This window comes from Sphaerodactylus townsendi, linkage group LG12, assembly GCF_021028975.2.
Source record: "Sphaerodactylus townsendi isolate TG3544 linkage group LG12, MPM_Stown_v2.3, whole genome shotgun sequence".
Lineage (NCBI taxonomy): Eukaryota > Metazoa > Chordata > Lepidosauria > Squamata > Sphaerodactylidae > Sphaerodactylus > Sphaerodactylus townsendi.
In genome coordinates this window covers 685639-746586 of record NC_059436.1, presented here as the reverse complement: position 1 = coordinate 746586, position 60948 = coordinate 685639, and the positions used below count along the sequence as shown (strand labels likewise).

The 60948-nt window shown below is 67.8% G+C and overlaps 2 protein-coding genes and 1 long non-coding RNA gene across 3 annotated transcripts in view; 1 reads left to right on the top strand and 2 right to left on the bottom strand.

The window, feature by feature from the left end:
• Positions 1–578: 578 nt before the first annotated feature.
• On the bottom strand, positions 579–36758 carry PIWIL2 (piwi like RNA-mediated gene silencing 2). The gene is made up of 14 exons (XM_048513071.1): positions 36713–36758; positions 35558–35681; positions 33312–33513; positions 32520–32598; positions 31958–32099; positions 31019–31198; positions 30575–30685; positions 27190–27307; positions 6471–6596; positions 5818–5906; positions 5202–5307; positions 3337–3590; positions 2002–2109; positions 579–1204 (listed from the first exon to the last, which is right to left on the bottom strand). Exons 1-14 carry the CDS (start codon positions 36756–36758, stop codon positions 1048–1050), a joined length of 1842 nt encoding a protein of 613 aa, XP_048369028.1. The 3' UTR covers positions 579–1047.
• Positions 36759–54773: 18015 nt separating this feature from the next.
• Positions 54774–55204, top strand: LOC125441812. Its single transcript, XR_007245908.1, has 2 exons — positions 54774–54969; positions 55069–55204. It is a non-coding gene; the product is annotated as an uncharacterized LOC125441812 (long non-coding RNA).
• Positions 55205–58258: 3054 nt separating this feature from the next.
• POLR3D (RNA polymerase III subunit D) overlaps positions 58259–60948 on the bottom strand; it is an 18655-nt gene continuing 15965 nt past the window's right edge. The window contains exon 9 of the mRNA XM_048512729.1: positions 58259–60250. Within this exon, the coding sequence (XP_048368686.1) occupies positions 60128–60250 (123 nt within the window). The 3' untranslated portion in view covers positions 58259–60127. The remainder of the gene's footprint in view (positions 60251–60948) is intronic.

Genomic DNA, 60948 nt, shown 5'->3' with positions numbered 1-60948 from the left:
GCTGACCCCTGCTGTAACAAATGCATTTAGCAGTTGCTGAAAATTCTTCTCGGACAATGTAAATGTGTACTTTATTTAGGCAAATGTATAGCCACCCTGGATCTACAGAGACAATGGGGCTGGACTAAGCAGTGATTTCCAGTGTTGGAATAGGTTATCATCAGTGGAATATGACTCTTACCTCTATCTCCCACTGTGGCCCCAAATACTCCCTGAAATGCTGTTCCCAGGGGATCCTTTAGGAACACCATTAAGAGTCAGATTGGAGTTTGCAGTGAGTGGGAGGAAGAATTCCCCTCACCGGCATCACAGAGCTAGATCTTCATAGATCTGCAACAACCTGACTCTCATCCAAAGCACATTCCTATAAGCAAAGTTTAGCCTTCACAAAGTCAATGCGAAAATGTAATGTAGAAAGTATAAAAACTACTGTGCTAGTGACCTACAGCAAACTGCAATGTATCATAAAGTACATCTCAGAAAAGTAATGTTTGGTTTTATTCCAACATAACAATAACTATTTTCAACAAAAGGGAGGAAAAAGTTAAAGTTTTTTTAAGAACATGATAGCACAAGTAGTGTACAACCATTAAAAATATCCTAAAGTTATTCTTACAAAGTAAAATATTTTTATGCAGCTGGGGGAAGTTTGTACAGGGCTTTATTCTTGCAATCTGGCAGCTACCACTTAAAACTTAAAATATGCTACTAGTCTGATCCTGGATTTGAAGAAAGCGGTGGAGGGAAAGAAGATATGTATCAACTGAAATACAAAATATTCAACTTGGTCCTTCCTAAAATTGCAGTTTCACCAATAGAAAGGTTGAAGCAGTCTGCCATCCCAGCTAAGTATATAGTCATGAAACTGAAAAATCTCTGTGCATTTACTTCCAAATAAAATGTGTTTAGGATTGCTTAGCCCACATTTCTGTTGATTATGGAAAGCAAAGTAAGTGTCTTTCATCAGCTGTAAACATAGGATAATGCAGAGGAGTTCCCTCTCATATCTGACAAGGTACTGTCTCTCCGTGATCCTCGCAGTCTAGGTTATAGAAAAAAGAGGTTCTCACAAAGTTCAATATTTGGCTCTTGGTGCAGAACTTGCCCAGAGAGAAATGCCAGCTTGTGAGCATACTTGCAGGGGGCTGGAACTCTGACAGTACCTGGCCAATTCCAGTACATGTGGCAAAGCTTGAAAGTTAACCTATTAAAAAGAAGGAAAAAAGAAAATTCCTTATTCAAATACCTATTCCCATACTCTACGCCTTATTTTTTAGTTGTAATTTGGAATGGTGGGGAATGACCGCGGGGTTCACTTCTCCTGAAAGTTTCTTCTCCATGTCAGGATCTTCTGGCATCCCACCACTGACCTAGGAGGCAGGAACTAGAATTTTTCTGCTTCCTGTATCCTGTGGGAATTACCCAACATGCCTAAGTTCAGCTACTCCCCATAACTGTCTGTACAAACTAGAATTAGACAACAAGGAATACACAAGGAACAACTAACAACTTAGTGACAGGAAAACAGATATAATAATGTCATCACAACATTTAAGTAAAATGTTAGAGAAGGGGTGCCTGTCTTATCTCTGATGACATGAGGGCAAGATGTCCCCGATGCTCACAGAAGAACTTTGTACAGGTAAGAACCAATGGTCATTGTTCCTCTGAGACTGGAGGACATCTGTTCCAGGTGGGTCATCGGGATTTTCCTCTAGAATATGCTGATGCACCTGGCTGCTGAAGACCACATCTGATGGGCTAAGCTTGTCTATTTTGTAGTGTCCAAGGTTGACATGGATAACCAGGTAGCCACTTTTTGGCTGCATTCCTCCAGGAAGCCGCTGGCTAAGGTTGCATTAGTTGCCACTTGGCGGTGTTAATAACAGTACCCAGATGCTCCAGGGATTTGGAAGGTGGAGATCAGATTCCATGCTGAATGCAGCTCACACAAAGGTATAAGAAAGCATTCTAAAAACATAAAATATGAAACTCATTTACCTTTGCATGTGATCAGGACTGAGGTTGGCAGTATTTCTCACACAAACATAGTGAGTAGGAATGCCACAACCCTGTCGTGCATGGTGAGCAATCAAGTAAAAATCAACCCTTTAAAAAAAGGAAAATACTATTAATATAACCTTTGCCAGCTGTATGAGGAGTCTTTAATTTCTTCACATAGAATACCAGAAATCAGAGTTACTTACCTGAATTCCTTACAAATTTCTGTACTTCATGTAGGCATTCTATGCAGTTATATGTCTGGGCAAGCATCTGTACAGATTACAATTGAGTGCTCCCATAAAGCTTTCAAAGTCTAACAGTACTGCTCCTCCCTCCCCCAATATTTCATAGATGGGATAAAAAGGTACACACAGCATCTTCTTACTCGATTTTATCCACTGACTGACAGGGGCAGCCTGAACAGACACCTCTTAGAATAAAGACCAGGACTTAATATAGAGACCAGTTGTAAAGCATAGTGCATCAGAAGTCTGATTCTGTAAGAAGGCAAACAAGTTTCCTGGGAGATTGCATCTAGTGCTTTTGAACAGGACTTCTAACAGTGGAATTGAGCTTAGGAGTTCAGCAAGGGAGATTAAAAGGGATCAGGAAAGAATTCCTCTAGTCTTGAGTTTCTGAAAAAAATGATATAGAAGCTCCACATCAGCAAGCAGGGCAGTGTACCAGAGTACCTTGCCTGCTATGGGAATCTGTACAGATTCAGGTAAGCACTCTTTTTGAACTCTAAAACACCTTTAAATAACCAAACCAGTTACAAAGATAAAAAGCCAGCAGGGAAGCAGGGACTATCCAATGTTCTATAGAAAATGCCAAAGTATTTGCCCTCCAGATAAAAACTGAATGTGTGCTTAGTGAATAGAGGCTTTGGCTAGCAGGGAGCAAGCTCACTCTCTGGAGGCTAGGGTGAGCCACCTGGAGAAGCCGAAAGGGAGAGAGGTAAGTGGACAAGACCTTCAGGAACCTACTAGGGTTCTGCCGTTTGCATTTTTGTACCTTGAACAGCCTCCTGTGACTACCTAACAATCTCCACTTTGTCCGACGACTTCTAAACACGTCGTCGACTGAATTAGCCCACGAATATCTCACTACATCCCCCTCCCCAACTATTTGTCTAAGACCAACAACATTCCAAGGAGATATGGCTGCAAACAAAACGAGCTTACACCAACCAGAGTGATTGATCATGATGCAGAATTTTTTGCAGAGAAAAGGGAGCTCTCTGAACTGCAGGCAAATCAACTTATACAGAAAAAGCAGAGCAGCAAGCAGTTCGGTGCAGAGAAAAAGTTCTATGAACTGCATTTCACTCACCAGTCTCGGCTAGTGACCGTGTGGTCTACCACTGTGCCTGGAGGAGGAGTTGTAAAGTGATTAGTGACTGCTGAGTAGATGTTGGTACTGATTTTCTTCTGCACTACAAACACCACCATTTTAGGGTCATATTTCTCAAAAGTTTCAAAGCATTTCTGTAGTTGAGGAATTTCATAGCTTTCAACCATTTTCAGCTGGCTCTCTGAAACTCCATCTCTGTACACAACTATCTTCTCAGGGAGGCAGTGGTTGACCTTTCAGGTGACAAATATACAAGAAAAGAGATCACAAAATACATAGGAAAATCTGGATAGCTCAGGCTAACGTTTTCTAGGACCTGTGGTGGAGTGACCCCCCATCTAGACTATACTTTCCTTATACCAGCCCCTGCCAATGAAGCTCATCAGCTGGCAGGGGCTGATGGGAATTGTAGTCCATAACATCTGGAGTGCCGAAGGTTTGCCACCACTGCTCTAGACAATCAACCTAAATTATCTTTTGGCGACAGTGAAGACCTGTCCTGCAGGTCCAGAGCCACCACCATCTTGGTGAGCAGTGCTTGGTAATCTTCTTGCTTAAAGAAGCACACAGATTGCTCTAGCAAGTCCAGAAGAGAGGTTTTCTCATCCAAGATAAACTTCCCTTCCTCCTTCCAATTGCCATCACTGAAGGATGTTATCAGCAGAGTTTAAAGTGGAGTCACTCTGGTAAGATGAGAAGATTTATAGACTTCTTGCACTCATTGCAACCTTCTACCACACTTGGAAATTAATTTAAGATGTTCTTTTCCATAGGCTCTACTTTGCAGTTGCACGGTTACACAAGTCTATTCTATACAAGACTATAAAGCTATACAGAACTCTTCAGCAATAACAAAATTGAACACACACAGAACTCAGACTCAACTCTCAGTCTCTCTATCCGAACTCAGCATAGCATATACAATACATCCAACAAGGATACTTTTCCCCACCCAGGCATCAGCGCCTTCGATAGCCTATAGGAGGTTCAGGCAGGAACTACAGATAGGGACCATAATTCTCTGTCAGCATGGCCAATTGGCCATGCTGGTAGGGGCTGATGGGAATTGTAGTTCCTGAACATCTGGAGAGCCGCAGGTTCCCTACCCCTGCTCTAGAGTTACAGTTGAACTCACCAATCATGTTAAAGGTTAACTGCTCTTTCTCCCCTAGACTGACTGTCTCCGGTCTTTGGGTTTGGCAAACTTCTGCTAACTTGAAATGACCCTTTGGTGAACCTTTACTCACTTTTAAAATATATTATGACAGGATGAACCCAAGTCCTCAAATAACTGAGGGAGATTTGCCCGACCCCTCCTCCTGCTTTCTTTGCCACCCTTTGCAGTAGTGGGTTGGAATGTCTGTCCTTCTTGGTAGGAGTATTCTCTATAGCCTTGCCCTTGCATACGAGAGACAGCACTTTAAGGAAAAGCAACATTTCCTCCCTTAAGGAGGTTACCTCATGCCTAATAGAGTTCTTGATGAAGGAAGAGATTTCTATCTGAGGAGCTGCGACCATTGGGCTACTCACAAGTAGACAGGTCAAGCAGGAGATATCAACATTGAGGACTCCCTCAGATGTGTCCTCCTCTTGATTGCTCTGCAGAGATGCCACCAGGCATAAGCAGGTAGCATTCTCTGTTTCCCAGTGACTTGGGGAGGAGACTAGATGGCAGCCACAGGTGGGAGAGAGGTCCCAACTTTCTCTCTCTGTGTCTCTGATGGGTTCTCTCTGCCTGAGGGCAGACCATCTTATTTAACCTCAGCATTTACAATGGATATGAAATTAGGAATTGCTTTTCCAGAGAATCCTTATCTTGGCACTTGGAACACACCTCACCTTACCTCATGGAATTTCTGCAAGGAAGCCACCAGACAGACTTTCAGGCTATCTATAATTTCTTGATGAGGCATCTGGAATACGACTCTTGAGTACCACCTTGTCAAAGTCCTGGTGGCAGAAAAGGAAAAAAAATGTTAGCTATGCTAATTTCATTGCAAAGTCTCATCAGTCACAATTAATTAAAACTATAGTATTAAAAGTTGGCAAATTTCTTGGAAAATATAATTTACCTTTAATTCTTAAGAGCATGATGTTCCAGCAATAATTTGATGTTATTTATATCCCACCTTCAGCCAACAGTGGCTTACCAAAATGACTCATAATGTAGTGAGAAAAGATCTAAAACTTTACAGAAAAAAGCAGGGAAGAAACTACTCAGGAATTATCTTCATGACAGACTCTTCTTCCCTCGAAAGTTGTCCTTCCTACAGCTCAACGGGGACCAACAAGAGCAAAGAACATTCCATGCCCTCTTGTCTCACTCAACACAGAGCTATGACTAACTAAGATGCAATTGGGGAGTTACTGAAGGTAAATGGAAGGTGCAAAAATTTCCAGAAATCCTTCGACCAATAACAAAATGGAAAAACTCATATTTTTCTGAAAGAATGAACTTACTGATTGATACTTGCCACAAAGCCAACCACAGAGCGTTTTCCTCTGCTAGGATCATGATACACATCCATTCCAATCACCATCAACTGTTTCTGGAAAGCAGAAACAAAGCTGGTTGTGATACAGTAATTATTACTCTCAAAACTTAGCAATTAAAATACTTAAACCTGTTTTGTCATCTGCATCGTTACAGAATTCATGAAGAGATAGTGCAGCTAACTGCTTAACTAATTAGTTGCCCACATGAAGCCTGTTGGTGACTTGGTCCAGTCACAGTTCTCAGAACTCTCAGCCCATGCAGAGGCAGCCAATGGCAAACCACCTCTGAACATCTCTTGCCTTGAAAACCCTATGGGGTTGCCATAAATCAGCGGTGACTTGACTGCACATGGCACACACACACATAATATTTTAAATCAAGGAGCCTTTTTTCAGAAGGCACACATATCTTTACAGCACTTTTGACACAGCAACATTTTATGCCATTTTTAATGAAATGGGGGATATTCTTCGGGGAAGAAGGATAATTTTCAGTCACTGATGCAGTCTACAAAACTTAGGCGCATAAGAAATCTATAATGGAGGAATTTTTTGCATGGTCAAGTACACCAAATATTAAGGAACAAGCCTCCCCAACTTGTATTTGGATGACTTACCAAAGGGATGTCTACACCCCAGAGTTCTCCTCCCAGCTTGCAGTTGATCTGAAGCAGAACTTTCTGCGCTATGCTCCTAAGTTTGTTGGGTTGAGTTGTGATGGTTCGAGCATTAATAACCTGCAATGGAAGTCAAATATTTTTAACTATCCCTCCACTTCCTCATACTGTATACTATTTCAATTTTAGTATCTATAACAGTGATGGCGAACCTATGGCACGGGTGCCAGAGGTGGCACTCGGAGCCCTCTCTGTGGGCACGCACATACAGAGTTTATTATGTGGGGGGTGGCAGAAAATCATCCCCCCGACACATCTAGGCTGGCTTGGGCCACTGAGAACGACGTGTGCGCACCACGGTGAGCAGGGAGGACTCGGCTGGCGGGCCTGGTGCTTGTGCTCCGGGGTGGCTGCTGCCGGGGGGGGTCCCCCCCCCCCCCCCCCCCCCCCACCCCCCCCCCCCCCCACCCCCCCCCCCCCCCACCCCCCCCCCCCCCCACCCCCCCCCCCCCCCACCCCCCCCCCCCCCCACCCCCCCCCCCCCCCACCCCCCCCCCCCCCCACCCCCCCCCCCCCCCACCCCCCCCCCCCCCCACCCCCCCCCCCCCCCACCCCCCCCCCCCCCCACCCCCCCCCCCCCCCACCCCCCCCCCCCCCCACCCCCCCCCCCCCCCACCCCCCCCCCCCCCCACCCCCCCCCCCCCCCACCCCCCCCCCCCCCCACCCCCCCCCCCCCCCACCCCCCCCCCCCCCCACCCCCCCCCCCCCCCACCCCCCCCCCCCCCCACCCCCCCCCCCCCCCACCCCCCCCCCCCCCCACCCCCCCCCCCCCCCACCCCCCCCCCCCCCCACCCCCCCCCCCCCCCACCCCCCCCCCCCCCCACCCCCCCCCCCCCCCACCCCCCCCCCCCCCCACCCCCCCCCCCCCCCACCCCCCCCCCCCCCCACCCCCCCCCCCCCCCACCCCCCCCCCCCCCCACCCCCCCCCCCCCCCACCCCCCCCCCCCCCCACCCCCCCCCCCCCCCACCCCCCCCCCCCCCCACCCCCCCCCCCCCCCACCCCCCCCCCCCCCCACCCCCCCCCCCCCCCACCCCCCCCCCCCCCCACCCCCCCCCCCCCCCACCCCCCCCCCCCCCCACCCCCCCCCCCCCCCACCCCCCCCCCCCCCCACCCCCCCCCCCCCCCACCCCCCCCCCCCCCCACCCCCCCCCCCCCCCACCCCCCCCCCCCCCCACCCCCCCCCCCCCCCACCCCCCCCCCCCCCCACCCCCCCCCCCCCCCACCCCCCCCCCCCCCCACCCCCCCCCCCCCCCACCCCCCCCCCCCCCCACCCCCCCCCCCCCCCACCCCCCCCCCCCCCCACCCCCCCCCCCCCCCACCCCCCCCCCCCCCCACCCCCCCCCCCCCCCACCCCCCCCCCCCCCCACCCCCCCCCCCCCCCACCCCCCCCCCCCCCCACCCCCCCCCCCCCCCACCCCCCCCCCCCCCCACCCCCCCCCCCCCCCACCCCCCCCCCCCCCCACCCCCCCCCCCCCCCACCCCCCCCCCCCCCCACCCCCCCCCCCCCCCACCCCCCCCCCCCCCCACCCCCCCCCCCCCCCACCCCCCCCCCCCCCCACCCCCCCCCCCCCCCACCCCCCCCCCCCCCCACCCCCCCCCCCCCCCACCCCCCCCCCCCCCCACCCCCCCCCCCCCCCACCCCCCCCCCCCCCCACCCCCCCCCCCCCCCACCCCCCCCCCCCCCCACCCCCCCCCCCCCCCACCCCCCCCCCCCCCCACCCCCCCCCCCCCCCACCCCCCCCCCCCCCCACCCCCCCCCCCCCCCACCCCCCCCCCCCCCCACCCCCCCCCCCCCCCACCCCCCCCCCCCCCCACCCCCCCCCCCCCCCACCCCCCCCCCCCCCCACCCCCCCCCCCCCCCACCCCCCCCCCCCCCCACCCCCCCCCCCCCCCACCCCCCCCCCCCCCCACCCCCCCCCCCCCCCACCCCCCCCCCCCCCCACCCCCCCCCCCCCCCACCCCCCCCCCCCCCCACCCCCCCCCCCCCCCACCCCCCCCCCCCCCCACCCCCCCCCCCCCCCACCCCCCCCCCCCCCCACCCCCCCCCCCCCCCACCCCCCCCCCCCCCCACCCCCCCCCCCCCCCACCCCCCCCCCCCCCCACCCCCCCCCCCCCCCACCCCCCCCCCCCCCCACCCCCCCCCCCCCCCACCCCCCCCCCCCCCCACCCCCCCCCCCCCCCACCCCCCCCCCCCCCCACCCCCCCCCCCCCCCACCCCCCCCCCCCCCCACCCCCCCCCCCCCCCACCCCCCCCCCCCCCCACCCCCCCCCCCCCCCACCCCCCCCCCCCCCCACCCCCCCCCCCCCCCACCCCCCCCCCCCCCCACCCCCCCCCCCCCCCACCCCCCCCCCCCCCCACCCCCCCCCCCCCCCACCCCCCCCCCCCCCCACCCCCCCCCCCCCCCACCCCCCCCCCCCCCCACCCCCCCCCCCCCCCACCCCCCCCCCCCCCCACCCCCCCCCCCCCCCACCCCCCCCCCCCCCCACCCCCCCCCCCCCCCACCCCCCCCCCCCCCCACCCCCCCCCCCCCCCACCCCCCCCCCCCCCCACCCCCCCCCCCCCCCACCCCCCCCCCCCCCCACCCCCCCCCCCCCCCACCCCCCCCCCCCCCCACCCCCCCCCCCCCCCACCCCCCCCCCCCCCCACCCCCCCCCCCCCCCACCCCCCCCCCCCCCCACCCCCCCCCCCCCCCACCCCCCCCCCCCCCCACCCCCCCCCCCCCCCACCCCCCCCCCCCCCCACCCCCCCCCCCCCCCACCCCCCCCCCCCCCCACCCCCCCCCCCCCCCACCCCCCCCCCCCCCCACCCCCCCCCCCCCCCACCCCCCCCCCCCCCCACCCCCCCCCCCCCCCACCCCCCCCCCCCCCCACCCCCCCCCCCCCCCACCCCCCCCCCCCCCCACCCCCCCCCCCCCCCACCCCCCCCCCCCCCCACCCCCCCCCCCCCCCACCCCCCCCCCCCCCCACCCCCCCCCCCCCCCACCCCCCCCCCCCCCCACCCCCCCCCCCCCCCACCCCCCCCCCCCCCCACCCCCCCCCCCCCCCACCCCCCCCCCCCCCCACCCCCCCCCCCCCCCACCCCCCCCCCCCCCCACCCCCCCCCCCCCCCACCCCCCCCCCCCCCCACCCCCCCCCCCCCCCACCCCCCCCCCCCCCCACCCCCCCCCCCCCCCACCCCCCCCCCCCCCCACCCCCCCCCCCCCCCACCCCCCCCCCCCCCCACCCCCCCCCCCCCCCACCCCCCCCCCCCCCCACCCCCCCCCCCCCCCACCCCCCCCCCCCCCCACCCCCCCCCCCCCCCACCCCCCCCCCCCCCCACCCCCCCCCCCCCCCACCCCCCCCCCCCCCCACCCCCCCCCCCCCCCACCCCCCCCCCCCCCCACCCCCCCCCCCCCCCACCCCCCCCCCCCCCCACCCCCCCCCCCCCCCACCCCCCCCCCCCCCCACCCCCCCCCCCCCCCACCCCCCCCCCCCCCCACCCCCCCCCCCCCCCACCCCCCCCCCCCCCCACCCCCCCCCCCCCCCACCCCCCCCCCCCCCCACCCCCCCCCCCCCCCACCCCCCCCCCCCCCCACCCCCCCCCCCCCCCACCCCCCCCCCCCCCCACCCCCCCCCCCCCCCACCCCCCCCCCCCCCCACCCCCCCCCCCCCCCACCCCCCCCCCCCCCCACCCCCCCCCCCCCCCACCCCCCCCCCCCCCCACCCCCCCCCCCCCCCACCCCCCCCCCCCCCCACCCCCCCCCCCCCCCACCCCCCCCCCCCCCCACCCCCCCCCCCCCCCACCCCCCCCCCCCCCCACCCCCCCCCCCCCCCACCCCCCCCCCCCCCCACCCCCCCCCCCCCCCACCCCCCCCCCCCCCCACCCCCCCCCCCCCCCACCCCCCCCCCCCCCCACCCCCCCCCCCCCCCACCCCCCCCCCCCCCCACCCCCCCCCCCCCCCACCCCCCCCCCCCCCCACCCCCCCCCCCCCCCACCCCCCCCCCCCCCCACCCCCCCCCCCCCCCACCCCCCCCCCCCCCCACCCCCCCCCCCCCCCACCCCCCCCCCCCCCCACCCCCCCCCCCCCCCACCCCCCCCCCCCCCCACCCCCCCCCCCCCCCACCCCCCCCCCCCCCCACCCCCCCCCCCCCCCACCCCCCCCCCCCCCCACCCCCCCCCCCCCCCACCCCCCCCCCCCCCCACCCCCCCCCCCCCCCACCCCCCCCCCCCCCCACCCCCCCCCCCCCCCACCCCCCCCCCCCCCCACCCCCCCCCCCCCCCACCCCCCCCCCCCCCCACCCCCCCCCCCCCCCACCCCCCCCCCCCCCCACCCCCCCCCCCCCCCACCCCCCCCCCCCCCCACCCCCCCCCCCCCCCACCCCCCCCCCCCCCCACCCCCCCCCCCCCCCACCCCCCCCCCCCCCCACCCCCCCCCCCCCCCACCCCCCCCCCCCCCCACCCCCCCCCCCCCCCACCCCCCCCCCCCCCCACCCCCCCCCCCCCCCACCCCCCCCCCCCCCCACCCCCCCCCCCCCCCACCCCCCCCCCCCCCCACCCCCCCCCCCCCCCACCCCCCCCCCCCCCCACCCCCCCCCCCCCCCACCCCCCCCCCCCCCCACCCCCCCCCCCCCCCACCCCCCCCCCCCCCCACCCCCCCCCCCCCCCACCCCCCCCCCCCCCCACCCCCCCCCCCCCCCACCCCCCCCCCCCCCCACCCCCCCCCCCCCCCACCCCCCCCCCCCCCCACCCCCCCCCCCCCCCACCCCCCCCCCCCCCCACCCCCCCCCCCCCCCACCCCCCCCCCCCCCCACCCCCCCCCCCCCCCACCCCCCCCCCCCCCCACCCCCCCCCCCCCCCACCCCCCCCCCCCCCCACCCCCCCCCCCCCCCACCCCCCCCCCCCCCCACCCCCCCCCCCCCCCACCCCCCCCCCCCCCCACCCCCCCCCCCCCCCACCCCCCCCCCCCCCCACCCCCCCCCCCCCCCACCCCCCCCCCCCCCCACCCCCCCCCCCCCCCACCCCCCCCCCCCCCCACCCCCCCCCCCCCCCACCCCCCCCCCCCCCCACCCCCCCCCCCCCCCACCCCCCCCCCCCCCCACCCCCCCCCCCCCCCACCCCCCCCCCCCCCCACCCCCCCCCCCCCCCACCCCCCCCCCCCCCCACCCCCCCCCCCCCCCACCCCCCCCCCCCCCCACCCCCCCCCCCCCCCACCCCCCCCCCCCCCCACCCCCCCCCCCCCCCACCCCCCCCCCCCCCCACCCCCCCCCCCCCCCACCCCCCCCCCCCCCCACCCCCCCCCCCCCCCACCCCCCCCCCCCCCCACCCCCCCCCCCCCCCACCCCCCCCCCCCCCCACCCCCCCCCCCCCCCACCCCCCCCCCCCCCCACCCCCCCCCCCCCCCACCCCCCCCCCCCCCCACCCCCCCCCCCCCCCACCCCCCCCCCCCCCCACCCCCCCCCCCCCCCACCCCCCCCCCCCCCCACCCCCCCCCCCCCCCACCCCCCCCCCCCCCCACCCCCCCCCCCCCCCACCCCCCCCCCCCCCCACCCCCCCCCCCCCCCACCCCCCCCCCCCCCCACCCCCCCCCCCCCCCACCCCCCCCCCCCCCCACCCCCCCCCCCCCCCACCCCCCCCCCCCCCCACCCCCCCCCCCCCCCACCCCCCCCCCCCCCCACCCCCCCCCCCCCCCACCCCCCCCCCCCCCCACCCCCCCCCCCCCCCACCCCCCCCCCCCCCCACCCCCCCCCCCCCCCACCCCCCCCCCCCCCCACCCCCCCCCCCCCCCACCCCCCCCCCCCCCCACCCCCCCCCCCCCCCACCCCCCCCCCCCCCCACCCCCCCCCCCCCCCACCCCCCCCCCCCCCCACCCCCCCCCCCCCCCACCCCCCCCCCCCCCCACCCCCCCCCCCCCCCACCCCCCCCCCCCCCCACCCCCCCCCCCCCCCACCCCCCCCCCCCCCCACCCCCCCCCCCCCCCACCCCCCCCCCCCCCCACCCCCCCCCCCCCCCACCCCCCCCCCCCCCCACCCCCCCCCCCCCCCACCCCCCCCCCCCCCCACCCCCCCCCCCCCCCACCCCCCCCCCCCCCCACCCCCCCCCCCCCCCACCCCCCCCCCCCCCCACCCCCCCCCCCCCCCACCCCCCCCCCCCCCCACCCCCCCCCCCCCCCACCCCCCCCCCCCCCCACCCCCCCCCCCCCCCACCCCCCCCCCCCCCCACCCCCCCCCCCCCCCACCCCCCCCCCCCCCCACCCCCCCCCCCCCCCACCCCCCCCCCCCCCCACCCCCCCCCCCCCCCACCCCCCCCCCCCCCCACCCCCCCCCCCCCCCACCCCCCCCCCCCCCCACCCCCCCCCCCCCCCACCCCCCCCCCCCCCCACCCCCCCCCCCCCCCACCCCCCCCCCCCCCCACCCCCCCCCCCCCCCACCCCCCCCCCCCCCCACCCCCCCCCCCCCCCACCCCCCCCCCCCCCCACCCCCCCCCCCCCCCACCCCCCCCCCCCCCCACCCCCCCCCCCCCCCACCCCCCCCCCCCCCCACCCCCCCCCCCCCCCACCCCCCCCCCCCCCCACCCCCCCCCCCCCCCACCCCCCCCCCCCCCCACCCCCCCCCCCCCCCACCCCCCCCCCCCCCCACCCCCCCCCCCCCCCACCCCCCCCCCCCCCCACCCCCCCCCCCCCCCACCCCCCCCCCCCCCCACCCCCCCCCCCCCCCACCCCCCCCCCCCCCCACCCCCCCCCCCCCCCACCCCCCCCCCCCCCCACCCCCCCCCCCCCCCACCCCCCCCCCCCCCCACCCCCCCCCCCCCCCACCCCCCCCCCCCCCCACCCCCCCCCCCCCCCACCCCCCCCCCCCCCCACCCCCCCCCCCCCCCACCCCCCCCCCCCCCCACCCCCCCCCCCCCCCACCCCCCCCCCCCCCCACCCCCCCCCCCCCCCACCCCCCCCCCCCCCCACCCCCCCCCCCCCCCACCCCCCCCCCCCCCCACCCCCCCCCCCCCCCACCCCCCCCCCCCCCCACCCCCCCCCCCCCCCACCCCCCCCCCCCCCCACCCCCCCCCCCCCCCACCCCCCCCCCCCCCCACCCCCCCCCCCCCCCACCCCCCCCCCCCCCCACCCCCCCCCCCCCCCACCCCCCCCCCCCCCCACCCCCCCCCCCCCCCACCCCCCCCCCCCCCCACCCCCCCCCCCCCCCACCCCCCCCCCCCCCCACCCCCCCCCCCCCCCACCCCCCCCCCCCCCCACCCCCCCCCCCCCCCACCCCCCCCCCCCCCCACCCCCCCCCCCCCCCACCCCCCCCCCCCCCCACCCCCCCCCCCCCCCACCCCCCCCCCCCCCCACCCCCCCCCCCCCCCACCCCCCCCCCCCCCCACCCCCCCCCCCCCCCACCCCCCCCCCCCCCCACCCCCCCCCCCCCCCACCCCCCCCCCCCCCCACCCCCCCCCCCCCCCACCCCCCCCCCCCCCCACCCCCCCCCCCCCCCACCCCCCCCCCCCCCCACCCCCCCCCCCCCCCACCCCCCCCCCCCCCCACCCCCCCCCCCCCCCACCCCCCCCCCCCCCCACCCCCCCCCCCCCCCACCCCCCCCCCCCCCCACCCCCCCCCCCCCCCACCCCCCCCCCCCCCCACCCCCCCCCCCCCCCACCCCCCCCCCCCCCCACCCCCCCCCCCCCCCACCCCCCCCCCCCCCCACCCCCCCCCCCCCCCACCCCCCCCCCCCCCCACCCCCCCCCCCCCCCACCCCCCCCCCCCCCCACCCCCCCCCCCCCCCACCCCCCCCCCCCCCCACCCCCCCCCCCCCCCACCCCCCCCCCCCCCCACCCCCCCCCCCCCCCACCCCCCCCCCCCCCCACCCCCCCCCCCCCCCACCCCCCCCCCCCCCCACCCCCCCCCCCCCCCACCCCCCCCCCCCCCCACCCCCCCCCCCCCCCACCCCCCCCCCCCCCCACCCCCCCCCCCCCCCACCCCCCCCCCCCCCCACCCCCCCCCCCCCCCACCCCCCCCCCCCCCCACCCCCCCCCCCCCCCACCCCCCCCCCCCCCCACCCCCCCCCCCCCCCACCCCCCCCCCCCCCCACCCCCCCCCCCCCCCACCCCCCCCCCCCCCCACCCCCCCCCCCCCCCACCCCCCCCCCCCCCCACCCCCCCCCCCCCCCACCCCCCCCCCCCCCCACCCCCCCCCCCCCCCACCCCCCCCCCCCCCCACCCCCCCCCCCCCCCACCCCCCCCCCCCCCCACCCCCCCCCCCCCCCACCCCCCCCCCCCCCCACCCCCCCCCCCCCCCACCCCCCCCCCCCCCCACCCCCCCCCCCCCCCACCCCCCCCCCCCCCCACCCCCCCCCCCCCCCACCCCCCCCCCCCCCCACCCCCCCCCCCCCCCACCCCCCCCCCCCCCCACCCCCCCCCCCCCCCACCCCCCCCCCCCCCCACCCCCCCCCCCCCCCACCCCCCCCCCCCCCCACCCCCCCCCCCCCCCACCCCCCCCCCCCCCCACCCCCCCCCCCCCCCACCCCCCCCCCCCCCCACCCCCCCCCCCCCCCACCCCCCCCCCCCCCCACCCCCCCCCCCCCCCACCCCCCCCCCCCCCCACCCCCCCCCCCCCCCACCCCCCCCCCCCCCCACCCCCCCCCCCCCCCACCCCCCCCCCCCCCCACCCCCCCCCCCCCCCACCCCCCCCCCCCCCCACCCCCCCCCCCCCCCACCCCCCCCCCCCCCCACCCCCCCCCCCCCCCACCCCCCCCCCCCCCCACCCCCCCCCCCCCCCACCCCCCCCCCCCCCCACCCCCCCCCCCCCCCACCCCCCCCCCCCCCCACCCCCCCCCCCCCCCACCCCCCCCCCCCCCCACCCCCCCCCCCCCCCACCCCCCCCCCCCCCCACCCCCCCCCCCCCCCACCCCCCCCCCCCCCCACCCCCCCCCCCCCCCACCCCCCCCCCCCCCCACCCCCCCCCCCCCCCACCCCCCCCCCCCCCCACCCCCCCCCCCCCCCACCCCCCCCCCCCCCCACCCCCCCCCCCCCCCACCCCCCCCCCCCCCCACCCCCCCCCCCCCCCACCCCCCCCCCCCCCCACCCCCCCCCCCCCCCACCCCCCCCCCCCCCCACCCCCCCCCCCCCCCACCCCCCCCCCCCCCCACCCCCCCCCCCCCCCACCCCCCCCCCCCCCCACCCCCCCCCCCCCCCACCCCCCCCCCCCCCCACCCCCCCCCCCCCCCACCCCCCCCCCCCCCCACCCCCCCCCCCCCCCACCCCCCCCCCCCCCCACCCCCCCCCCCCCCCACCCCCCCCCCCCCCCACCCCCCCCCCCCCCCACCCCCCCCCCCCCCCACCCCCCCCCCCCCCCACCCCCCCCCCCCCCCACCCCCCCCCCCCCCCACCCCCCCCCCCCCCCACCCCCCCCCCCCCCCACCCCCCCCCCCCCCCACCCCCCCCCCCCCCCACCCCCCCCCCCCCCCACCCCCCCCCCCCCCCACCCCCCCCCCCCCCCACCCCCCCCCCCCCCCACCCCCCCCCCCCCCCACCCCCCCCCCCCCCCACCCCCCCCCCCCCCCACCCCCCCCCCCCCCCACCCCCCCCCCCCCCCACCCCCCCCCCCCCCCACCCCCCCCCCCCCCCACCCCCCCCCCCCCCCACCCCCCCCCCCCCCCACCCCCCCCCCCCCCCACCCCCCCCCCCCCCCACCCCCCCCCCCCCCCACCCCCCCCCCCCCCCACCCCCCCCCCCCCCCACCCCCCCCCCCCCCCACCCCCCCCCCCCCCCACCCCCCCCCCCCCCCACCCCCCCCCCCCCCCACCCCCCCCCCCCCCCACCCCCCCCCCCCCCCACCCCCCCCCCCCCCCACCCCCCCCCCCCCCCACCCCCCCCCCCCCCCACCCCCCCCCCCCCCCACCCCCCCCCCCCCCCACCCCCCCCCCCCCCCACCCCCCCCCCCCCCCACCCCCCCCCCCCCCCACCCCCCCCCCCCCCCACCCCCCCCCCCCCCCACCCCCCCCCCCCCCCACCCCCCCCCCCCCCCACCCCCCCCCCCCCCCACCCCCCCCCCCCCCCACCCCCCCCCCCCCCCACCCCCCCCCCCCCCCACCCCCCCCCCCCCCCACCCCCCCCCCCCCCCACCCCCCCCCCCCCCCACCCCCCCCCCCCCCCACCCCCCCCCCCCCCCACCCCCCCCCCCCCCCACCCCCCCCCCCCCCCACCCCCCCCCCCCCCCACCCCCCCCCCCCCCCACCCCCCCCCCCCCCCACCCCCCCCCCCCCCCACCCCCCCCCCCCCCCACCCCCCCCCCCCCCCACCCCCCCCCCCCCCCACCCCCCCCCCCCCCCACCCCCCCCCCCCCCCACCCCCCCCCCCCCCCACCCCCCCCCCCCCCCACCCCCCCCCCCCCCCACCCCCCCCCCCCCCCACCCCCCCCCCCCCCCACCCCCCCCCCCCCCCACCCCCCCCCCCCCCCACCCCCCCCCCCCCCCACCCCCCCCCCCCCCCACCCCCCCCCCCCCCCACCCCCCCCCCCCCCCACCCCCCCCCCCCCCCACCCCCCCCCCCCCCCACCCCCCCCCCCCCCCACCCCCCCCCCCCCCCACCCCCCCCCCCCCCCACCCCCCCCCCCCCCCACCCCCCCCCCCCCCCACCCCCCCCCCCCCCCACCCCCCCCCCCCCCCACCCCCCCCCCCCCCCACCCCCCCCCCCCCCCACCCCCCCCCCCCCCCACCCCCCCCCCCCCCCACCCCCCCCCCCCCCCACCCCCCCCCCCCCCCACCCCCCCCCCCCCCCACCCCCCCCCCCCCCCACCCCCCCCCCCCCCCACCCCCCCCCCCCCCCACCCCCCCCCCCCCCCACCCCCCCCCCCCCCCACCCCCCCCCCCCCCCACCCCCCCCCCCCCCCACCCCCCCCCCCCCCCACCCCCCCCCCCCCCCACCCCCCCCCCCCCCCACCCCCCCCCCCCCCCACCCCCCCCCCCCCCCACCCCCCCCCCCCCCCACCCCCCCCCCCCCCCACCCCCCCCCCCCCCCACCCCCCCCCCCCCCCACCCCCCCCCCCCCCCACCCCCCCCCCCCCCCACCCCCCCCCCCCCCCACCCCCCCCCCCCCCCACCCCCCCCCCCCCCCACCCCCCCCCCCCCCCACCCCCCCCCCCCCCCACCCCCCCCCCCCCCCACCCCCCCCCCCCCCCACCCCCCCCCCCCCCCACCCCCCCCCCCCCCCACCCCCCCCCCCCCCCACCCCCCCCCCCCCCCACCCCCCCCCCCCCCCACCCCCCCCCCCCCCCACCCCCCCCCCCCCCCACCCCCCCCCCCCCCCACCCCCCCCCCCCCCCACCCCCCCCCCCCCCCACCCCCCCCCCCCCCCACCCCCCCCCCCCCCCACCCCCCCCCCCCCCCACCCCCCCCCCCCCCCACCCCCCCCCCCCCCCACCCCCCCCCCCCCCCACCCCCCCCCCCCCCCACCCCCCCCCCCCCCCACCCCCCCCCCCCCCCACCCCCCCCCCCCCCCACCCCCCCCCCCCCCCACCCCCCCCCCCCCCCACCCCCCCCCCCCCCCACCCCCCCCCCCCCCCACCCCCCCCCCCCCCCACCCCCCCCCCCCCCCACCCCCCCCCCCCCCCACCCCCCCCCCCCCCCACCCCCCCCCCCCCCCACCCCCCCCCCCCCCCACCCCCCCCCCCCCCCACCCCCCCCCCCCCCCACCCCCCCCCCCCCCCACCCCCCCCCCCCCCCACCCCCCCCCCCCCCCACCCCCCCCCCCCCCCACCCCCCCCCCCCCCCACCCCCCCCCCCCCCCACCCCCCCCCCCCCCCACCCCCCCCCCCCCCCACCCCCCCCCCCCCCCACCCCCCCCCCCCCCCACCCCCCCCCCCCCCCACCCCCCCCCCCCCCCACCCCCCCCCCCCCCCACCCCCCCCCCCCCCCACCCCCCCCCCCCCCCACCCCCCCCCCCCCCCACCCCCCCCCCCCCCCACCCCCCCCCCCCCCCACCCCCCCCCCCCCCCACCCCCCCCCCCCCCCACCCCCCCCCCCCCCCACCCCCCCCCCCCCCCACCCCCCCCCCCCCCCACCCCCCCCCCCCCCCACCCCCCCCCCCCCCCACCCCCCCCCCCCCCCACCCCCCCCCCCCCCCACCCCCCCCCCCCCCCACCCCCCCCCCCCCCCACCCCCCCCCCCCCCCACCCCCCCCCCCCCCCACCCCCCCCCCCCCCCACCCCCCCCCCCCCCCACCCCCCCCCCCCCCCACCCCCCCCCCCCCCCACCCCCCCCCCCCCCCACCCCCCCCCCCCCCCACCCCCCCCCCCCCCCACCCCCCCCCCCCCCCACCCCCCCCCCCCCCCACCCCCCCCCCCCCCCACCCCCCCCCCCCCCCACCCCCCCCCCCCCCCACCCCCCCCCCCCCCCACCCCCCCCCCCCCCCACCCCCCCCCCCCCCCACCCCCCCCCCCCCCCACCCCCCCCCCCCCCCACCCCCCCCCCCCCCCACCCCCCCCCCCCCCCACCCCCCCCCCCCCCCACCCCCCCCCCCCCCCACCCCCCCCCCCCCCCACCCCCCCCCCCCCCCACCCCCCCCCCCCCCCACCCCCCCCCCCCCCCACCCCCCCCCCCCCCCACCCCCCCCCCCCCCCACCCCCCCCCCCCCCCACCCCCCCCCCCCCCCACCCCCCCCCCCCCCCACCCCCCCCCCCCCCCACCCCCCCCCCCCCCCACCCCCCCCCCCCCCCACCCCCCCCCCCCCCCACCCCCCCCCCCCCCCACCCCCCCCCCCCCCCACCCCCCCCCCCCCCCACCCCCCCCCCCCCCCACCCCCCCCCCCCCCCACCCCCCCCCCCCCCCACCCCCCCCCCCCCCCACCCCCCCCCCCCCCCACCCCCCCCCCCCCCCACCCCCCCCCCCCCCCACCCCCCCCCCCCCCCACCCCCCCCCCCCCCCACCCCCCCCCCCCCCCACCCCCCCCCCCCCCCACCCCCCCCCCCCCCCACCCCCCCCCCCCCCCACCCCCCCCCCCCCCCACCCCCCCCCCCCCCCACCCCCCCCCCCCCCCACCCCCCCCCCCCCCCACCCCCCCCCCCCCCCACCCCCCCCCCCCCCCACCCCCCCCCCCCCCCACCCCCCCCCCCCCCCACCCCCCCCCCCCCCCACCCCCCCCCCCCCCCACCCCCCCCCCCCCCCACCCCCCCCCCCCCCCACCCCCCCCCCCCCCCACCCCCCCCCCCCCCCACCCCCCCCCCCCCCCACCCCCCCCCCCCCCCACCCCCCCCCCCCCCCACCCCCCCCCCCCCCCACCCCCCCCCCCCCCCACCCCCCCCCCCCCCCACCCCCCCCCCCCCCCACCCCCCCCCCCCCCCACCCCCCCCCCCCCCCACCCCCCCCCCCCCCCACCCCCCCCCCCCCCCACCCCCCCCCCCCCCCACCCCCCCCCCCCCCCACCCCCCCCCCCCCCCACCCCCCCCCCCCCCCACCCCCCCCCCCCCCCACCCCCCCCCCCCCCCACCCCCCCCCCCCCCCACCCCCCCCCCCCCCCACCCCCCCCCCCCCCCACCCCCCCCCCCCCCCACCCCCCCCCCCCCCCACCCCCCCCCCCCCCCACCCCCCCCCCCCCCCACCCCCCCCCCCCCCCACCCCCCCCCCCCCCCACCCCCCCCCCCCCCCACCCCCCCCCCCCCCCACCCCCCCCCCCCCCCACCCCCCCCCCCCCCCACCCCCCCCCCCCCCCACCCCCCCCCCCCCCCACCCCCCCCCCCCCCCACCCCCCCCCCCCCCCACCCCCCCCCCCCCCCACCCCCCCCCCCCCCCACCCCCCCCCCCCCCCACCCCCCCCCCCCCCCACCCCCCCCCCCCCCCACCCCCCCCCCCCCCCACCCCCCCCCCCCCCCACCCCCCCCCCCCCCCACCCCCCCCCCCCCCCACCCCCCCCCCCCCCCACCCCCCCCCCCCCCCACCCCCCCCCCCCCCCACCCCCCCCCCCCCCCACCCCCCCCCCCCCCCACCCCCCCCCCCCCCCACCCCCCCCCCCCCCCACCCCCCCCCCCCCCCACCCCCCCCCCCCCCCACCCCCCCCCCCCCCCACCCCCCCCCCCCCCCACCCCCCCCCCCCCCCACCCCCCCCCCCCCCCACCCCCCCCCCCCCCCACCCCCCCCCCCCCCCACCCCCCCCCCCCCCCACCCCCCCCCCCCCCCACCCCCCCCCCCCCCCACCCCCCCCCCCCCCCACCCCCCCCCCCCCCCACCCCCCCCCCCCCCCACCCCCCCCCCCCCCCACCCCCCCCCCCCCCCACCCCCCCCCCCCCCCACCCCCCCCCCCCCCCACCCCCCCCCCCCCCCACCCCCCCCCCCCCCCACCCCCCCCCCCCCCCACCCCCCCCCCCCCCCACCCCCCCCCCCCCCCACCCCCCCCCCCCCCCACCCCCCCCCCCCCCCACCCCCCCCCCCCCCCACCCCCCCCCCCCCCCACCCCCCCCCCCCCCCACCCCCCCCCCCCCCCACCCCCCCCCCCCCCCACCCCCCCCCCCCCCCACCCCCCCCCCCCCCCACCCCCCCCCCCCCCCACCCCCCCCCCCCCCCACCCCCCCCCCCCCCCACCCCCCCCCCCCCCCACCCCCCCCCCCCCCCACCCCCCCCCCCCCCCACCCCCCCCCCCCCCCACCCCCCCCCCCCCCCACCCCCCCCCCCCCCCACCCCCCCCCCCCCCCACCCCCCCCCCCCCCCACCCCCCCCCCCCCCCACCCCCCCCCCCCCCCACCCCCCCCCCCCCCCACCCCCCCCCCCCCCCACCCCCCCCCCCCCCCACCCCCCCCCCCCCCCACCCCCCCCCCCCCCCACCCCCCCCCCCCCCCACCCCCCCCCCCCCCCACCCCCCCCCCCCCCCACCCCCCCCCCCCCCCACCCCCCCCCCCCCCCACCCCCCCCCCCCCCCACCCCCCCCCCCCCCCACCCCCCCCCCCCCCCACCCCCCCCCCCCCCCACCCCCCCCCCCCCCCACCCCCCCCCCCCCCCACCCCCCCCCCCCCCCACCCCCCCCCCCCCCCACCCCCCCCCCCCCCCACCCCCCCCCCCCCCCACCCCCCCCCCCCCCCACCCCCCCCCCCCCCCACCCCCCCCCCCCCCCACCCCCCCCCCCCCCCACCCCCCCCCCCCCCCACCCCCCCCCCCCCCCACCCCCCCCCCCCCCCACCCCCCCCCCCCCCCACCCCCCCCCCCCCCCACCCCCCCCCCCCCCCACCCCCCCCCCCCCCCACCCCCCCCCCCCCCCACCCCCCCCCCCCCCCACCCCCCCCCCCCCCCACCCCCCCCCCCCCCCACCCCCCCCCCCCCCCACCCCCCCCCCCCCCCACCCCCCCCCCCCCCCACCCCCCCCCCCCCCCACCCCCCCCCCCCCCCACCCCCCCCCCCCCCCACCCCCCCCCCCCCCCACCCCCCCCCCCCCCCACCCCCCCCCCCCCCCACCCCCCCCCCCCCCCACCCCCCCCCCCCCCCACCCCCCCCCCCCCCCACCCCCCCCCCCCCCCACCCCCCCCCCCCCCCACCCCCCCCCCCCCCCACCCCCCCCCCCCCCCACCCCCCCCCCCCCCCACCCCCCCCCCCCCCCACCCCCCCCCCCCCCCACCCCCCCCCCCCCCCACCCCCCCCCCCCCCCACCCCCCCCCCCCCCCACCCCCCCCCCCCCCCACCCCCCCCCCCCCCCACCCCCCCCCCCCCCCACCCCCCCCCCCCCCCACCCCCCCCCCCCCCCACCCCCCCCCCCCCCCACCCCCCCCCCCCCCCACCCCCCCCCCCCCCCACCCCCCCCCCCCCCCACCCCCCCCCCCCCCCACCCCCCCCCCCCCCCACCCCCCCCCCCCCCCACCCCCCCCCCCCCCCACCCCCCCCCCCCCCCACCCCCCCCCCCCCCCACCCCCCCCCCCCCCCACCCCCCCCCCCCCCCACCCCCCCCCCCCCCCACCCCCCCCCCCCCCCACCCCCCCCCCCCCCCACCCCCCCCCCCCCCCACCCCCCCCCCCCCCCACCCCCCCCCCCCCCCACCCCCCCCCCCCCCCACCCCCCCCCCCCCCCACCCCCCCCCCCCCCCACCCCCCCCCCCCCCCACCCCCCCCCCCCCCCACCCCCCCCCCCCCCCACCCCCCCCCCCCCCCACCCCCCCCCCCCCCCACCCCCCCCCCCCCCCACCCCCCCCCCCCCCCACCCCCCCCCCCCCCCACCCCCCCCCCCCCCCACCCCCCCCCCCCCCCACCCCCCCCCCCCCCCACCCCCCCCCCCCCCCACCCCCCCCCCCCCCCACCCCCCCCCCCCCCCACCCCCCCCCCCCCCCACCCCCCCCCCCCCCCACCCCCCCCCCCCCCCACCCCCCCCCCCCCCCACCCCCCCCCCCCCCCACCCCCCCCCCCCCCCACCCCCCCCCCCCCCCACCCCCCCCCCCCCCCACCCCCCCCCCCCCCCACCCCCCCCCCCCCCCACCCCCCCCCCCCCCCACCCCCCCCCCCCCCCACCCCCCCCCCCCCCCACCCCCCCCCCCCCCCACCCCCCCCCCCCCCCACCCCCCCCCCCCCCCACCCCCCCCCCCCCCCACCCCCCCCCCCCCCCACCCCCCCCCCCCCCCACCCCCCCCCCCCCCCACCCCCCCCCCCCCCCACCCCCCCCCCCCCCCACCCCCCCCCCCCCCCACCCCCCCCCCCCCCCACCCCCCCCCCCCCCCACCCCCCCCCCCCCCCACCCCCCCCCCCCCCCACCCCCCCCCCCCCCCACCCCCCCCCCCCCCCACCCCCCCCCCCCCCCACCCCCCCCCCCCCCCACCCCCCCCCCCCCCCACCCCCCCCCCCCCCCACCCCCCCCCCCCCCCACCCCCCCCCCCCCCCACCCCCCCCCCCCCCCACCCCCCCCCCCCCCCACCCCCCCCCCCCCCCACCCCCCCCCCCCCCCACCCCCCCCCCCCCCCACCCCCCCCCCCCCCCACCCCCCCCCCCCCCCACCCCCCCCCCCCCCCACCCCCCCCCCCCCCCACCCCCCCCCCCCCCCACCCCCCCCCCCCCCCACCCCCCCCCCCCCCCACCCCCCCCCCCCCCCACCCCCCCCCCCCCCCACCCCCCCCCCCCCCCACCCCCCCCCCCCCCCACCCCCCCCCCCCCCCACCCCCCCCCCCCCCCACCCCCCCCCCCCCCCACCCCCCCCCCCCCCCACCCCCCCCCCCCCCCACCCCCCCCCCCCCCCACCCCCCCCCCCCCCCACCCCCCCCCCCCCCCACCCCCCCCCCCCCCCACCCCCCCCCCCCCCCACCCCCCCCCCCCCCCACCCCCCCCCCCCCCCACCCCCCCCCCCCCCCACCCCCCCCCCCCCCCACCCCCCCCCCCCCCCACCCCCCCCCCCCCCCACCCCCCCCCCCCCCCACCCCCCCCCCCCCCCACCCCCCCCCCCCCCCACCCCCCCCCCCCCCCACCCCCCCCCCCCCCCACCCCCCCCCCCCCCCACCCCCCCCCCCCCCCACCCCCCCCCCCCCCCACCCCCCCCCCCCCCCACCCCCCCCCCCCCCCACCCCCCCCCCCCCCCACCCCCCCCCCCCCCCACCCCCCCCCCCCCCCACCCCCCCCCCCCCCCACCCCCCCCCCCCCCCACCCCCCCCCCCCCCCACCCCCCCCCCCCCCCACCCCCCCCCCCCCCCACCCCCCCCCCCCCCCACCCCCCCCCCCCCCCACCCCCCCCCCCCCCCACCCCCCCCCCCCCCCACCCCCCCCCCCCCCCACCCCCCCCCCCCCCCACCCCCCCCCCCCCCCACCCCCCCCCCCCCCCACCCCCCCCCCCCCCCACCCCCCCCCCCCCCCACCCCCCCCCCCCCCCACCCCCCCCCCCCCCCACCCCCCCCCCCCCCCACCCCCCCCCCCCCCCACCCCCCCCCCCCCCCACCCCCCCCCCCCCCCACCCCCCCCCCCCCCCACCCCCCCCCCCCCCCACCCCCCCCCCCCCCCACCCCCCCCCCCCCCCACCCCCCCCCCCCCCCACCCCCCCCCCCCCCCACCCCCCCCCCCCCCCACCCCCCCCCCCCCCCACCCCCCCCCCCCCCCACCCCCCCCCCCCCCCACCCCCCCCCCCCCCCACCCCCCCCCCCCCCCACCCCCCCCCCCCCCCACCCCCCCCCCCCCCCACCCCCCCCCCCCCCCACCCCCCCCCCCCCCCACCCCCCCCCCCCCCCACCCCCCCCCCCCCCCACCCCCCCCCCCCCCCACCCCCCCCCCCCCCCACCCCCCCCCCCCCCCACCCCCCCCCCCCCCCACCCCCCCCCCCCCCCACCCCCCCCCCCCCCCACCCCCCCCCCCCCCCACCCCCCCCCCCCCCCACCCCCCCCCCCCCCCACCCCCCCCCCCCCCCACCCCCCCCCCCCCCCACCCCCCCCCCCCCCCACCCCCCCCCCCCCCCACCCCCCCCCCCCCCCACCCCCCCCCCCCCCCACCCCCCCCCCCCCCCACCCCCCCCCCCCCCCACCCCCCCCCCCCCCCACCCCCCCCCCCCCCCACCCCCCCCCCCCCCCACCCCCCCCCCCCCCCACCCCCCCCCCCCCCCACCCCCCCCCCCCCCCACCCCCCCCCCCCCCCACCCCCCCCCCCCCCCACCCCCCCCCCCCCCCACCCCCCCCCCCCCCCACCCCCCCCCCCCCCCACCCCCCCCCCCCCCCACCCCCCCCCCCCCCCACCCCCCCCCCCCCCCACCCCCCCCCCCCCCCACCCCCCCCCCCCCCCACCCCCCCCCCCCCCCACCCCCCCCCCCCCCCACCCCCCCCCCCCCCCACCCCCCCCCCCCCCCACCCCCCCCCCCCCCCACCCCCCCCCCCCCCCACCCCCCCCCCCCCCCACCCCCCCCCCCCCCCACCCCCCCCCCCCCCCACCCCCCCCCCCCCCCACCCCCCCCCCCCCCCACCCCCCCCCCCCCCCACCCCCCCCCCCCCCCACCCCCCCCCCCCCCCACCCCCCCCCCCCCCCACCCCCCCCCCCCCCCACCCCCCCCCCCCCCCACCCCCCCCCCCCCCCACCCCCCCCCCCCCCCACCCCCCCCCCCCCCCACCCCCCCCCCCCCCCACCCCCCCCCCCCCCCACCCCCCCCCCCCCCCACCCCCCCCCCCCCCCACCCCCCCCCCCCCCCACCCCCCCCCCCCCCCACCCCCCCCCCCCCCCACCCCCCCCCCCCCCCACCCCCCCCCCCCCCCACCCCCCCCCCCCCCCACCCCCCCCCCCCCCCACCCCCCCCCCCCCCCACCCCCCCCCCCCCCCACCCCCCCCCCCCCCCACCCCCCCCCCCCCCCACCCCCCCCCCCCCCCACCCCCCCCCCCCCCCACCCCCCCCCCCCCCCACCCCCCCCCCCCCCCACCCCCCCCCCCCCCCACCCCCCCCCCCCCCCACCCCCCCCCCCCCCCACCCCCCCCCCCCCCCACCCCCCCCCCCCCCCACCCCCCCCCCCCCCCACCCCCCCCCCCCCCCACCCCCCCCCCCCCCCACCCCCCCCCCCCCCCACCCCCCCCCCCCCCCACCCCCCCCCCCCCCCACCCCCCCCCCCCCCCACCCCCCCCCCCCCCCACCCCCCCCCCCCCCCACCCCCCCCCCCCCCCACCCCCCCCCCCCCCCACCCCCCCCCCCCCCCACCCCCCCCCCCCCCCACCCCCCCCCCCCCCCACCCCCCCCCCCCCCCACCCCCCCCCCCCCCCACCCCCCCCCCCCCCCACCCCCCCCCCCCCCCACCCCCCCCCCCCCCCACCCCCCCCCCCCCCCACCCCCCCCCCCCCCCACCCCCCCCCCCCCCCACCCCCCCCCCCCCCCACCCCCCCCCCCCCCCACCCCCCCCCCCCCCCACCCCCCCCCCCCCCCACCCCCCCCCCCCCCCACCCCCCCCCCCCCCCACCCCCCCCCCCCCCCACCCCCCCCCCCCCCCACCCCCCCCCCCCCCCACCCCCCCCCCCCCCCACCCCCCCCCCCCCCCACCCCCCCCCCCCCCCACCCCCCCCCCCCCCCACCCCCCCCCCCCCCCACCCCCCCCCCCCCCCACCCCCCCCCCCCCCCACCCCCCCCCCCCCCCACCCCCCCCCCCCCCCACCCCCCCCCCCCCCCACCCCCCCCCCCCCCCACCCCCCCCCCCCCCCACCCCCCCCCCCCCCCACCCCCCCCCCCCCCCACCCCCCCCCCCCCCCACCCCCCCCCACCCCCCCCCCCCCCCCCCCCCACCCCCCTCCCCCCCAACCCCCCCCCCCCCCCACCCCCCCCCCCCACCATCCCCCCCCCCCCCCACCCCCCCCCCCCCCCCCCCCCCCCCCCCCCCACCGCCCCCCCCCCCCCCTCCCCCCCCCCTCCCCCCCCCCCCCCCCCCCCCCCCCCCCCCCCCCCCCCCCCCCCCCACCACCCCCCCCCCCCATCCCCCCCCCCCCCCACCCCCCCATCCCATCAGCCCCTTCCAGCATGGCCAATTGGCCATGCTGGAAGGGGCTGATGGGAATTGTAGTCCATAACATCTGGAGTGCCAAAGGTTCACCACCACGGACCTAGTACAAGCTAACTACAGTCACAGCTTCATTATAGACAGTAAGCAGCAGCTGCTCCACCTAGTGGAAGAACATTCCTGTACTCTATCATTCCGCAGAGTAAAATCTTCAAGTAATGGAGGTGGGAACGCCAAGCATCAAACCCAAAAATGTACATCCCGCCTGACTCTTCAATTGCTTTATCAGATCTTACCTGGGACAGCTTGATAGGCAAATAGAGTATAAAACCATCAAATGCAGTAACATCCCCTGTCACTGATTTGAGCTCCTTCAGCATAGCAAACCGCATGCTCTTGCATTCCACATTAGGGCTGAAAGATATGACGGTAATGTTCTAAAAAATCAAGTTATATGGTGCTTAATATAAGCTAGTTAAGCACAACCACAAATCATAGTTTGTCATTACGCAAATGAGTCTGGGAGTCCCTTAGTTTTGTGCGTACATGCCAAAGATTCCCCAGGCTTGTATCACAACAGTACTGCGATTTATCATGTGGTTCAAGTATGCTCTTTTCAGATAAGGGATCTGAACTGCTTTTAGCTAGCAAAAAATTAGAATTTGTGGTAATTTAATGAACAACAATCAATTCTAATGAGCACTGAAACTAGGGCCCCTTCCGCACACGCAAAATAATGCGTTTTCAAACCACTTTCACAACTGTTTGCAAGTGGTTTTTGCCATTCCGCACAGCTTCAAAGAGCACTGAAAGCAGTTTCAAAGTGCATTATTCTGCATGTGCGGAATGAGCCCAAGAGCAAGATGAATATTCCAATGAATTTTACCATGACTGACGGAAATTAGCATCTATATCCTACACTTGGTGACACCCAACTGCATCAAGTTACTAAGCAATAGACCTTGCTAGTAGAGTCAGTTTAAGCTACCAAGCAAGGGTTTGGGGTGGGAGAAAGGCAATGATATGTCTACCTACTATTCCATCAGACATAGTTCAGGTCACCTCATTATGACAATCTGTGATCCAGTAAATGAGTTTAAATAACTGTTCATTTTTAAAAGAACCACTATTCAAACAGTCCATACAGGTTATCCTGCCATAGAGTACTAATAAGAAAAGCAAGGCGGGAAGAGGAGGAAGGGAAAGTTGAAAGGAAAATTATGTCTATCACTCTAGGATACACTTACAACCACTGGGTCTGAGGTCATTTGGTCTCTCTCACAGGCAAGGATGAATGCAAACTTGCTCAGACCACGAAACAGAACTAGTAGGAAGGTGGCACCTCCCACCCAACCTGACAGATTTGAAGACCCAGGGGAAAAATTGCGGGGAAGAGAGTAAAAGTTTTTTCCCCACACCCATCCTAGGTTAAAAAAAATATCCCAATTTTTCCAATGGAAAAATTGGAAAATTTGCAGAACTAAAACTTACTTTGTAATATTTTTAAAATATATTTTTAAAACAAGTGAAATGCTTTTTAAAATGTTTTGTTCATTCAGGATATACAGCATGAAGGTCTGAGGACTTTTTTGTACAGTTTTTCCAATGGAAATTTGGTAATCTTTTGAAAAAAAGATTTCATACAGGGAACAAAATGTTTCATGGGAATTTGAGACAATTCTCCTTAATCAATACGTATAGGATGAAAATAAATCTGAATTCCTTTCTGAATTTTTCTAGTGAGAGAACTGAGAAGTTTAGAGGAGCACTGAGAACTGAAAACCTTCTTCCTGCTTTTGGAATGAGAGAAACGCTTTTTAAAACAAGTTTTTACACAGTCAAAATGTTTCCACTGGTAACACTAGGAAATATACTATATACTGCACCTTATAGTATAATGTACTTCAACATAGAGTGTGTTTGCTTTTTTGCCTGTAGTAGACATTTATACTTTTAAATTCCATAAATATTCCAATCAACAGTTTTACAAGCTAAGTTATACAGCTAACAATGCAATCCACCAGGGCGGCACAAAAGGGCTGTGGAGCCAGTGTGACCCCAGTACGCCATCACTGCTAGTCCACACCTATGCCACTGTGGGGGCCACTTATGCCACCACCAGGGAGCCACACAGCTCCATGCTGACCAAGAAGCACTTCTCTACTGCAAGAGTCTGTGTCGGCTCTGTGTCCGGGGGAGGGCGGTATAAAAATGAAATAATAAATAAAATAATAAATAAATGAAGGCATTTCTGGGGGTAGAGCTCACTTTAGTCAGCTTCCTGAAGGCCTTCAGCCTGGGAACATCAACTTATGCAAGCTAAAAATGTGACGCAGCCCAATGGGCTACATAAGGAAGTTTCAGAGCAGCCAGGAATATTTCCCACTTTTCTTGCAGCGTGAGCTGCTGGGAACATATTTGGAGGAGGTTGGGTTGCGCCGTCCCCAGCAGTCACAAAATTAAACCCCACTGGAAATTGGGTTGTAAGATAATTACCGTAAGTTCTCCTTAGGAGCTAAAGTGACCAAACTGAGGCTATCATACTTACGTCAAATCATGAGAAGACATGAGTGATCAGGAAAGACAATAAGACTAGGAAAAGTAGAAGGCAGCAGGAAGGCGCAACATGGAATGGATTGACTCAATCAAGAAAGCCATGGCCCTCAGTTTGCAAGACCCAAGCAAGGCTGTTAAAGACAGGTCATTCTGGGGGTCATTAATTCATAGGGGCACCATAACTCATCTGCAACTTGATGAAACTTAGAACCCCATGTAAGTTACACACTAGGCATTTCATCTAGATCAAAGAAAATCAGATTTAAGTTTGACAGAGCAGTATTATATATATTTGTTTTCTCCAAAAAAATCCTTTCGTTCTTCCTCTCAATATGTTCTCGTGGCTTCAGAATTTCTTGCAATGCTACATCTCTACCAAAAGCAAATGTACCAATAAGAAATTTAAGTTCTTTGCATTTGCACTCGCTGTGAAGGAAACCTACACCTCCCATAAAACATCAGCTAGCATGGCGTAGTGGTTAAGAGCGTTGGTCTTTAATCTGGAGAATGTGTTTCACTTCCCCACTCCTTCACATAAAGTCTGTTGGGTTACTCTGGGCTAGTCACAGTTCTTCCAGAACCCCCTCAACTTCACAAGATATCTGCTGTGGGGAGGAGAAGGAAAGACAATTCCTTAAAGATAGAGACTCCTTAAAGGCAGAGAAAAGTGGGGTATAAAAACCAACTCCTCCTTTTCATCAATTTAGCAGCAGCATCTACTACAAGAAATTGCTTTCATTTCACAATAAAAAGGAATCCAATGATAAAAGCATCACAGCCCTCAAACCAGTTACACAGTGATTAAACTTATGCCAGATGTGTATTCCAGTTTTCCTAATACCAATATCTGAAAAGCACCATTTCATCAGTTTGAAGTCACTATCTTCAAGAGTATATTTGGGTGGTACAGTGGACCAAGTTCTAGAATATAAGAAGCTGGGAATAACAACTAAAAGAACCTTGAAAGTGGCGATAAGAGGAAAATCAATTTATCGTGTATAAAATATATACACTGATAATTTGCATCCACTGCCACCTAGTAAAACCCCTAGGACAACCAAAAGTCTGTCTGAAAAGTTGCTACCCTTTAACACAAAATAAAAGGTAAAATTCATGCATTTTTACCTGAATGACACATGATATTGGTACACAGCTTCATTTTGACAGTGTATTTTAACCACATTAATTGCCAACGGAACTGGAATCCCCTTGGAACCTTGCTTCATTAGTGGCTCTCTGAAAGGATAAGAGCATATGTGAAATAATGTATCAAGATTTCACTGAGGAGAAAATAAAACATCAGGGGAGCAGACATACAGTTCAATGCTATGCACTCAGAAATAAATTCCACTGAGACAAACTACAAAAGACTCCAGGACCTACCTCAATTTAATGTATTGACCATCACACAAAACCCTTCATGGCCTTGGACCATCATACTTCAGAATATATAACTATAAATTCACATAGAGCAACACTATCATCATATCCCTTTTCACTGGAGTGTTAAAAGATATGATTCAGCTGATATGATCAGAAATACCTCCTTTTTAATCAGGCCACACTTACTTTCTTGCCAGCTGTGCTTCAGAAACTGCTACAGGAACTTCTGAACTGGGTTTTTTAAGAGGTGCTGATTGCAGAACTGCTGCATTCAAGGCAGAGGTGTTTCCATGGGCCCTGCCAAGTCCCATAGCCGATCTTCCAAGGGCAACAAAGGGTGTTTCGCCTTCCTTGAGGTCTAGTGTTCTGAAACATTAGGGGGAAATAACACATACAGTAAAGAGCTGATTTCCTTACAAAAATGCAAACAGCGTAACAGTTTTAAAAGCAGAACCTTCAATAATATACAACAGCCTCTTTATGTTAGTTCATGGCATTGCAGTGCAGTGCAGTGAACTGCTTGTTTAGATATGGGAGATTCGATTTAAATAACCAGTCAGCCATAAAACTCACTAAGTGTCTTTGAGCAAGGCATTCTTTCTCATTTTAGAGATATACAGAGGGCTCTGCTCTATAAACAAATACAATTTTTAAATCACATGACATCCCATGTTACAGAAACAAGTCCATGCAAGGGGGATTCAAAATATAGTTTGTCTCTGATGTTTGCTTACAGGGGAAAATTTCAACAAAAAATTGTTATTTTTTTAAAAAAGCAAAGTGAATAACGTATTCTGGATTATTATCTCCTGTATAAAACTTGACTATATCACAGAAAGAGCAGCTTCTGGGTAAAAAAGCTACCAAAAACAACAAAACACAAATGATGACAAAAGAACAGATATTAAAGCTTGTGACACTTTTCAAATCCACATACAAGCATTACTGATCAGATCCAGGAACTCCGCTGATAGCCAGCCGACAGCTTCGTTATCAGGCCTTTCTGCTTCAAAACTGATCATTCGATTAAGGAGGCCATTCCTTATCAACTCAGAGATGACAAGCCTCCTTATTGCCTAATGCTATTTTGTCCAGTTGCATTCACCTCAGGATCACTCTACTCACCTGCCACGGCCTAAAAGGATTCTTTCCACCTTGCAGTCTCCAGCCGGCCCTGCTCTTGATTGCATAAGTGCCGTCTGACCTGTTAACTCCACTTTGGGTTTGACTTCTATATCACTCATTCCTCTACCCAAAATGCCTCGTCCTGCAATAAGCACATAAAGAAAATGTTCAAGGTAACTAGCTGTTATGGGTCTTCCAGGCTATGTGGCCATAGTCTGGTAATTTTTGTTCCTAACATTTCATCCACATCTATAGCCAGCATCTTCAGGGGTATGTCATGGTTGGATGCATTTCTCTCCATGGCACAGTGGAAAAACACATATCGCTGTGACATACCTCTGAAGATGCCAGCCATAGATGTGGGAGAAACATTAGGAGCAAAAGCTACCAGACCACAGCCATATAATATAGTCCAGAAACCCACAACAACTAGTTGATTCCAAACATAAAAAACTTTGACAATATATTGTTCAAGGCAAACTGGCTTAAGAGTTGGAAATTGACAAGAACAAGTGTCAGCGAAGCATGAGAAACTGACTACCATACAGAAGGTCTGACTCACCCAATGGAAGTTTGTGGGATCTCTCAAAACCAAGTCCTCGGAACATGGATGATAGAGTCGAGGTAGATATGCAAGAATCCTGAAGGCAACAGAGGGGGGAAAATCCTAATATTATTTATTTATTTATTTATTTATTTATTTATTTATTTATTTATTTATTTTTTATTTATTTATTTATTTATTTATTTTAATATACCACCCAATCCCCGGAGGGCTCTGGCGGTGTACAACATAATACACTACAAAGCTTTAATTAAGCTTAAAGCCAATCAGGCCAACTGCTAATTAGCAACTTGTTCTGGAATAAAGTGGTATACTTTTCACAAAAGAAAAGGTTTAGCAGCTTCAGCAAGCTACTAAATCCAATAGGTAAGTGTATGCAGGGGGAGCAGTCTTTGCTGCCACACCCATATCATATCAAAATCTAAAAAATCTGCAGCAAGTGAAGTTTTGCCCTGATTTTCCCCACCTTCTGGTGTCTGAGTTGTCCTATTCTCCCTCCTCTTCTGGCCAATTCCCCACTCCAGGCTCAACCAGATTTTATTCCTACGTGCATCCCTAGATGAGCTAAAAAAATTCTGAGCTTAAAAACTGCTGTTTGCTTGCACCGACTGTTCCTTGCAGAGCAGCTAAGAATTTGAAGAACTCAGAGCAACCAAACTATCACAAAGGAACACAAGAATTCCTAACTAGTCACATTCCTAAGTATGCTATGGTACAACTGCCTATACAGCCCTTGCTCTAGCAGGAGACAGTGTTGTGACCAACAAGATATTTTTACTTGCTATCTACCTGCTGCATACTCCCAGGAGGCTTTTCTACCATCTTCTGCAGTCTCTGCATTCTGTCAGCTGAAAGAAAGGTCCTTCCTCTACTATATGTGTTGTCAACCACAGGCAGTTGTGGCATAGACTCGGTCACATTGCCTTCATGAGACCGTGGGAAAGCAGCACCACCTCGAAACATGGGTCTTGAAGGATACATGATGACGCTGCTACAAAAAAGCACAAGAAAAAATTTCACACTAAAACGTGCTCAGGAGTCATTTGATGTCCACTGATCTCCAGTATATCATTCTTACAACAGATCACAGAAAATAACAGAAGCTACAGTCAAGGATGTAGGTAAGGGGGAGGTTCTCTGATTCAACCCCCCCATTACACGTCAGAAGATCTTCCTCCCGTTTGTGGGGGTTTTTTGCAGTTTTTTAGTGTTTTTTGGTTTTTTGCCTGCAGGGGGCGCAGTTTTTTAGGCTAGCTAGCAGCACCAAAATTTCAGGGATTTGTTTGGAGACTCTCCTGATGATACCACCCAAGTTTGGTGAGGTTTGGTTCAGAGGGTCCAAAGTTAAGGACTCCCAAAAGCGGGCCCTCATCCCCTATTGTATCCAATGGGAGCTAACACCTTTGAGAGTCCTTAACTTTGGACTCCCTGAACCAAACTTCACCAAACCTGGGAGGTATCATCAGGAGAGTCTCCAAAAGATAATCTGAAGGTTGGTGCTGCTATCTTAACAATTGCACCCCCGACAGCAGGCCCGCCAGATTTCCCCAGATTCTTCTTTTAAATCCACCCCCTTCGGCATCAATTTAAAGGGAGAATCTGAGGTCCCTGTTTTAAACATTGAAAGTGATGCTGTTTCAGGGTTGGGGAGAATCCACCCCAAAACAGCATCATTTTCAATGTTGTTTTATCGGGGGCGGGGGGGGGTGGAATCTCCCTTTAAAGTATAATTAAAAGGAAAATTTGGGCTCTCTAGTTTAAGTGATGCTGTTGGGGGGTGGATTCCAGCATCACAGAGGGCAGTCATTGGGGGGGGGGGGGCACAAAACTCAGATTTCGCACTGGGCTCCATTTTCCCTAGCTACGCCTCTGCCTGGAGGGGAGGACAGAAGGGACTGCCGGCTGCTGGCCAGGAGCCCAGCTGGTGGGGCGGGGAAGGGGAGTCTGCCATCCCTGGCCTCAGAGAGCTGCTTTTATAAGCACTGAGGGCAGGGGCAGGGCTTGGGGATCCGTGGCCACACCCCAGGGTGGGTGGGGATGTGGTCCCACCCCCCCGAAATCCCCCTTCCCATAAAAAATCTATACCTACAGTTGTGCATTTAATTCATCTAGGAAGTCAAACCCACCTCCATATACCGTCTACCTAATATCTCAGATCTGATTTCCAAGAATAAAATTATATTTCCCCATGTCCAGTAGTCTTCTATCCCTAACAAAGACTCTTTGCCACCTTTTCGTCTCATTTTTTTAACAGTCAGCAGAACTGGTTACCGTTTAGAGATCACAAGGAAAAAAAAGTGATCCAAATTATCACTATACTACCGCACACACTAACCTGGGAGCAAGCCCTACTGACTTTGGCAGGATCAATTGTCTAAGACACCACACACAGAATAATGCGTTTTCAAACCACTTTCACAACTGTTTGCAAGTGGATTTTGCTATTCCACACAGCTTCAAAGAGCACTGAAAACAGTTTGAAAGTGCATTATTCTGCATGTGCGGCAGGAGCCCTAGACTGTAAGGTGGCATTTATTTATACCAAGGGTCTGCAACCTGCGGCTCTCCAGATGTTCATGCACTACAATTCCAATCATGGGATTTGTAGTCCATGGACATCTGGAGAGCCGCAGGTTGCAGACTCCTGATTTATATATACTGACTTAAGGAGACTTAAGGAGACTTCAGCACAGAGAAATTGTCTGTAAAACCTACAAATGATGACACGGAGGAAAATAGGAGTAGAGATACCGACCTAGTCACGGAGCCGTTTCTCTTCTTCGCAAACGCCTTCTTGGACAGCCCCTTCTCCAGCAGTGAGGTAGTCGCTAAAACTAATCAAGTTAACTAGCAGTTAATTTACCTTACCTTGGTATAATAATAATTAGTTCACTTACGCGTTCGCCAACGACCCAGTTTGAATAGCCCTAAGTTACAGGGGGCGAGAGAGAGAGAGAGAGAGAAAGATCTCGGAGTCAACCTTTACTCGCCTTACTTCGCACCTCCAACCAGTGGGCAGCTCACAGCTATCTCACCTGCCACACGCTTTCACGCTCGCCTCTCCCGGCAGGCATGTGCAGATATCAATTGCGCTCCTGCGCGTGGGTGGCGGGACGTTTCTCTCTTTCTCAACCGTTAGTTTTGGAACCGTCCAAGTTCCTTACGGGGGGGGTAGGGGCGGAGCGGGCCAGGGAAGCCCCCTCAAATTTGACAGTGTTGCAGTGCTCGTTGAAGTCCATGCTTATGTGTGAGTTGAACTCAGTGGCGTTTACTAGCAAACAACTTTGCTTGTACTTTCATGAGAGGGAAAAGGTTTAATGTAACCTTTCACCTACTTTTCACAATAGTACAGACCATAATTGACCTCCTGGGGGCGTGACGTGAAGAAGTTTCAGGGGAAGTTCTGTTGGTTTTTTGTGCCGGGGTAGATTCAAATTCGGCAAATGGAGGGCTCAGTTTCGGTTGGCTAAGGGTGGGCCCTTAGAGTAGGTGTACAATTGCCAATAGGCCTGGAGAAAAATGTCCTTCCTCTTTATAATAATAATAGGTTTTATATGCCGCCTTTCCCCAGGCAAGTTCAGGGCGGCTCACAACAACTTATAAATGCAATAAAGTAATGTATAAATACATTAAAACAGTTACACACATAAGCTAAACCAGATGGCATCACCCTGAAATCTCCAAGCACTTTCCAAGTTATTTATTTACACCATTTTACCCCACATTTCTCCCCAGTGGGGACCCAGTGTGGCTTACAACAGTCTTTCCTCTTCCATTGTATCTTTACAACAACCCTGAAATTGTGTGACTGGCTCAAAGTAACCCAGCAAGCTTCCATGATATAGTTGAGATCAGAGGTGGGATCCAACCAGTTCTCACCACTTCTCTAGAAGTGGTTACTAATTTTTTCTGAGTGCCGAGAAGGGGTTACTAAAGCAACCTCCCTGCCCAATAGGGACTGGAGGTGCGTGTGTGCGGCGGCGCCACTGTTTGAATCCCACCACCATCGGAACCTGTTATTAAAATTTTTGGATCCCACCACTGGTTGAGATCCTAGATCAACACTCCAATCACAACCTCGCCTCAGGTCCCAACCAAGCTGAGGTCAGAGAAAAGAAGCAACCAGCTACCCCTCATCATGCCTGGATCCAGCTCTAATTGAGAGAGCCCATCTCCTTGTTACGGGTTACCATTCCTATAGCTCAGAATGTAGCCAGCCTTCTTCAGGTGCCCCATTTTTGGTGGGCAAACCAGTGCTCCAAGTGTGTTGTCACATCCACTGGCCACCTGGCTCTGTAGTTAAGGACTTGCTTAACCGGGCTAGTCAAGGTCAGTTTTTTGACTTTATTAATTTCTTTCCTCTATACTTTCCTTTCTTTCTTCCTTTTTTCCCAGGAGTTAAATATAGCTTGACTTCTTCCAGACCAAAACGGTTTGGGGTATTCCTATTCCCTATGGAAGGAGGGACTACCCCACACTCCCTTTTGCAAAAGAAACCGCAGCAGGGGCAGCCTCATACAGACTCTGCTGAGTCTCATAGCCCAACCAATGGCTGTGCAGAGAGAAGCAAGGTTGAGGCCACACCAGAAATGTGCCAGCAGTAGCCTCAGAGGGTAGATGCCCCATGTGTGCCTCAGAAGGAAGGTGGGGTTCAGGCAGCAGACTGCAGGTGGGAATAAGCCAGAGAAGGAGGCTGTGGCTTACGTCACCTAGAGCCTGACAGAGCAGCTTCTTAAGACCTCAAGGGAGAGCTGATCAGGAGAGGAGAAGGTCTAGACAGGGAGGCAATTGGCCCAGATTTCCTTCACTCACTGTGGGCTCACCATGAAGAGAGAGCATTGAGGGAGTCCAGCATCAGCCTGCCCTCAGACAAAACAAGATTAGGCCTACCTAGACAGAGCTGATGGGAAGGATTTTTCAGCCAAAAAATGTATATAAGGCAAGAAGCAGAGAGAAGGGACTCAGGGTGCAGATTAATCTTCTTCCACTCTCTAAACTGAGGCCCATCCCTTGGGCTTGCTGAAAAAAAATATTTTAATGTATTTCTGTAAATGTTTTTGATCTCTCCTTTCAGTTAAACAGCAATCACAATCAAGTATTATTTTTTTAGGCCTGCTACAAACTTAGAGTCTGTCTCCCCATACAGCAACACCACAGTCCCACATCTCACACGTACAATCTCATAAGCCATGAAAACAGTTTGTTTCAATTTAGAAACTATTACATAACCTATGTTTCTGTCATGGCTACAAAACATTAGGCTAATCAACTTCAAAGTTTTCTTTTATTGGCCTTTTTAATTACTAAATTTAGAATTTATCCCCCAAAGGCAATTTTTTTTTGCACTCAATAGACAAGATGACTTACCCATTCATGCCTCACTGTAGAACACCAGAAACATCTGTCACTGGCAGTGGACATGCTTCACTAAAATTTAGTTGACTCTGTTTCAATTTTGAAACATTTCCATCTTGATTTTATTCGTATGCTTTCTTGAAATTGAAACCTTTAACGGCATTTAAAAATATATAATATGCAATAGGCTTGAAGAATATAAAATTTAAGATTGTTTTGTCTTTTTTTAAAAAAAGAAAGGATTAAAAGTTTGGTTTGGCGAAAAAGTGGGAACGTGTGGTGACAATGACACACAGAAATCTGGCCATAGGTTCCAGTATTGAGACAGAGTTGCTATCTAACAAAAACAGAGTTTTGACAGCATCTGCAATGCTGTCTAGGCCAGAGAAAAGGGGTTCAAGTAAGTTTTTTCCACCCAGAGTTGTAAAAAGGGCAGTGGTGAAGGGTTTGGTGGATGGTTTCCTCCAATCCAAGGGTGCAACTGCAAGTTCTATCAGTGGTTGTAATATGTTTCTCTCTGCTGAATCTTCTGGTGCAAGGAAGCACACTGCATGTAGCCAGAGAAACAGCTCCTCACATTTTGGGGTCAGTTAAGAGGTGAAGATGGTAGAAGAAGGCTGTGATGGTAAATAGAGGGAGGATGCCCAGATGGATAGGGAGCAAACTTTATTCGCTTGGGCTATCAGTCTCTGTGATTCCTGCTCAAAAAGTCTACATTTTACTTTACAAAATATCTCATTAGCTTCCTTAACTGTTACATTGTTGCCTGACTGAATTAGACACTTCCATATATTTTGGATCTGCAAATCCTGCCAGAGGAAGCAAGCAGCACTTACTCCACCTGTCTTACAATGCTTTGCTTTATACTTTCTATGGGGTATCCTTCCATCCCATCAATTCACAGGGAACTCTGGCACACATAGTTCTTGATATGATATACCTTGCCAAATAGAAGAAAGCAAATCCCTCTGTATTTCTCTGGACATGATCTACAGCCATAGTCCTCAGCCTTTTCAGGTCTGCAGGCACCTCTGGCATTCTCACAAAGAGTGGTGGGTGCAACCATAAAATAGCTCCCACAGTAGATGAGTGTACCACAAAAGAGGGAGTGAAGTTCTTGCACAACTCTAATGGTACCACTTCAAAGGTCAGACAAAAACTCTGACTTTTAAAATTACCATATTTCATAAAATATTCTCTTGTATATACAGAACAGTAAAAATCCTTGTGGCCTGGTGGCAGGTGGCAGATGTTGTTGCAGCAACTTTTTAAAACTCTCATAGCCAATCAGATATCCAACAGTCCTGCTGGGGAAAAGCCTCATCTGGTCCTACTCGCTTTCTACAAGGACTTGGTGACCACCACCACACCCTCAGGCATCACACTGGAGGCATCTGATCTGCAGTTGATAGAGATCATAGCCCAGGCCATGGCCAGACCCCTCTGGGCCCCAGTAAAGTGGGGTCTGTGCTGGAAGGAAATGGCAGCTTCACAGGGTGAACTCTATGGCATTAATTCCCTGTGGAGCTTCCATCTTTCTTCAGACTCTACCCTCCCCAGAAACTGTCCCTAAACCTCTAGGAATTTCTCAAGGTGGAGTCGACATCCCTGCCCAAGGTCAAAGCAGAATCTCTTTAGTCCATCCACTTCCTTCATACTGACTCCCAAAACACAGCTAGTTTGAGAACTATGAACGTGTGGGTCCCTAGAAACTCTTTGGAAATTACAGTTGGAACCCCACCCCCAAAAGAATAAGAACTATACATCTTTGAAAAACTGAACTAGTCATTTACTAAATTGTTAGATCCAGTACCAAAGCAAGGTAGGAGACTCCCAGCCAAATCTGGAAAATACTCTTCAGTACCAAATGTAGTGTGTGCCATCAAGTTGCAACAGATCCGTGGGGATCTATAGAATTTTCAAGGCAAGAGACATTCAGAAGTGATTTGCCATTGCTTGCCTCAGTATAGCTATCCTGGGCCCATCCAAATACTAACCAGGGCTGGTGCTGCCTAGTTGCCAAGACCACTCAAGTCCAGGCTCAACAGGCTAGCAGGTGACTGAGGCAGCCAGAAGATGGTTGCACAGATTAAGCAGCTTAGGAGCCTAGGCAGATGGTTCAAGGTAGGGCAGGTCCAACAGTGCAGAAGTCAGACAAGTAATGTCTGTAGGCAGAAATCAGGCAGTCCCAAGGTCAAGGCAGGAGGACAAGATGTTCATAGGCAGAGGTCCAACAGTCCAGGGGTCAAAGCACAAATCAGAGTCAATGGCTAAGGAGAAGGCCTGGTACGCAGTACATCTCAATACACCCAGGCCAGGACAGGACAGGACAGGCCAAGGACAGGATTTAAGAAAGATGCCTTGCTAATGGGTCCTTCTCTGCTATCCAGAGCCTGATGCTGTGCACCTGAGAGAGCCATCAGAGGAAGATAGAGGCTGCAGCTACACAGTAAAAGGAGAAGTGCTGGTCTGGCTGCTCAGTATGGCAAAAGGCTTTGTGAGTTAGAGGCACCCCCCCCCCCCCCCACCCCCCCCCCCCCCCACCCCCCCCCGCACCCCCCCCCCCCGGCCCGACCCCCCCCCTCCCCCCGCCCGTCCACCCCCCCCCCCCCCCACCCCCCCCCCCCCCCACCCCCCCCCCCCCCCACCCCCCCCCCCCCCCACCCCCCCCCCCCCCCACCCCCCCCCCCCCCCACCCCCCCCCCCCCCCACCCCCCCCCCCCCCCACCCCCCCCCCCCCCCACCCCCCCCCCCCCCCACCCCCCCCCCCCCCCACCCCCCCCCCCCCCCACCCCCCCCCCCCCCCACCCCCCCCCCCCCCCACCCCCCCCCCCCCCCACCCCCCCCCCCCCCCACCCCCCCCCCCCCCCACCCCCCCCCCCCCCCACCCCCCCCCCCCCCCACCCCCCCCCCCCCCCACCCCCCCCCCCCCCCACCCCCCCCCCCCCCCACCCCCCCCCCCCCCCACCCCCCCCCCCCCCCACCCCCCCCCCCCCCCACCCCCCCCCCCCCCCACCCCCCCCCCCCCCCACCCCCCCCCCCCCCCACCCCCCCCCCCCCCCACCCCCCCCCCCCCCCACCCCCCCCCCCCCCCACCCCCCCCCCCCCCCACCCCCCCCCCCCCCCACCCCCCCCCCCCCCCACCCCCCCCCCCCCCCACCCCCCCCCCCCCCCACCCCCCCCCCCCCCCACCCCCCCCCCCCCCCACCCCCCCCCCCCCCCACCCCCCCCCCCCCCCACCCCCCCCCCCCCCCACCCCCCCCCCCCCCCACCCCCCCCCCCCCCCACCCCCCCCCCCCCCCACCCCCCCCCCCCCCCACCCCCCCCCCCCCCCACCCCCCCCCCCCCCCACCCCCCCCCCCCCCCACCCCCCCCCCCCCCCACCCCCCCCCCCCCCCACCCCCCCCCCCCCCCACCCCCCCCCCCCCCCACCCCCCCCCCCCCCCACCCCCCCCCCCCCCCACCCCCCCCCCCCCCCACCCCCCCCCCCCCCCACCCCCCCCCCCCCCCACCCCCCCCCCCCCCCACCCCCCCCCCCCCCCACCCCCCCCCCCCCCCACCCCCCCCCCCCCCCACCCCCCCCCCCCCCCACCCCCCCCCCCCCCCACCCCCCCCCCCCCCCACCCCCCCCCCCCCCCACCCCCCCCCCCCCCCACCCCCCCCCCCCCCCACCCCCCCCCCCCCCCACCCCCCCCCCCCCCCACCCCCCCCCCCCCCCACCCCCCCCCCCCCCCACCCCCCCCCCCCCCCACCCCCCCCCCCCCCCACCCCCCCCCCCCCCCACCCCCCCCCCCCCCCACCCCCCCCCCCCCCCACCCCCCCCCCCCCCCACCCCCCCCCCCCCCCACCCCCCCCCCCCCCCACCCCCCCCCCCCCCCACCCCCCCCCCCCCCCACCCCCCCCCCCCCCCACCCCCCCCCCCCCCCACCCCCCCCCCCCCCCACCCCCCCCCCCCCCCACCCCCCCCCCCCCCCACCCCCCCCCCCCCCCACCCCCCCCCCCCCCCACCCCCCCCCCCCCCCACCCCCCCCCCCCCCCACCCCCCCCCCCCCCCACCCCCCCCCCCCCCCACCCCCCCCCCCCCCCACCCCCCCCCCCCCCCACCCCCCCCCCCCCCCACCCCCCCCCCCCCCCACCCCCCCCCCCCCCCACCCCCCCCCCCCCCCACCCCCCCCCCCCCCCACCCCCCCCCCCCCCCACCCCCCCCCCCCCCCACCCCCCCCCCCCCCCACCCCCCCCCCCCCCCACCCCCCCCCCCCCCCACCCCCCCCCCCCCCCACCCCCCCCCCCCCCCACCCCCCCCCCCCCCCACCCCCCCCCCCCCCCACCCCCCCCCCCCCCCACCCCCCCCCCCCCCCACCCCCCCCCCCCCCCACCCCCCCCCCCCCCCACCCCCCCCCCCCCCCACCCCCCCCCCCCCCCACCCCCCCCCCCCCCCACCCCCCCCCCCCCCCACCCCCCCCCCCCCCCACCCCCCCCCCCCCCCACCCCCCCCCCCCCCCACCCCCCCCCCCCCCCACCCCCCCCCCCCCCCACCCCCCCCCCCCCCCACCCCCCCCCCCCCCCACCCCCCCCCCCCCCCACCCCCCCCCCCCCCCACCCCCCCCCCCCCCCACCCCCCCCCCCCCCCACCCCCCCCCCCCCCCACCCCCCCCCCCCCCCACCCCCCCCCCCCCCCACCCCCCCCCCCCCCCACCCCCCCCCCCCCCCACCCCCCCCCCCCCCCACCCCCCCCCCCCCCCACCCCCCCCCCCCCCCACCCCCCCCCCCCCCCACCCCCCCCCCCCCCCACCCCCCCCCCCCCCCACCCCCCCCCCCCCCCACCCCCCCCCCCCCCCACCCCCCCCCCCCCCCACCCCCCCCCCCCCCCACCCCCCCCCCCCCCCACCCCCCCCCCCCCCCACCCCCCCCCCCCCCCACCCCCCCCCCCCCCCACCCCCCCCCCCCCCCACCCCCCCCCCCCCCCACCCCCCCCCCCCCCCACCCCCCCCCCCCCCCACCCCCCCCCCCCCCCACCCCCCCCCCCCCCCACCCCCCCCCCCCCCCACCCCCCCCCCCCCCCACCCCCCCCCCCCCCCACCCCCCCCCCCCCCCACCCCCCCCCCCCCCCACCCCCCCCCCCCCCCACCCCCCCCCCCCCCCACCCCCCCCCCCCCCCACCCCCCCCCCCCCCCACCCCCCCCCCCCCCCACCCCCCCCCCCCCCCACCCCCCCCCCCCCCCACCCCCCCCCCCCCCCACCCCCCCCCCCCCCCACCCCCCCCCCCCCCCACCCCCCCCCCCCCCCACCCCCCCCCCCCCCCACCCCCCCCCCCCCCCACCCCCCCCCCCCCCCACCCCCCCCCCCCCCCACCCCCCCCCCCCCCCACCCCCCCCCCCCCCCACCCCCCCCCCCCCCCACCCCCCCCCCCCCCCACCCCCCCCCCCCCCCACCCCCCCCCCCCCCCACCCCCCCCCCCCCCCACCCCCCCCCCCCCCCACCCCCCCCCCCCCCCACCCCCCCCCCCCCCCACCCCCCCCCCCCCCCACCCCCCCCCCCCCCCACCCCCCCCCCCCCCCACCCCCCCCCCCCCCCACCCCCCCCCCCCCCCACCCCCCCCCCCCCCCACCCCCCCCCCCCCCCACCCCCCCCCCCCCCCACCCCCCCCCCCCCCCACCCCCCCCCCCCCCCACCCCCCCCCCCCCCCACCCCCCCCCCCCCCCACCCCCCCCCCCCCCCACCCCCCCCCCCCCCCACCCCCCCCCCCCCCCACCCCCCCCCCCCCCCACCCCCCCCCCCCCCCACCCCCCCCCCCCCCCACCCCCCCCCCCCCCCACCCCCCCCCCCCCCCACCCCCCCCCCCCCCCACCCCCCCCCCCCCCCACCCCCCCCCCCCCCCACCCCCCCCCCCCCCCACCCCCCCCCCCCCCCACCCCCCCCCCCCCCCACCCCCCCCCCCCCCCACCCCCCCCCCCCCCCACCCCCCCCCCCCCCCACCCCCCCCCCCCCCCACCCCCCCCCCCCCCCACCCCCCCCCCCCCCCACCCCCCCCCCCCCCCACCCCCCCCCCCCCCCACCCCCCCCCCCCCCCACCCCCCCCCCCCCCCACCCCCCCCCCCCCCCACCCCCCCCCCCCCCCACCCCCCCCCCCCCCCACCCCCCCCCCCCCCCACCCCCCCCCCCCCCCACCCCCCCCCCCCCCCACCCCCCCCCCCCCCCACCCCCCCCCCCCCCCACCCCCCCCCCCCCCCACCCCCCCCCCCCCCCACCCCCCCCCCCCCCCACCCCCCCCCCCCCCCACCCCCCCCCCCCCCCACCCCCCCCCCCCCCCACCCCCCCCCCCCCCCACCCCCCCCCCCCCCCACCCCCCCCCCCCCCCACCCCCCCCCCCCCCCACCCCCCCCCCCCCCCACCCCCCCCCCCCCCCACCCCCCCCCCCCCCCACCCCCCCCCCCCCCCACCCCCCCCCCCCCCCACCCCCCCCCCCCCCCACCCCCCCCCCCCCCCACCCCCCCCCCCCCCCACCCCCCCCCCCCCCCACCCCCCCCCCCCCCCACCCCCCCCCCCCCCCACCCCCCCCCCCCCCCACCCCCCCCCCCCCCCACCCCCCCCCCCCCCCACCCCCCCCCCCCCCCACCCCCCCCCCCCCCCACCCCCCCCCCCCCCCACCCCCCCCCCCCCCCACCCCCCCCCCCCCCCACCCCCCCCCCCCCCCACCCCCCCCCCCCCCCACCCCCCCCCCCCCCCACCCCCCCCCCCCCCCACCCCCCCCCCCCCCCACCCCCCCCCCCCCCCACCCCCCCCCCCCCCCACCCCCCCCCCCCCCCACCCCCCCCCCCCCCCACCCCCCCCCCCCCCCACCCCCCCCCCCCCCCACCCCCCCCCCCCCCCACCCCCCCCCCCCCCCACCCCCCCCCCCCCCCACCCCCCCCCCCCCCCACCCCCCCCCCCCCCCACCCCCCCCCCCCCCCACCCCCCCCCCCCCCCACCCCCCCCCCCCCCCACCCCCCCCCCCCCCCACCCCCCCCCCCCCCCACCCCCCCCCCCCCCCACCCCCCCCCCCCCCCACCCCCCCCCCCCCCCACCCCCCCCCCCCCCCACCCCCCCCCCCCCCCACCCCCCCCCCCCCCCACCCCCCCCCCCCCCCACCCCCCCCCCCCCCCACCCCCCCCCCCCCCCACCCCCCCCCCCCCCCACCCCCCCCCCCCCCCACCCCCCCCCCCCCCCACCCCCCCCCCCCCCCACCCCCCCCCCCCCCCACCCCCCCCCCCCCCCACCCCCCCCCCCCCCCACCCCCCCCCCCCCCCACCCCCCCCCCCCCCCACCCCCCCCCCCCCCCACCCCCCCCCCCCCCCACCCCCCCCCCCCCCCACCCCCCCCCCCCCCCACCCCCCCCCCCCCCCACCCCCCCCCCCCCCCACCCCCCCCCCCCCCCACCCCCCCCCCCCCCCACCCCCCCCCCCCCCCACCCCCCCCCCCCCCCACCCCCCCCCCCCCCCACCCCCCCCCCCCCCCACCCCCCCCCCCCCCCACCCCCCCCCCCCCCCACCCCCCCCCCCCCCCACCCCCCCCCCCCCCCACCCCCCCCCCCCCCCACCCCCCCCCCCCCCCACCCCCCCCCCCCCCCACCCCCCCCCCCCCCCACCCCCCCCCCCCCCCACCCCCCCCCCCCCCCACCCCCCCCCCCCCCCACCCCCCCCCCCCCCCACCCCCCCCCCCCCCCACCCCCCCCCCCCCCCACCCCCCCCCCCCCCCACCCCCCCCCCCCCCCACCCCCCCCCCCCCCCACCCCCCCCCCCCCCCACCCCCCCCCCCCCCCACCCCCCCCCCCCCCCACCCCCCCCCCCCCCCACCCCCCCCCCCCCCCACCCCCCCCCCCCCCCACCCCCCCCCCCCCCCACCCCCCCCCCCCCCCACCCCCCCCCCCCCCCACCCCCCCCCCCCCCCACCCCCCCCCCCCCCCACCCCCCCCCCCCCCCACCCCCCCCCCCCCCCACCCCCCCCCCCCCCCACCCCCCCCCCCCCCCACCCCCCCCCCCCCCCACCCCCCCCCCCCCCCACCCCCCCCCCCCCCCACCCCCCCCCCCCCCCACCCCCCCCCCCCCCCACCCCCCCCCCCCCCCACCCCCCCCCCCCCCCACCCCCCCCCCCCCCCACCCCCCCCCCCCCCCACCCCCCCCCCCCCCCACCCCCCCCCCCCCCCACCCCCCCCCCCCCCCACCCCCCCCCCCCCCCACCCCCCCCCCCCCCCACCCCCCCCCCCCCCCACCCCCCCCCCCCCCCACCCCCCCCCCCCCCCACCCCCCCCCCCCCCCACCCCCCCCCCCCCCCACCCCCCCCCCCCCCCACCCCCCCCCCCCCCCACCCCCCCCCCCCCCCACCCCCCCCCCCCCCCACCCCCCCCCCCCCCCACCCCCCCCCCCCCCCACCCCCCCCCCCCCCCACCCCCCCCCCCCCCCACCCCCCCCCCCCCCCACCCCCCCCCCCCCCCACCCCCCCCCCCCCCCACCCCCCCCCCCCCCCACCCCCCCCCCCCCCCACCCCCCCCCCCCCCCACCCCCCCCCCCCCCCACCCCCCCCCCCCCCCACCCCCCCCCCCCCCCACCCCCCCCCCCCCCCACCCCCCCCCCCCCCCACCCCCCCCCCCCCCCACCCCCCCCCCCCCCCACCCCCCCCCCCCCCCACCCCCCCCCCCCCCCACCCCCCCCCCCCCCCACCCCCCCCCCCCCCCACCCCCCCCCCCCCCCACCCCCCCCCCCCCCCACCCCCCCCCCCCCCCACCCCCCCCCCCCCCCACCCCCCCCCCCCCCCACCCCCCCCCCCCCCCACCCCCCCCCCCCCCCACCCCCCCCCCCCCCCACCCCCCCCCCCCCCCACCCCCCCCCCCCCCCACCCCCCCCCCCCCCCACCCCCCCCCCCCCCCACCCCCCCCCCCCCCCACCCCCCCCCCCCCCCACCCCCCCCCCCCCCCACCCCCCCCCCCCCCCACCCCCCCCCCCCCCCACCCCCCCCCCCCCCCACCCCCCCCCCCCCCCACCCCCCCCCCCCCCCACCCCCCCCCCCCCCCACCCCCCCCCCCCCCCACCCCCCCCCCCCCCCACCCCCCCCCCCCCCCACCCCCCCCCCCCCCCACCCCCCCCCCCCCCCACCCCCCCCCCCCCCCACCCCCCCCCCCCCCCACCCCCCCCCCCCCCCACCCCCCCCCCCCCCCACCCCCCCCCCCCCCCACCCCCCCCCCCCCCCACCCCCCCCCCCCCCCACCCCCCCCCCCCCCCACCCCCCCCCCCCCCCACCCCCCCCCCCCCCCACCCCCCCCCCCCCCCACCCCCCCCCCCCCCCACCCCCCCCCCCCCCCACCCCCCCCCCCCCCCACCCCCCCCCCCCCCCACCCCCCCCCCCCCCCACCCCCCCCCCCCCCCACCCCCCCCCCCCCCCACCCCCCCCCCCCCCCACCCCCCCCCCCCCCCACCCCCCCCCCCCCCCACCCCCCCCCCCCCCCACCCCCCCCCCCCCCCACCCCCCCCCCCCCCCACCCCCCCCCCCCCCCACCCCCCCCCCCCCCCACCCCCCCCCCCCCCCACCCCCCCCCCCCCCCACCCCCCCCCCCCCCCACCCCCCCCCCCCCCCACCCCCCCCCCCCCCCACCCCCCCCCCCCCCCACCCCCCCCCCCCCCCACCCCCCCCCCCCCCCACCCCCCCCCCCCCCCACCCCCCCCCCCCCCCACCCCCCCCCCCCCCCACCCCCCCCCCCCCCCACCCCCCCCCCCCCCCACCCCCCCCCCCCCCCACCCCCCCCCCCCCCCACCCCCCCCCCCCCCCACCCCCCCCCCCCCCCACCCCCCCCCCCCCCCACCCCCCCCCCCCCCCACCCCCCCCCCCCCCCACCCCCCCCCCCCCCCACCCCCCCCCCCCCCCACCCCCCCCCCCCCCCACCCCCCCCCCCCCCCACCCCCCCCCCCCCCCACCCCCCCCCCCCCCCACCCCCCCCCCCCCCCACCCCCCCCCCCCCCCACCCCCCCCCCCCCCCACCCCCCCCCCCCCCCACCCCCCCCCCCCCCCACCCCCCCCCCCCCCCACCCCCCCCCCCCCCCACCCCCCCCCCCCCCCACCCCCCCCCCCCCCCACCCCCCCCCCCCCCCACCCCCCCCCCCCCCCACCCCCCCCCCCCCCCACCCCCCCCCCCCCCCACCCCCCCCCCCCCCCACCCCCCCCCCCCCCCACCCCCCCCCCCCCCCACCCCCCCCCCCCCCCACCCCCCCCCCCCCCCACCCCCCCCCCCCCCCACCCCCCCCCCCCCCCACCCCCCCCCCCCCCCACCCCCCCCCCCCCCCACCCCCCCCCCCCCCCACCCCCCCCCCCCCCCACCCCCCCCCCCCCCCACCCCCCCCCCCCCCCACCCCCCCCCCCCCCCACCCCCCCCCCCCCCCACCCCCCCCCCCCCCCACCCCCCCCCCCCCCCACCCCCCCCCCCCCCCACCCCCCCCCCCCCCCACCCCCCCCCCCCCCCACCCCCCCCCCCCCCCACCCCCCCCCCCCCCCACCCCCCCCCCCCCCCACCCCCCCCCCCCCCCACCCCCCCCCCCCCCCACCCCCCCCCCCCCCCACCCCCCCCCCCCCCCACCCCCCCCCCCCCCCACCCCCCCCCCCCCCCACCCCCCCCCCCCCCCACCCCCCCCCCCCCCCACCCCCCCCCCCCCCCACCCCCCCCCCCCCCCACCCCCCCCCCCCCCCACCCCCCCCCCCCCCCACCCCCCCCCCCCCCCACCCCCCCCCCCCCCCACCCCCCCCCCCCCCCACCCCCCCCCCCCCCCACCCCCCCCCCCCCCCACCCCCCCCCCCCCCCACCCCCCCCCCCCCCCACCCCCCCCCCCCCCCACCCCCCCCCCCCCCCACCCCCCCCCCCCCCCACCCCCCCCCCCCCCCACCCCCCCCCCCCCCCACCCCCCCCCCCCCCCACCCCCCCCCCCCCCCACCCCCCCCCCCCCCCACCCCCCCCCCCCCCCACCCCCCCCCCCCCCCACCCCCCCCCCCCCCCACCCCCCCCCCCCCCCACCCCCCCCCCCCCCCACCCCCCCCCCCCCCCACCCCCCCCCCCCCCCACCCCCCCCCCCCCCCACCCCCCCCCCCCCCCACCCCCCCCCCCCCCCACCCCCCCCCCCCCCCACCCCCCCCCCCCCCCACCCCCCCCCCCCCCCACCCCCCCCCCCCCCCACCCCCCCCCCCCCCCACCCCCCCCCCCCCCCACCCCCCCCCCCCCCCACCCCCCCCCCCCCCCACCCCCCCCCCCCCCCACCCCCCCCCCCCCCCACCCCCCCCCCCCCCCACCCCCCCCCCCCCCCACCCCCCCCCCCCCCCACCCCCCCCCCCCCCCACCCCCCCCCCCCCCCACCCCCCCCCCCCCCCACCCCCCCCCCCCCCCACCCCCCCCCCCCCCCACCCCCCCCCCCCCCCACCCCCCCCCCCCCCCACCCCCCCCCCCCCCCACCCCCCCCCCCCCCCACCCCCCCCCCCCCCCACCCCCCCCCCCCCCCACCCCCCCCCCCCCCCACCCCCCCCCCCCCCCACCCCCCCCCCCCCCCACCCCCCCCCCCCCCCACCCCCCCCCCCCCCCACCCCCCCCCCCCCCCACCCCCCCCCCCCCCCACCCCCCCCCCCCCCCACCCCCCCCCCCCCCCACCCCCCCCCCCCCCCACCCCCCCCCCCCCCCACCCCCCCCCCCCCCCACCCCCCCCCCCCCCCACCCCCCCCCCCCCCCACCCCCCCCCCCCCCCACCCCCCCCCCCCCCCACCCCCCCCCCCCCCCACCCCCCCCCCCCCCCACCCCCCCCCCCCCCCACCCCCCCCCCCCCCCACCCCCCCCCCCCCCCACCCCCCCCCCCCCCCACCCCCCCCCCCCCCCACCCCCCCCCCCCCCCACCCCCCCCCCCCCCCACCCCCCCCCCCCCCCACCCCCCCCCCCCCCCACCCCCCCCCCCCCCCACCCCCCCCCCCCCCCACCCCCCCCCCCCCCCACCCCCCCCCCCCCCCACCCCCCCCCCCCCCCACCCCCCCCCCCCCCCACCCCCCCCCCCCCCCACCCCCCCCCCCCCCCACCCCCCCCCCCCCCCACCCCCCCCCCCCCCCACCCCCCCCCCCCCCCACCCCCCCCCCCCCCCACCCCCCCCCCCCCCCACCCCCCCCCCCCCCCACCCCCCCCCCCCCCCACCCCCCCCCCCCCCCACCCCCCCCCCCCCCCACCCCCCCCCCCCCCCACCCCCCCCCCCCCCCACCCCCCCCCCCCCCCACCCCCCCCCCCCCCCACCCCCCCCCCCCCCCACCCCCACGCCCCCCCACCCCCCCCCCCCCCCGCCACCCCCCAACCCCCCACCCCCCCCCCCCCCCACCCCCCCCCCCCCCCCCCCCCCCCCCCCCACCCCCCCCCCCCCCCCCCCCCCCCCCCCCCCACCGCCCCCCCCCCCCACCCCCCCCCCCCCCCCCCCCCCCCCCCCCCCCCCCCCCCCCCACCCCCCCCCCCCCCCAGGCTGATGGGAATTGTAGTTCCTGAACATCTGGAGAGCCGCAGGTTCCCTACCCCTGTTCTAGCAGCATTCTCTCCTTATGAACACGGCTAGAACACGGCCATACAGGAGAGAACACAGCTAGAACACGGCCATACAGGAGAGAATGCTGCTAGAACACAGCCATACAGCCCAGAAACCACACAGCACCCATATGAGTCTTTAGCTTCCAAATTATCCATCATATTTTCTGCCTGCTCTTCTTCCCAGGAGCTGAGGCTAAGATGCATGGTCTTCCTCTCTCCAATTGTTTCTTCATAACCAGAGCTGAATTTCCCTCAAATAGGTAAAGCTGTAACTTCGGGGCTCATAACATGAAAGGCCTCTAAATTAAAAAAAAAAAGTTAAGACACCACAACTTACTTCTGCACTGGTACTGCCCAATTTCCTCCCTCTATTTTCCTCTTTGAATAAGGTTGCCAAGCTCCAGGTGGGACCTGGATGATTCTCAGTATCTCAACTAACCTCCAGATTTCAGATCCTCCAGATCGCAGATATCAGTTCCCAGTGGAGACAGTGGAGAGTGGACTCTATGGCATCATATCCTATTGAGGTCCCTCCCCTCCCCAATCCCTGCTCCCTCCAGGCTCCACCTGGCACCCCCCACCCCCAGTCTCCAAAAATTCCCAACCCCAAATTGGCAAGCCTATGTTGCAAGGGTAGGGCATTTCCAGTACCCTCCTCAATCATCCTTTGTTTCTTTAGTCCACACAGCCAATAACTAGAGAGTAAAAAGTCCTCCTTGGCCAGCTTCCCACACCCTGTGCACATTGCACAGCCCTGGCCTTTCTGAAGCTCCAGCTCTTACAAGGGATCAGGTCCCAGCCCTGCCACCAGCTCGCTACATTTCTTCTGATTGACTGAGAGGGCAGGGTAGTCTCCACTGTGGCAGCTACCCAAATGGATGATAACTTTTCTTCAGGTCTACAGGACTCAATGGTGACAGGGGTCCCTTCCGCACATGCAGTATAACGCACATTCAATCCACTTTCACAATTGTTTGAAAGTGGATTTTGCTATTCCACACAGAAAAATCCAGCTTCAATGTGCATTGAAAGTGGAATGAAAGTGCATTATTCTGCATGTGCAGAAAGGGCCTATGAGAGCCAGTGTTGTTATGGTTAGAGTGTAGGACTAGACTCCGGGAGAGATCAGTGCCCAAATCCCCATTCAGCTATTGGCTGAGCTATAAGGCTGTAGGGATCTGTATACAGGTTTCCCCAGTCCTCTCTAATACTCCAAACACACTGGCCTTAACCAAAACCTTTTGTTTTATTCCCAAGTAAACTGAACAAATTACTCCATCAATTAATCAATTGGGTAAATTTCATCACGAAGTGACAATTTTTAAACAGCCTGATGGTTGGTAATTTCAGGTCATGGGTACCGGTTTGCCAGCAATAGGCCTCAAGATGTGGATGCTGCCATCCTGCGGAGGATGCCTACAACCTTCCAGATTGGCCTACCTGTAAGTAAATTTTAGCCCCTCCCCTAAACACAGTCAATACCTAGACCCATTCCCTCCTCCCCAATACAAACTACCGGTAAGCCCTCCAGTCCAATATTAAGTTTGCAAGGCTCAGATTTAAAAAATCTAAGGTGGTTTTTCTGACTCTGTTCCTCTAAAAATCTGTTTTCCCTAGTGTTAAAACAATTAATTTTCATCCTGCTATAAGAAATTAATAGGAAGAACCTCCTAAAAATTAAAAAAAAATTCACAGATCTGGGATGGGTTTTACTGGTGAGGCCCCAATCCAGGAAAAACTCAGTCGTAAGCTCAGAATAAAAATAATTCGTGGTGCGACAAGAGAAGGCAAACACCAGGTCTGATAGTGCCAAAGACAAGATCATACATTCACTTCAAGGGACAGTCAATGTGTGCATTTTAAAACTTCACATAAGCAAGAGGATTTTAAAGGAAGTGGTTGGCTTAATAAATTCTAATCCTTCTAGGAAGGAAAAGCTCTGGATTTATATACCACTTTTCTTAACTGTAAGGCGTCTCAAAGTGGCTTACACTATCCTTCCTTTCCTCTCCCCACAACAGGCACTTTGTGAGGTTGGTCGAGCTGAGAATTCTCAGAGAACCCTGACAACCCAAAGTTACAGGCTTCATGTGTAGAAGTGGGGAAACAAATCCAGTTCACTAGCCTACCGCTCCTATGGAGGAGCAGTGAATCAAAGCCTGTTCTTCAAATTCAAGTCTGCTGCTCTTAACCACTATACCCCAGTGACTTGTATGTTCCTTTACATTAACACACCCACACACCCCACTCCCCATGCTAATTGAAAACTAGTTTAGTAGAGAGAAAGGACCTAGTGCCCTGCTTTGCTGGTGTTCTGTTGCAGGGCACTTTCAACCCTGGCGGAAGCGACCTCTTCAGCGTCAATCGGTAGCAGCATCAATTCTTTCGGTAAGTTAAACAAGTTTGGGAAGCAGAACAACAAAAAACAAAAAATATAGGGCTGAAAATTACAGGCCAAATACATGTTTCTGCATACTCCCAGGGAGTGAAAAAAATATATATTAGCTTGTAATTATTTTCTCAGCCTCCAGTTCTGACTCTCAGTCTCATGCTCTCTTCTGTCTTCTCATAGACACAGAGGCAAAGAGAGAATATTCTGAAACTCATTTTGTCTGGAGAAAATGTGAGTATTGCTCTTTTTTTTCCCTCCCCTTCCCCAGCTTCCCTTTCCTGTTTTGAACTGAAGCTTCAGCAGACTGAAAAACTCAATTTGAGGTAAACCATATGCTAGACTGAGTGGTGTCTACGAAACCAACTTGATTCTGAAGTGTGGAAATAAAGTCTTTATCACTCACGTTGCCTTTGGCCATTTTGAACCCTGTAAAGAGCATAAGGGTTCATTTCTGCTGGGCGAGAGTGAAAGGCGTGGAAAAAATAACAAAAGGCTCTCACTTTACTTCAAAAGACAGATGAGGGAAGCAAGGAAGAGCCTGTCCTCTCCTCTGGTGGGTGTTTTGGTGAACTGGTGACAGTACGAGGGTTAAATGTGAACCAGCCTTTATAACCCTAATGGGAACTTTGCCCTTGGAACAGCTAAGCAATGCCGTGAGCCTGAAGGAGTTGGCTGAGAAAACAAGTGGCTATTCGGGCAGTGACCTGCGAGAATTGTGCCGGGATGCCGGCGCGTAATAGAGTGGGCGATTAAGCATCCGCAAAGGCAGCAGACAGCCAGACGGCTCCAGGTGCTTCAGGCACACACAGAGAGCGAGGAGAATATGCGGGCGGCATTGTTCATTCCTTGTCCCTTCTCTCTTTGCACCTGACCTGTCATGGCACTGCCATCAGAAGGTGCTGGGCCCCAAATCCCTAGGTTCATCAGCTTTCTGCATCATGAAATATGTAACAAACCCTTATTCAAGTCAAACCTGGTTCTTTTGGCAGCCTTTCATTCATGCATTAGTACTATCTGGAGTAGGGTCAAACTGCAGAAGACTCTGAAGTTTCAGAGCTCCTTTTGATGTTACTTTTAGCAGCATAGGAATTATTACTGCAATGGATCTCCTTCCTGCACTACTCAGGAATGGTAGATAACATGATAGGAAGCCAAGCTGTCGTCTCTTGGTACTGGAGCAATGTTCGTATGAGAAGAAACTAAAGTAAGGATTCTTCCTCCACAGCTCAGACTTACATCACCATATGGAAAGAGCCATGATGCATTGTAGGAGACAGACCATCTGTTTGGCAGAAGTTCTCATATTTTGCTGCTGGAGAGCCACTGCCAAGCAGAGTAGACAATACTGGGAGCTCAGTTTGGGCCAATTTGTCTCGAATCTGGCCTTACGGAGTCTCTTAAGGTTTGGCGAACTTCGACGGTGGAACAGAGATGGATAGGGTAAGATTGGATATGGTTTCCCAAAATAATGATTTGCCTATGGAACGTCTTGGCATCTCCATTCAAAGGATCTCTGACAGGAAATACTTTGTTCTGTCTGAGACCCTGAACAGCAGCTGCCAGTCTTTGGAGACAATGCCGAGCAAGGTGAACTAATGGTATGGTTCAGGTTATGACAGCTTTATAAGTCTTCCACCCCAAGGATTGTTAAATGATCCTTTACTGGGATGACTTCAAAGAACAGATGCATCTGCTCTTGAAGTTAATGAGATAGCCGCATAATTATGCTGTTGCTTCTTTTCAACTCTGCAGTTCTAAAAATGGAGCATAGTCCAATAGGGTGTGAGTAGATGCTGCAGCTGCTATGAAGGACATTAGAAAAACATTTTAGTGACTGCAGGTGCAAATGACTCATGGTAGGGAAAATTCAGGAAGTTTAGATATTCTCATCTTATTTTTGGAAGCTAACCCATTATTTTTTTGTGTGCGTGTGTGTCCATCCAGTGACATGGAAGAGGAACAGCTCCGTCCAATTACCCAGCTTGACCTTCTGCTTGCCCTAGAAAAGATGAAAGAGTCCAAGGAAGTGGAAACAGCCATGCCAACTCTGAAAGAACTTGCTTTAGACTGAACTTCTGGCCTAAGACACTCACTAATGAACAAGCAGCAAAGAATTGAGAGAGATTTTTAATTGTATGGTGAGTAACCACCTACATGTATGAAGTAGTACAACTAAAAATAAAAAGGACAAAATTAAAGCATATTTCTGAATCCTATTTCTTATTCTCTCCTGATAGGCCATGCCAGCATCTCTAGAGCCTTGTTTTTTCAGTACCACTCATTTTGAGAAGCGACAGCAAAAGCAGATAAACCCTTCTGCAGTTTTGTCTTTAAGCTGTAAGAGATTATAAATAAAGCATTCAAATGCTTAAATATAGAAGTGGAAAAACCTGTAATTTTCTGTCAACGCAGTCTCTCACTCACAGGACAAAGGCTTTTAGGAAACTTCAGTGTTTTCTGCTGTGGATGCTCACTTTTGTTTGAAACATAAAATCATATCATTTATAAAATGTAAAAAACAGTGTAGTCAACTTACAATGGCTTGAAAGATTGAAATTATTGAGACATACATTGGTTGGATACGTATTTGTGGCAATTTACCATACTTCACTGAAGTAAGCCTGTATGACCCTGCCAACTGGGAAGGAGAATTTTATCACATATCAGACACTGATGAACAGTAAATAGGTCGTCTATGTGGAATACAATGAGAAGTTCAGGGGAAGACCATCACCACAATACCTACAAAGGACTAACTTGATCTGCTCAGATTCTCTTTATGACATCACAGACAGTGAGGATCTCACCGCTGCTGAAGTTCTAGCAGGTTTCCAAGGTGAAGTTCGTGAAAGGATGCCAAGCTTTCATGCCCAGAAGTAGCTACCAGGTGAGTTATTGAAACTACTGAAGGATTTTGAAATCCAGAAGCTGAGTCTAGCTATCGGCTTTGGAAAGAACAGCACCTACTAGCTAGCATTAGCGTCTTTACTTTCTATTAACAATAATTATTTTGAGCCAAAGCACATTGTGTGATGGACAAAAAGCTCATTTCACAGATCCTGTTGGTTTACATCTGAACTGGAGATTATAACAGTGTAACATTAGCCTACTCTTACATCCACAGGGAAGCTCAAAGGAGAACATCTCTTCTTCCTCGTCTTGTGAACAGGCTGCAGAGTGGACTTAACTGCAAAGCCTTCTTGATGGCCAGATGACTGTCTGGCAAGAACATATCAACTACTTGATGAAAGATAGGGTGTGCTGGGATGCAGCAGTTCTGTCAATAACGCAACAGGAATTCTTAGCTGCCCACCAAGGTGGCATCTTAGCTAAACTGACCAAGCCAGAGATCCAGACTCTTCTTGGTAGAAACAGGGAAAACTTGCTTTCTCAAGGGTTGACCCTTGGTGGCCTCAAGTGTTTGGTCATACGTGATAATCTCTATACAGATGCCCATCAACACAGTATGGATCTCCGGACCAAGCTTTATTGGGACTATAGAGAGAGCTGCAACCGTGCCATCACTGTAGTCCTGGTCAACCCTGTGTGCCTAATCCTGATTGGCCAGAAGGGTGTACAGGGAGGAACATTAAGCATGAAGGCTTTTGAGATGGCCCATTATATCACAACCTGTGCAAATAAACATGCACAATAAGTGACCTCCAGCACATCTTCCAAATGGGACACTTTTTTTCCTGTACCTTCCTCATCTGGAATTCTGGTCAAACAGAAGAACCCTAGTGAAGAATGTAGGAAGGGAAGCTAAATTCCCTGTGGAGCTTCTGTGAAGCAGTGGGATATAGGTGGGCCATTCCAGGCCATCCTCAAAATGTCTCACACTAAAGCAGCAGAAATAGAATCAAGACATTATACATGTTCTAAAGAACATCCTCCAACTATTTGCTAACAGTTACAAATGACTCAATGGAGAACAGAGTTTTTGTGTGAAGAACAAAGGAATAAACCCAAATTAATTAGCACCAATAACACCCATTTAAAAGATTTTCTCTGGAGTATTGCACCCCTCCTTTCTCTTTGCCATTTCTTACTACTACAAACTTTTAGATAAGCAGAACCATCCATACTTGGAAGAACTGGAAAAAACAGGAAGTAGCCAAATTGAAATCCATGGGGTGTTGTCCAGTACCTTCCATTTCATAAAGTACAAGCCAGTATTGATACAATCCATATTGCTGATGCCAGTCCAAAACGAAACACCCTGCAAACTGGCTATTTAAACCCTACAGAAGAACTGAGGTCCCTGAAATGCTCTTGAACTAACTGATCACCTGAAATCAAATTAGTGGCCATCATCAGACGAAGCATTCCAGTCATACAGGTTACAGTTTATAGGTATAGTAACAGCAGATGCTGCAGTGTTCAGTTTGACCCATTAATACATATTCCTTAAGTTATTCTCTCCTTGTCTCTCGACAATAAATAGAGGAACCAGGTATAATGGGGGAGATACAGCTATTTTTATTTCCTACTTTTCCCCTTATTCCTTCTCAGGACAAACCCCCCCCCCCCCCCAACTGCTGCTCAGGTGGTCCACAACCCACAACTAACGTGCCTCTGTTTCCTTCCCAAAGCCATGTTCCTTTTCGTGCGTTTTTTGCTTCTGGATCTTACAAAGCTCTAGTTTGTTGCAGCCTTGATTTCTGTCTTTTTCTTCTGCCCAGCTCCTAATCAGTTTACCCACCACAGATAACTAGTCAGACATTTTCCTGATTCTGGCAATGCCTGCTAAGTCACTCCTCTGGCTTGATTTTGTTATCCCATCTTGGAAATCAGGAAGAGAGGAAAAAGGTGCTGAAAAGGGCAAAATTCCCTTCCCTAAAGCGATTGAGACATCTCTGTTTAGGGATAAAAACAGGTAAGGTTTATAAAATTAGGAGGTTTATAAAATTACCCAAGATGCAGGGAAGAAAGCAGAAGGAACTTGTGCTAATTTTCCCAATTCCTAAAAATCAGGTTCTTAACTACAAGGAAAAATCAGCAAAGTGCTAAATGCAAATGGTTAACAAATTTCAAATTCTGAAATTATCAAGGAAAGAAGGTCCAAGAAATGCTTGCTGACAGCCCCGATAAGGGCTTTTAAAGTCCACCAGGACACTCTTTACTCTTCATGGCTCTTTAAGCCTTAATTGCTACATTTATTCACCTCGTTCTTTACTATTCCATGATTTTCCAATTATAATTATGCTTCCAAGTTGATACAAGTTGCACAATTCCAAGTATGATGTTATCTTGAGGCATCAGATATATTTTCAAATAATTAGCTAATAACTTATGTGAATGGTGAAATGTGCATTGTGAAGAATCTGCGGTGATTGGCTGCAGAGTTCTGGCTTTCAATCAAGCTGCATCCCTGACCGCAAACATCAGAAACTAGAGAATGCTTAGAAACACAGCCAAGTTCAAATATTTGCACTGTATGCAGAGTGATTTTATTGACGCCAGGCAGAGTTTAACAACTTTATCACTGCACTGCAACATGTCAAACAGGCCAATTAAATAATGGTCAAAGTGACCCCATAAAGGGATTTCTCATATTTTTAAATTTCTGCTAGTCAAATGGTAGCCATGGTACAACATAATAGTGGCTTGACCCTTTCCCTAATAGACCTGCCCAACATACACATACTGCTATTTGCCATGCTGGAAGAAAACACACAGGTTACTTTATGCGTGCCTCAAGGGGAGAAACAGCAGCTCCAAGGCAGATCAACTGAGGTCTGGAAAATGCCATAGAGGAGAAGTAAAGCTACTTTGTACCAAGATACAAAGGAGGACACCTGTTGGTACTATTTAGTAATAAAAATATGTTGGAGATTTGGGTTGTGGATAGTCCAGCATCTTGTCATGCTTGATAAGACAGTCTTGTTTAAGAACAGTGCTTAAATTAGGAACTGGCTTTAAGTCGTACTAACATTTAGTACATACTCAGCTGTTTCATCCGATTCCTCCAAGATCTCTCCGGATTTTTTAAAAAAACCTTTAAATTACCTGTAGATTTTAGCGGTTACTCTGCAGTATCCCAAAATCTCAGCATGTGGCAGCACCTACTATTTTCTTTTCCTGGCCACCATAAGCAGCCAAGGAATCACACAACTTTGCTGTTGTCATGCCAATGATTAAAAATATATAAATGGAGTGGGCTAAAACAAAAGACCAGGCTGTCGAGAAGCATAATCTGCCATCTTGAAGCGATGATTAGTGATAAATTTATTTTGGCACAACTTGCTGCATGCACCCAACCCACCTCTCCCTCCCGACTGCTGGAAGAGATCATCTGTTTTCACATATGATGCCTGGACAGTGGGACAAAAATAGGGAAAATAATGCTACACCAGCTTAATCATTCCCACCGTCAAGGATGGATGGCAAGTGCTGTGGTGATGGACAATTTCAGACAGACAGGAGCAAAAACAAGGTGACTTCTCCCCTTTCTAGTTTACCTTTGTTTCATCTTGTAATATGTCCAAACAAACCCGGCACAGTTGTTGCCACACATGATGTGAGCACTGCAAAAGTTTCAAATCCTGAATTTTTGTTTTGTTTTTAGGAAAGCACAAATGTTTTATGCATGCCGAAAAGGGGGGAGAAAATCTGTAGGAACACATTTTGCAATGCAAATTTCCAATTTGACTGAGGTTTCTAAACTTAAGGAATACAACAGAAGAATGTCTTGGAAGCCCGCATAGTTTCTGCTTCTTGAGAATACACCCACCCAACCCATATTTCGTCTTCTTTCACCGCAGCAACAATGTGCTATTACAAGGACTCATTAGAAAAAGTGCAGGGAATATGTTTCATCTTAATGGCTTATATAAGGATTTCGAATTGGGGGCGGGGGCACTGCCTCTTTCTTCATCTGCATTAAACAGCTACCAAGCCGCCGACCTCAGTCTCAGGTTGAATTTTTCAAATCCCCTCCCACTGGTTTTTGCTCTTGGGATTGGTCATGCCATTGTTAAATCTTGTACCATGGAAATAATAATCCTACTAGCCAAAGCTGCTAGTCTGTACTAAGTTTCCCTCACCGCTCTGGCTAAGGAACGTTTCACGGGAGACTTTGTGAAGCCGTGCCCGCTCCAGCGGCAATACAGTCGCCATGCTGTCCCGGTTCACAATAAAATGCCATGCTGTCCCGGTTCACTGCAATGCAGCTAGACTTCTCTAGGAAAGTCTTCATCCATCAGCTCAAGAAGAAGGCACTTCTGGGCAGTCAAAGACACTGCTGTGCATAAGAACCGGCAGGAAGGGCCAGAAGCCTTTGCCGTAGCCAGTTCTTTATCGATGCTTGTGTTCCAGCAAGGATTCAAAGTCTGGGGCACAGACCAGCTTGTGCTTCACATGGCCCAGGACGATCATCTCACCGCTTCTATTGTCTCCAATGCCCACTGACACCAGCTCCTTCCAAGACCAAGAGAAAAAGTTGTTATAACCAAAAATGTCCGTAATGCTGTGAACAACACACATCTACAGTTGACTTTACCATATCTTTTTTTTGAGGTGGCCCTAATTCTCAGACTTCTAGCAAACCACCTGGGTATAAGTGTTCGTACCTCTACTAGCAGAGATCCCCTGACAGTCTAACTGCACAAACAGTGGTGATAAGGGCACCTCTCTGCTAATCTTACAGATCATGAAGGGACACATGGAAACAGGTGCATAACGATCCTTACCCTTTCCCTCGGGAAAACCTCAATCTTTCCATTGTATCTCCCCTAGCAGTAATTTAGGAGACTCAATGGAGATCCACTGGGCAGGTAGGCAGTCAGATCTTTTGAAGTGCCTGGTGGCTCCCATTTGGAATGAGGTTTGAAAAACTCAAACTTGTTCCAAATTACTGATAGGGGGATTTACTTTATACAGGCTGTTTTGTAACAGGGGCATAAGCAAGCAGGGGTTGTGTCAGTTATGACATTATCTATTACTTGTTTGTAAGCTGTGGTAATGTCCAAGAAAATAACATGAATAAGGAAGGCCCAATTATTCTCCATTCATGACTTCTATATAATATATTTTGATACCAGATTGCAAAAGCACAGTTGATATGAATCTATTTTAACAAGAACAATAGACTTTTGTGATAAATGGAAGACTAACAG

Excerpts from the sequence above, each read along its gene's own strand:
- PIWIL2 (XM_048513071.1), bottom strand. The coding sequence starts at position 36,758 with ATGGGGCACCTGAAGAAGGCTGGCTACATTCTGAGCTATAGGAATG. Across the intron at positions 31,199-31,957 it reads ATCCTTTTAGGCCGTGGCAG|AACACTAGACCTCAAGGAAG; the intron begins GTGAGTAGAGTG and ends CTAATGTTTCAG. Across the intron at positions 30,686-31,018 it reads GAAGCACAGCTGGCAAGAAA|AGAGCCACTAATGAAGCAAG; the intron begins GTAAGTGTGGCC and ends TTATCCTTTCAG.